Below are 72,089 nucleotides of genomic sequence, written 5' to 3'. Positions count from 1 at the left end.
GTACTATTCATTACATCTCCTTTGGAGGTGTTCACCTTTCAGGTGTGGTGTTTTCTACAACAAGGACCAACCAGGAGTGCGACCATCCAGTTCCAATAAGACCTGGAATACCGAGTGTGGACGGTTATTTCCCCGTTGGCGATATACGGTGGTTGCAGGGACTGCAACCCACCTTTGTGAGTATAAATACTCTTGTACTACAATCTAATATCCCACAATACTGCACCATTTGGCTCCTGGTCTCTCCTTATCATACAGAAAAACAAAAGTTTGCTTTCCTAAAACAGAAAGAATTTGCGATAATTCAGGTTGGAGTGAGCTTGAAATGTCTCCCAGAGCACCACTGCTGAATATATGCAAATTAACCATTGTACCCTTAGAAGCTAAACACACCTCCAGATATGCTGGAATGCAATGATGTGTCAGCTTGTTAATTTGTGCAAAGGCCATAATAATCCAACATGCATACAGACTGTTTCAGATTTTTTGATCCTCATCAGTGCATTGCATGGATTAATTTGGCTCTATGGAGTAGGGCTTGTAAATCCGAGAGGTACAGACTAACCAGCAAGCTCATGGTGACCCAGAACTCATTGGAGCGTGTAAGGGACTACAATGGTCCTAAAAGCCCCCTTACTAAGATGTTAAGAAAAACAAAAGTTTGCTTTCCTAAAACAGAAAGAATTTGCGATAATTCAGGTTGGAGTGATCTTGAGATGTCTCCCAGAGCAACACTGCTGAATATATGCAAATTAACCATTGTACCCTTAGAAGCTAAACACACCTCCAGAACCGCTGGAATGCAATGATGTGTCAGCTTGTTAATTTGTACAGAGCCAAAATAATCCAACATGCATACAGACTGTTTCGGATTGTTTATCATACAGGTGACCGTGGTATCCCCACAGTGACCACCTTCTCTACTATGGTGAAGGAGAAGGCTGAGGAAATCAGCGTGGGAGCGATCTGTGCGGATGGGGCTGAAGGAAGCCCCAGGTATGTATAACACTTTTATTTTTAATCGGCTCTGGTTTCCTTTAAACACTGAGAAAACATATAAATCTTAATATGAATTTGTGTCTTGGACCTCATTGCACCCTTTATCCATAGACATGTTTATCATTCTGAATATTTCAAAACAAAACAGTTATGACATGTAAAGGAAGAAATACCCACATTTCTGCACTATTTCTAGGCTATTCATCACATCTAATGCTGGGAATACACGGTTCGTTTTTGCCTTCGTTTAAACCTTCGTTTCGATTGTGCCTTTTGTCCTTTTCGATCCCGAAATAATCGGTCATACGGTTAATATCACCACCCACGGTTTCGTTTTTTTTTTCGATTCTGATGGTTTCGTTTTTCCAATGATCGAAGGCTGCAAAGAAACGAAACGAAAATCCCTTTTTACAGGGACGGACTAGCATAAACGAATATATAATCGATCTGAACAGCCATCAAGCCTACCAATGGCTCGATTAGATGGATAAAGAGAGATAATATCAAACATGTTCGATCACTAGTCGTTCGTTTTTGGGGTCTATTAATCGAAACTATAATGAGATTATGACTATTTTCACATACGTTTTCAACACTCGATTCGTTTACCGAACGAATCGAAGGTTTAAACGAAGGCAAAAACGAACCGTGTATTCCCAGCATAAGCAGATACGTGACATGTCCCCTTCTAACTCCTTTGTAGAAAAAGGTCAGATTTCCCTGAGTCTTATTCCTTCCATTGAAGTATTTGTTCAGAAAACACTAAGATGGATTTGATCTATTCATTAGAGGCTTGTTTAAGTTAATCAACTTGCAGCCAGCGTTATATAAAGCAATTATAAATATGGATGTGCCTTAGGTTTAATGCAGAACATTTCATGCTAAGCAGCACTGAGACAGTGGGAAATATGACATCAGAGCCAAGAGAAAGCGTAAGAAGTCAAACACTTGAAGACCAGAGAAGAATAAAGGGGATTGACATAGACTTTCCCCTATGGTCACCTGACCTCAGTCAGCACCACAGAACGTTTATGGACAGAGAAGTTAAAAAGGAACTTTTTACAGTATTAATTTTTTAATTATTTCGTCAATGTTTGACCATTATAAAATCTTACCTCATCTTGATTTACATTCTTAAATTGATCAGAGATGGTGGCATCTTTACTGCTGCCAAGGTGAATCACTGTGAGATCCCCCTTTTGTTAAATGAGCAGGAACATCAGTTGATCTCCCAGAATGCTCTGGGGTAAAAAGCTACATGACAACATATTGATAGTAGAGTAAGACACCTGCGCTACAGGGCAAATGGACCAATCAATTTCTGAGTAGAGATGGCCCGAACCTCCGATTTTCGGTTCGCAAAGTTTGGTTCACGCGAACTTTCGCGAACCACAATAGACTTCAATGGGGAGGCAAACTTGGAAAACTAGAAACACTTATGCTGCCCAGAAATGTGATGGAAAAGATATTTCAAGGGGTCTAACACCTGGAGGGGGCCATGGCAGAGTGGGATAGATGCCAAAAGTCCTGGGGAAAAATCTGGATTTGACGCAAAGCAGCGTTTTAAATGACATGCAGTGCTTTAAAATATTTTGCATGTGTATACATCAATCAGGGAGTGTAATTAGAGTACTGCTTCGCACTAACACACCAAACTCACTGTGTAACGCACCGCAAACAGCTGTTTGTGTAGTGATGGCCGTGCTGGACTGGTGCGCACCATGGCGAGAGTGTAGGCCATGGTGGTTTTCAAGCCCATATGGTCTCCGGGCTGTGGCACCTCAATGATAGAACAACAGTGACTGTCCAGCTGATCGAATCTGGTCTGTCCACAATGAAGCAACGACCTTATTATCTTCGTCGTTGCTTCATTGTGGACAGATTCCCCCCCCCCGAGACACTCATATAGCCGGCAGTCATTGCTTCATTGTGATACGCAAGTCCCTTCACCGCAGCATGGTAATGATCACAAAGGGGAATTGACACATGTACATGCCTTTTTTTGTTGTTGTTGCAGCTGAAAAATTAGGCAGGCATGTACATGCACCAGAAAAATTATTATAGCTGCCTTAAAAATTCAGGTATCCACCTGGAGTCCTGGACCCTGTTGGTGGTGGTGGAGAAGGCAGTCAAATGGCCTGTGGGCAGAGGTGCTGTGTGGGGAGCGACTTAGTCTTGGCCGGGGCAGGCAGTCACACGGCATGCAGGCAGAGATGCTGTGTGTGGGGACTGACTTAGTCTTGGGGCGGGCAGTAGGCCTCCAGGATCCATGCCTCATTCATTTTGATAAAGGTCAGGTACTGAACACTTTTGTGACTTAAGCGACTTCTCTTCTGAGTGACAATGCCTCCAGCTGCGCTGAAGGTCCTTTCTGACAGGACGCTTGAGGCAGGGCAAGACAGAAGTTGGATGGCAAATTGTGACAGCTCTGGCCACAGGTCAAGCCTGCGCACCCAGTAGTCCATCGCTGCTCATACTGTCAATGATTCTTTCTCTACCATTGTTAAAGAAAGCGTACGGCTGGGAAGTCAGGGTCCGATTCCGGTCCGGAGTTGGAGCCTGAGAAACGGCTTCCACCACACATGCAAGGAAGGCAGCAGGCATGGCATGCGAGTCCTGAGGTAGTGATACAAAATAACAATACAGGAGGACTTTTGAGGCCCTGCTGTATATGACACTGATCGACTTTACTACCTTTAACGAGAATCTGTTATGGAGGGCAAGTCTGCCATCCATTCAAGTGAAAGGTATGCACTGACTGCCAGGTATCATACAATGTGCAGTCACAGATGCAGTGAAAGGTATGCAGTGACTGGTATTACAATACAATGTGCAGCTGTCACACAGGTGCAGTTAACAGGTATGCTCGGAGTGGTATATTACACAGCATGCGGTCACACAGGTACTGTGAACAATTATGCAATGACTGGTATTACAAATGTGCACCTGTCACACACACACACAGGTACCGAGCAGGTACAGTGACACTGCGTGCGATCACGTAGGTAGGTGGGTGCACTGAAGTGAACAACAGGTAGTAGGTATATGCAGTGATGGGTATTACAATGTGCACCTGTCACACACAGACAGGTACCGGACAGGCACAGTGACAGTGTGTGCGCTCACGTAGGTAGGTGGGTGCACTGACTGAAGTGAACAACAGATAGGTATATGCAGTGATGGGTATTACAATGTGCACCTGTCACACACAGACAGGTACCAGGCAGGCACAGTGACACTGTGTGCACTCACGTAGGTAGGTGAGTGCACTGACTGAAGTGAACAACAGGTAGGTACTGTATATGCAGTGATGGGTATTACAAAGTGTACCTGTCACACACAGACAGGTACCGGACAGGCACAGTGACACTGCGTGTGCTCACGTAGGTAGGTGGGTGCACAGTAAACAACAGGTAGGTATATGCAGTGATGGGTATTACAATGTGCACCTGTCACACACACAGGTAGCCACTGAATGTGCTGGGCCTGGCAGTGGCACACACAGTAGGAATTACCAAGGCTGTCTATGCAACACAAGTGTCAGGGACACACACACACACACAAAAATTGATCACAAGAAAAAGATTAGCTCTCAAAAGAGCTGTTGAGGGGTGCTTTTTTAGCAATAAGAATCAGCAAAGAGCAAGCTAACACGCCTACAAGAGCCTAACTAAGCTTTCCCTATGAGAGTCTGCAGCAGCTTTCCCTTCTCTAATTATTGCAGGCACACGAGTGAGTCCAATGCCTGACGCTGCCTGCCTTTTATAAGGGGCGGTGGGGCCCCAAGAGGGAGTGTAGCCTAATTGGCTACAATGTGCCTGGTGACTGTGATGTAGAGGGTCAAAGTTGACCCTCATGATGCACTATGGGGGCGAACCGAACTGCCGGAAAAGTTTGCGGTTCTCTGCGATCGCGAATCACGTAAGTTCGCCGGGAACCATTCGCCGGCGACCCATTCGGGCCATCTCTATTTCTGAGATAGCAACGAGTAAATCTTGGGTAGGTCAGTAATGGATATTTAAGAAGGAGAACAAGGAGCGTGCTGTCGTGCATTAATCTTTTTTATTTTTAATAATAAAACCATACTGCACTTACTAAAATGTAAAAGTTGCAAGCATATAATAAAAGCAAGATTTCTCTCTAGTGGTGCCTAGTTCCGTCCTACCTCCTCAAACCATGACCGGCAGTGTGGGTGTAAATTGAAGTACTCAAATCTACCGAGAGAGAAGCCAGCTCAGAGGTGGATCCAGTGTCAGCGTGCTATGGCATCATTACGTGTTTTAGCAATCATTGCCTTTATCAGAAGATTATATGAATAGTGATGTATCAAACATAAAATTTTTACTGCAAATGTTTGCAAACTGGCCGTTCACGGCAGGCTCCATAGACTTAAATGCCAGCTGAACCAACTTTAGCTTTCAATAGCAAAGCCCCTGTAGGTGGTAGAAACACCAAATTTGCAGGGTATGTTAAGAAGGAGAAGCAAAACAAGTGGAAAAAAATCAAAAAGACTTTATAGTTTTTGAGATAGTCGATTTTACAGTTCTTATTCTGAGTGTGGGAAATGTTTCAACAGCAGCCGACTTTAGCGGTTAATAGCAAAGCACTGGAACGTGCTAGAAACACCAAATTGGTAAGGACAGCAGTGGGAGCAAGAGGAAATAGGTTTTTTTTTCAAAAAGACCTTATAGTTTTTGAGAAAATTTATGTTGAAACTAAAAGAAATAAATAGCAAAGTTACTGCGGTAAAATGACAGATAATGTATTAACATGTATATAAATGACTTTTTTTTGTTTTTTGGGAATAAAAAAATGATGTGGGGTCCCCACCCCCAAGCCTCTTTAACCCCTTGTCCCCATGCAGGCTGGGATAGCTAGAGTGCTGAGCCCCGGCCGCATGGGGCTCCACACCCTGAGCTAGACCAGCTGGTATGCTCCATGGTATGGGGGGCTCGAGGGGAGAGGGGTGGCAAAGCCTCCCTTTCTCTCCCAGAGCCCTTGTCTAATCCATGGACAAGGGGCTCTTCCCCACTTCCGGTGCCCCTGGAGGAGGTGGGGGCTGACAAAGCCCTGGGGGGGTTCATGGTTGTATTTCTCTGAAAGTTAGACAGAGATCAGGAGTAGAGTGCATTACACCATATGAAATGAATTAAGCAATATTGTATAGTCTGCATCACACAGCTGACTGACATTGTAAGTCTTAACTCCTAAAAATTGTGTTATGAAAAAAAGCATTATTGCAGATTGCTTTATAAAGTATCATAAAATAATAAAGTCAAAAAGAAAGTTTTACAGTGTTTCAATGTCACATTCTGCGTCAAACAAACTTAGAAAAATGAGTTAAATGCAGCAAACCCTTTTAGTTAAAGGAGACTTACAGTAAAATCGATATGAAGGCTGCCATCTGTACTTTATTCAGAAACTACTTACGTGGCTATTTTATCAATGCCTCTAAAATGAGTGTATACAGAACAAGTGATCTGACTGCACTGACTGCAAGCAGTAGCATAGCTAAGGGGCTTTGGACCCCAGCATATGTTTTACATTGCCCCCCCTCCCCCAAACATTCTATACATAACAATTCATATGGCGTGGGCAGCACGGTGGCGTAGTGGTTAGCGCTCTTGCCTTGCAGCGCTGGGTCCCTGGTTCGATTCCCAGCCAGGGCACTATCTGCCTGGAGTTTGTATGTTCTCCCCGTGTCTGCGTGGGTTTCCTCCGGGTACTCCGGTTTCCTCCCACATCCCAAAAACATACAGATAAGTTAATTGGCTCATCCCTAAATTGGCCCTAGACTACAGTACTTACTTTACATAATACAAACATAGACATATGATAATAGTAGGGATTAGATTGTGAGCTCCTTTGAGGGACAGTTAGTGACAAGACAATATATATACTGTACAGCACTGCGTAATATGTCGGCGCTATATAAATACTAAAAAATAATAATAATAATAATAATAATAATAAATAATAATGGCGCAATAAAACCTGGCAAGCATATCCACAGAATGGGAATAAGCAGTGATACCGAAAATATTGATATTATTTTTGCATTCACTTTCACAAAAATAATGTGAAATTTGACTTTCAAGCAAAAATGCCTTTGAAAATCATTTTGTAATACGTTTATGATTATTCAAGTTTTTAGCGATTGTTCACTTTCAGAAGAATAATTTTTAATTTTTTTTTGCTATTTTTAACATTAAAAGGTAATTTGCTCTTAACCCATGAATGACAATTTAAGTGAAAATTCTGGCAATTTTGGCAAACATGTTGGCAATTTTTTTTGCGAAAACTGACATTGCGAAAATACCACGTATTTTTGCGAATATATTCATATATAGACGAAAATAGCATTTTTGATGCTAAAATGACAGTGGCAAAAATTTGCAAGCAACACTAGGTGTAAGCAGAGGAGGGAAACTGTGATAATGATGACCACTATTCAAAGTATACATAGAAGTGATCATTACTACAATACTGGTGGGCTCCTAGTGGGTCCCTCCAGTCTACGTCTGTGCGGTCACAACTTCTGCATCCCCTATTGCCATGCCACTGATGGCAAGCCTAGTCCTGGTGGAACTCAGACACCATTGAAACTAAAAGATCAGCATTATAGCAGGTTAAATGGGATTTGTTTGTTTTTTAAGTGGACCTTGCCAGTTGCCACTGCTTGCCAAGTAAAACAAACTAAAAATTACTCAAACAACCCACTGATATCCTGGCTAAAATAGTCTAAGGTGTACACCAGCAACAAGCATGCAGTTAATGCAGGCACCCATTTGTGCTGTTGAGTCAGAACTACTGTTTTCTATAATCATTTTGGGTTAGTGACTCAGAAAGTATTAAAGCCAGGGACCCAGTATTACCACCAGGGAGCAGGTCTGGATTTACCATAAGGCACTGTAGGCACGTGCCTACAGGCGCCTGGTGATATAAAGGCGGCTTACTCCCTTCTCTGAGTGCCTCCCTCCTTCCCTATGCAGAGTCCCGAGCAGAGTGTAAATGAGAGGTTACTCACCCAGCTCTCAGCATTCCACAGACAAGATCTCTCTACAGTCAAGGGTACCTCTAACTACTTAATAATGAGGTCACTCTTGCTACCCACTACTAAGGTGCATCTGTAGCTACCTATGTTGGGCAAGGGAAGTAAGGCAGAAGTGACAGCTGGGCAAGCCAGCACATTTGTGCTGGGGTTTGTAGGTTTGTGAAGGGCGAAGTCTAAGGTGCTAGGACATCTGTGCCTATAGGCTTCTTTGATGTAAATCCGTTCCTGCCAGGGAGGCAGCTTTTTAAATCAAGTTCAGCAAAGTACATGGGCCCTTAATCAATTCACTTTTTTAACCCAAGTTTTCTCCTAGAAGATAATTTTTTATCTTCTGTTTAAAAAAAAAAAAATTTCAACACTTTAAAAAGTAGCAAAACTCAGGTAAGAAAAAAAGTACTGTCAAAATTATTTTGAGGATTTTCTTGCTTGCTGGTGGTTTAAAGAGACTCTGGGCTTGATTCACAAAAGAGTGCTAACTGTTAGCATGGCCGTTTTCGCGTGAATTGCGAATTTTCACGCGCAATTAACGTTTTGTACACAAACGCGAATTTTCGTGCGAAAACGATAATGATTTCGCGTGGAAATTTTCGCGTTTGCGCGTGAAAACGTTTAATTGTGCGTGAAAATTCGCGATCGCCCACAAACACGAAAATTCGCGCGAAAACGGCTGTGCTAACAGTTAGCACTCTTTTGTGAATCAAGCCCTCTGTAAAAAAGAAAAAAAAAACCTCTAGGGGATTCTTAACTAGGGAGAGGGAAGCCTCAGGGTCCCAATGTGGCTTCCACGACCTCTGAAGATAGCAGGAATCTAACGCTGGTTCCCCGAATCCTTACACGACAAGCTTTACAAGCGAGGATTTATTTACCTCTCTGAGATCCAGTGCAGGCGCATTAGCGGCTTTGTTCGGACTAGGCAGAAAAAGCCGAGCCTGATTACATACACTCTACTGTGCAGGCGCAAAGGACTCGTGCCTGTGCAGTAGAGAGGATACAATCTGGTTTGGCTATTTCCACCTTACCTGAATAAAGAGCCACTAGTGAGCCTGCGAAAGGATCACGGTAGGTAAATATTTACCTCGCCGCACTTCGGGGGGACTCAGTGCTGGATTGCTGGGCCACTGGAAGACAAGGGGAAGCCTCGTTAGGATCCAGAGGCTTCCCCTCCCTAGGTAAGTATCCCCCAGAGGGGTTTTCTTTATTACAGATCCTCTTTTAAAGGCACTTTATTGGCAAGTTGTGAAAATATCACCTAGGAGAAAACTTCTAGGTGAAATTTTTAATTGCATACCGGCCATAATCTCTAATGAAGGTCAAATTTCAACAGGAATAAACATGGCAGCCTCATATTCCTCTCATTAGATATTTCTCATTAGATATTTCCCTTATGCCTTCATTCCTTTTTTTACACCTCCTGCCTTCATGGTAGTGCCTTTGTACTGCCTGAAACTTTGACATGGACATGAGAACATCCATCTTTGAAAGCTAAAGTGGTAAAGCACATCATCACTCTCTACTAGCCTACCGATCTTCTATCTGAAAATTGGCCAAGTTCTGTACAGGCACATTGCTAGCCTAGAGACTAGTGGCGTGCTCTGTGGCTTTTGGTGGGCTGATAGATGATGGAGCAAGAGAGAGACGGAGGAACACAATTAGCTGATAGTCCATCACTCTGGAACCCTTGGAAAAAACATACACACGTTAAAGTCTCGGTAGAGGCAGCCTCAATCAGCCTGCTTTGGCTGAGAACCATCTAGCATGTGTATGAGGCTTTTTATTGTGTCCTTCAACTCAGGTAAAAAAAATCTGACTTCAGACACAAACTCAAGCAAGCATGCATCAATTGTGATAGTTTCCCAACCTCTGTATTGGTGCGGGCCAGTGAGTGGGTGTGACCTGACTTGTCTTTTGTACCAGTGTCCCCACTAGACTACATTGCAGCCAATCACACCAATAAAGGTTTAAACATCACCTGGATTGAGAGGGATACGGTGGCTGCCATATTTATTGTTTTTTTAACAATACCAGTTGACTGGCCTCCTGTTGATCTTTCTGGCTTTAGTAGTATCTGAATCACACACCCAAAACAGGCATGAGGCTAATCCAGTCATACTTCAGTCAGAAACACCTGATCTGCAAATTCTTGTTCGGAGTCTATGGCCAAGAATTTTAGAGACAGAGACTCTGCAGGATAGCCAGGTAATATGCATTGTTTAAAATGAAATAAATACATCATCCTTTATTTATTCTTATTTCAGGCGTACTTTAACTCTTTAACAGCCAATGTGTTTAGAGGGTTGCAAGTGCTACAGGAAAATTTATTTTAGCACATTTTTTTATTATTTCAATTTTTTTACTTTTTCTTGCTTCTAATTAGTAGTGCTGTAATGTGTATTTATGGCCACTTGTCACTAGAGGGCAGTGTGAGAAAATAACAGAGGACTTTTGCTTTCAGTTTCTTTTATTATTTGCTGCTAGCAGAAAGACATCACAGCATTCCAAGAATTTACAGCACAGTTCTGCCGACTGAGGTCAAAAGCAGTGCACTTATCTCAAACAAGATTACTCTATTGTAAGAAAAGATAAGGTGTAGACCGAGAGCCCAATATAGTGTAGTAATTCTTATATTCAGATATAAATTATACAGAATGTGAAATTATACTCACAAGCATGGGTTACTACATAGGCAACCACTGTAATCGCAGGTGGGGAGAATTATGACCTGACCCCACTCAGGTTTAAGAATTTACTCTCTGTAGATAGGAAGAAAGGTGAGGAAACACCCCTCCGCCTGGGGTGAACTAGATAATGCTGACGTTTTTGAACAGAGGCACCAAAATAGAATAAAAACGACTAAAATCAGTTTAAAAAGGGGGAAGTGGTGGACTTACATCCCTCAAGGAAATACAGACTGGCATTCGTTATTCGATATAAAAAAATTACATTTATTATAAAAACTCCACTTTGCAACGCGTTTTGCAGGCACAGTCCTGCTTCATTAGGCAATAATTTGAGAAACTCAGAAAGTCTGTAGCATGGCCAGGCGCCTCTTCACAGAGGCGCTCGGCCATGCTACAGACTTTCTGAGTTTCTCTGATTATTGCCGGATTTTGGCTCCTCTGTTCAAAAACTTGGGCAAGATAACTCTATTGAAGCTGCTAATGGGTTAAAGGGATACAATCCATAAATTAGCACAGAAAAATCCACTATAGATCCACTTTCACAGACACATTCAGGCCCGTTTTTAGGGCCGTGCAGCCTGTGCCGCCGCCCTGGGCGCTGTTGTGAAGGGGGTGCTGTAAAGGAGGGGGGAGCAGCCCGACCTCTCCCTCCCTCTCCCCGGGCCGCCCTCCGTGCTCCCTCCTCAGACGCAGAGTAATTACGCAGCAGGAAGCTCTGTACATAACTACTCACCTTCCTGCGTTCCACTCGCCGCTGATCTCCTCTCGTCATAGACGCTGATACACATGCTACTTCCTGTTTAGCCGGAAGCAACATGTGTATCAGCGTCTAATTATGATGAGAGGAGATCAGCGGCGAGTGGAATGCAGGAAGGTGAGTAGTTATGCACAGAGGTTCCTCTGCGTCTGAGGGGGGAGCACGGAAGGCGGCCCGGGGAGAGGGAGGGAGAGGTCGGGCTCCTCTCTCCGCGGCTCCGGCTCCCCCCTCCATTATGGGGGGTGGACCTACCTAACCTATACTGGGGGAAGCTGCCTATCTAACCTATACTGGGGGCACTTACTTATCTAAACTGTATTGGGGGCACCTACCTACCTAGCTAGCCTATAAAGGTGGCAACTATACTGGCTACCTATATTGCAGGCACCTACCTAACTATCCTATACTGGGGGCATCTACCTATCTAACCTATGCTAGGGGCAACTATTCTGGCTACCTATATTAGAGGCACCCACCTAGCTAACCTGTAGTGGGGCACCTACCTATCTAACTTATACCGGGGGCGCCTGCCTATCTAACCTATACTGGGGGCAACTATACTGGCTACCTATACTGGAGGCACCTACCTGGCTAACCTATACCGGGGGCAACTATACTGGCGCACCTATGCCTGGCTACCTATACTGGGGGCCTATAGCTGGCTACCTATTCTGGATTACCTATTCTTGGCTACCTATACTGGGGGGACCTATACTAAGTGCAACTAGACCTGGCTAATCTATACTGCGGGCGCCCATACCTTGCTCGGGGGGGGGCGCAATTTTTACACCCTCGCCCTGGGTGCATTTTAGCCTAGAAACTGCACTGGACACATTCATTGTTCATAATCCTCATACATTATGTATATTTACTTTAAACAATTTAAATGAAAATGAGCAAGTTTCACTGTGTTACTCTAACTAGCTGACCTTATATAATGAAGCTGGTACACATCATTAAAGTTAGAATAAATCTAGTATAATGTAATCATGTAATATACATGATTTTATTTAAGCTAACATGATAAAATACTTTTTTCTTCAACAATATATTATAAATCACGAGATGTTAATGACTCAATGAACTTTAATTAGCTACTCAGTAGTATACTCAAACTATGTCATACGGCGTAACATATTGCACATTACCTCATCAAGGCACGTTATATAGCCAGCCGAGTTTATAAATAGCACAGCACATTTATCATCAAACCGGTTCTTACGGCAACCATCTACTTTCGTAGACTAAACATTCAAGCCACAGCGCTATCTGCAATTGAATCCCAGTAAGTGAATGCAGTACATCATTTTAATTGCTGCCCAACAAGTCTATTGACATCATTGTCTGTCTCTAAACAAGAATGTTGAATTAATGTAGTTTAGGATGCAATGGGCTTATATCAGTGTCTGCTTAGCACGGGGACTGTCTGGAATTGGAAAAGCCTCTTATGATACACGTATTAATGAGTTCTTAATTTAATAAAAACAACTATGCTTTAAAGACCTGAACTCAGAACTTCCCTTCTGCTCTAAAAGATAAGCAACAGGATAATAACCTTTAAAGAAAAACATTCATTTGTTACAATTAATACAAATCCTGCAATAAATCTGCATTGTGTCTACTTCCTGCTTCCAGCTTGGAAGCAGACATATTGTTAACATCTTGGGCTTGATTCACTAACTATTACTAAGTGTTAGCGCCGGAGTAAAAAGGAGTTTTCCGGTGCTAAGCCGGTTAGTGTGCCTTATCTGAGGTTAGTGTGCCTTATCTGAGTTAGTGTGCCTTATCTGAGGTTAGTGTGCATTATCTGAGTTAGTGTGCCTTATCTGAGTTAGTGTGCCTTATCTGAGTTAGTGTGCCTTATCTGAGTTAGTGTGCCTTATCTGAGGTTAGTGTGCCTTATCTGAGTTAGTGTGCCTTATCTGAGTTAGTGTGCCTTATCTGAGGTTAGTGTGCCTTATCTGAGGTTAGTGTGCCTTATCTGAGGTTAGTGTGCCTTATCTGAGGTTAGTGTGCCTTATCTGAGGTTAGTGTGCCTTATCTGAGGTTAATGTGCCTTATCTGAGGTTAGTGTGCCTTATCTGAGTTAGTGTGCCTTATCTGAGGTTAGTGTGCCTTATCTGAACTTAGTGCCCCTTAAGTAGCTTTGTGCACACTAAAAGATGCACAAAGCTACATCACGCACTGCACCACGCACATCGTAATGCGCCGATCTTTGTGCATGGTGCAACACGATGCGACGGTGCAGTGCGCGTTGTAGCTTTGTGTATCTTTTAGTGTGCACAAAGCTACTTAAGGGGCACTAAATTCAGATAAGGCACACTAACCTCAGATAAGGTTAGCGCTGTATTTTGTGCCCACTAGTGCCGGTTACTGAATCAAGGCCCTTGTGTTTAACAATTAGCTCTTTGCCGTGGCAGTCAGCTGCTCAGCTGAGGGATCAAATTACAACTTGTGCTTAGTCACATATAGGGGAGAATTAGAGAGGCTAAACTCTCCTAATACATTCAGTCTGCATTTCTATATGTTTTCCTTCTGTCCTGTGCAAGAGTTCAGGTCTACTTTATAAAGGACTCCAATTATTTAAATGCCACAGTGCAGTTTTTAGTACGGGTAGGCTGAAATAGAATATTGTGACAACCATCTTCTCTTCATTAGAGCCTATAAAAACGGTCATAGGCAGTGTTGCACTCTCTGACACACATGGCTGCCTTCATAGCCTTTTGAATGAGTATGATGTATAGGGGCTCCTGAGTCTTTGCTGTTCTATTTAAGACACTGTGTAAATTGTCCTGAAGAAGCAGGTAAGACTCATGAAATGCATTGTCAACAACATACAGCATTTAAAAATAAATGCATACATCAATAGTATTCCTTTAATGGTTTAATGCAAAAAGCAGAGCTTCAAATTGCTGTAACAAAGTAGCAATATATAAAAAGTGTACACTTACATATCAGTAAAAACTATTTATCTTTGACGCTAGTAAAGTGCATTTTGTATAACAAACATGGCACAATCTGTAAATGACAGTTTGCGATTTATAGCTCGATGTGACTACGAGCAAAGTATAGTGTTGATGTATTTCTTTTTCATCAATAAATTACCCTTGTATATGCCTCCACCTGCTCCGCACCAGCACAAGAGTAAACCAACAGCACATCACATAAAAAGCAGTTTGTTTGCTAACGGCTACCATTTATTATATCCAGGCCACTATAAATTAGCCAGAACCCCCTGGGGCCAATGTTTCTCCTGAAATTTGTCATGTAATGCCATAAAGAGTTACTACATTTACATTTTTTTTTCTAAAAATGTACTGCACATTTCATCGCTGACCCAGATTTACTTTTAGCTTGTTTAGAACGGAATCCATATTATTACGAGCTATTTATTTCCCATTGTATTTATTCCTGGAGGGTCTGTGCGGCAGAAAGTGATTTCCCAAGAGCCGCTTCCTTCTGAGCCTTCAGCACTTGCTGATGTTCCTTACCTGACAATTTATGGGAATCATCTTTCTTCAGCCTTGCATTTTATAATGTTGTTTTATAAATGGCTAATAGCCTTTAATATTAACTGTGGCCACTATTCTTAGGTACGCTTCAGTTGACTCACTTTATTGTTCATGATTTTTTATCATCATTTTTGTTATGTTTAGTGTGGATATTAGCCCTTCTACATGATCATAAATTCAATATGAGAACACTAGATTTCAGAAATGTAAGGGATATGGTAATGGTTGCAATTATTATTAATATTATTATTATTGTTATTATTATTGTTATTATTATTATTATATGCTGAAATCTTTCAATGCACTTTACATAGTGCATACAGTCATATCAATGTACTTTGTTTGGCCTACAAACACCTCCGCAATACCTGCCCATCCTACATCTTTGAACTTATCCACAGGTACACACCCTGCCGCACACTTTGTTCCTCCAATGACCTGCACCTGACTACTCTGTGCATTACCCATTCCCATGCAAGACTACAGGACTTCTCTAAAGCCCCCTACTCTCTGGAACTCCCTGCCACCCCTCGTGAGGCTTGTCCTCTCCTTCAAAACCTTTAAGCAAGCTCTCAAAACACACCTCAAGGCCTACCATCCCTTGTTAATGACCTAACCCCCACTGATGAGCAACCACAATACCACATATCATCCCCGACCTAGTGTATCCCTATCACCCAAGGTCCTCTCTCCTTGTTTTTTTTTGATCATGCACTTGCACCTATCCCATTGAATAACTAAATTACCTGGACTACTCGATCACCACTCCACTGACTTTATGGATCTAGCCTCTCACCTAAAAGTTTCATTATTATAACCTTATTTATTGTCTAGTGCTGCATAATAAGGTAACACTTTATAAATAAAATAAATGATAATACTAATAATAAATGTCACTAACTGTCCCTCAGAGGAACACACAATCTAATTCCTACCATAGTTAGTCATTGTCTTATGTTCCTATCATAGTCTAAGAGCAATTTGGTTGTTGTTGTTTTGTTTTGGTGGGGGGCAATTAACTATATTACAGTTATTTTTTCTGGCTGCCTTTAGTTCTAAAATGTCATTAACTAGCAAATGAAGGCATTAAAATCTGCAAGGCTATTGTTAAGAAGAGCAATCAGACTAGACAGCCAACCTTATGTGCTGCATTTTGCACTGATGAAGGCCTGAAACAACATAAAACAGCTGCCTGCAGGTAAAATTAAATAAAATGGCTCTTATATAAGCCTGGGCACACACATAACATAATGTGAAAGGCTGCATTTTATGTCATGTTTTATGTTAAGGTTGTGTGTATTTTTTGTGCGTTTTTGCTGTGTTTTAGGGTTTTTGAATGCAGATGTGTTTTTTTAAGCGGTTTGCGTGTGTTTTAATGTGTTTTGTGTGCGTTTTTATATTTACATTTATGCAAATCACTAGGAAGACAACAGGAAGTAGAAATACATCAGAAATCTTTTTTTTTTTAAATTGCATAAAAAATGCATTTAAAAACGCATAAAAAAACGCAATACATTGTGTTTCCAATGACTTTCATTATGTGCATTTTTGATGTGTTTATGCATAATATGCAACAAAACTGCGATTTTAAAAACACTAAACGCATACCCATGCATTTTTTTATGCGGCCCATTGAGTAACATTGGTGCATAAAACGCAGTATTTTAAGCAACGCTAGTTTTTTTAGCTATGTGTGCACCTAGCCTAAGGCTGGTTTCACAGTGGGACGTTAGAGCAGCCTGTAATGCAGCCCACCGCACAGTAATGAAAAATCAATGGGGCTGTTCACAGTGCCCACGTTGCGTTACAATGTAACGCTGCGTCACAAGACAACGTACTGCATGCAGTACTTTAGACGCGGCTGAGCCGCGTTAGACTGCTTGCACATGCTCAGTAATCTTGTGGAGGAGCGGAGAGCGGCCAGGCACATGGCTAATTAATATGCACTGCACGTTGTGATGTGCAGTGTTTACTTCCTGGAGCGGCCGCTCTGTGCGGCGATTGGCCGGTGGGACCACGTGATGCCGCATGCGCACAAGAGTACACATCACGGCATCACTGACGCCAGAGTGAGCTGCACAACGCGGCTCACTCTGACGTCCAGATCCAGCACCACCAGGCGTTCCGTTAGGGGGACGTTATGCGACCTTAACGCCCCCTCTAACGCAACGTCCTGGTGTGAAATTAGCCTAAAAGTAGAAGATGTACTATTAATCAGTTCCAGTTCCAGGTGCAAGTGTCGCTTACACAGGTATAAAAGATTTTTAATGATTTTCTCTGTCCTGAAGTGATGCAGTATGGGTACTGCTTTTACACGATTGCTGACGTACACATGAGCGTGTGTGATGTCACACATGCGGCCACGTTACTTCCAGCAACCAAATGGTGTGTATGGATGGAGGCTGGAGCCAGCAGCAGACACGGTCAGGTAAAGTATAGTGCACTGGGCACCGGGGAGGCACATTTCACATTGGGGGGACAATGCCAGGGGTTGTATTGCATCCCGATATCACTCACTGGTAGCTCACCCGATTGATCAAGACGGCCTACATCTTGCCATATGTCCAATTGACATGCTCAGCCCGAAATTGGTCGCATCGCCGATCGGGCATGCACTTGGCAGCACCGATTTTTATCCAATTCAATAATAATTATCGAATCGGATTGTCGATTGGCTGCCAGGTCTATAGGTGTATGGTCACCTTTATTGGATGAGCCACATGCTTGTTTCAGGTGTGTGATGCAGACACTACAGAAGCTAGAAAGATCCAGTTGCCAGGCAACTGGTATTGTTAAAAAGGAAATAAATGTGGCAGCCTCCATACCCCTTTCACTTCAGGTGTCCTGTAAATATTCTATTTACAATGTTCAGCAAGAAACAATAACATTTAGAAACTACCGGTATTTAAAGTTTGTATCGTTATTTCCTTTCAGGTTGGAAAATCAGCTTTTTAAACAGCCTGGGGATATCCGTAACTTCACATTCTGTTTCCTAGTCTATTTTTGGAACTATTAAGGTGCAGAAATGTTTAGCAAATACATTAAGTACTGTAAATAAAGATAACATTTCACAGCTGTATCTTTTCACATCAAGTATATTACATTTCTAAGAAAGATCAGCATTTGTGATGCTGGATTTCCCTGGGAGTTTTTCAATCCCTTTAGTGAAATAGAGGAAAATCTTAAATTACATTATATGCCTAGATACTACTGGGTGGTGTACTGCAATCCTTAAAATAGTGAAAGCAAAAAAATGTCAATGTTTTTCCATCAACCTGTCCAGGAAGGCATTTATACCTGAAGACTACTTAAAATAAAATTATGTAAAAAAATGATGGTTGATAGAATAGAAATGATTCCATGAAATTAGCTACAAACTAAGAAACCCCAACTGTGTGGATTATAATTTTTGAGATAGACCAGCTATTTCTCTCTTGGATGGTGATGCATGTGCCATATGCAGGCCCAGATTTACATCATAGGAGCCTATAGGCAGGGATGGTCGTAGTCAGCCAACTTCGCTACGCTGGAACTGCGCGTATTTTTACGCAAATACGCTTCGCAATCTACGGCTCCGAAATCAGCCACTTCGCTACGTTAGCATACCGCAGACTACGCATTAAAATACGCAAGCTTCACATATTGCGTAGCGTAGTTGATGCGACCGCTTATGCCCTTATGCGGAAAAATTTCCGCAATAATCTGCTAACTATGCGCATACACAAACTAATATAAGCATACATTCCAACATCCAATGCGGAATTGTATGCGTATAAAGGGCAATAAAATTTCTGTGCATGCGCAATGACCCATATATTTGCAGTTACCGCACGCGTAGTTGACTTCGCAATACATACGTCAACTACGCGTAGCGGGCGAAGCTATGCATAGCGGGACTACGACTACGCGGAAATGCGTACGTGTAGTTCTGAAACTTCGCCTACAAACTACGATGCGTAGTTGCGTACTACGATGCGTAGATTCGCGCTGGCGTAGTTTACGAGCAACCCTGCCTATAGGCAACAATATTCTGGCACCCTACACTTCACCCACCGCGAACCTACAAACCCTTGCTGACCCACACTGCAAATGTGCTGGTTGGCCCCACTGTGACTTCTACCTCACTTCCACTGCCTGGTGTAGTTAGCTACAGTTGTCCCTTAATATTGAATGTAACTTTGGCTACCTTACCTAATACTAAGTAGCTACAGGTGCCCATGGCTGAAGGGAGATCTCGTCAGTGGAATGCCAAGAGCTGGGTGAGTAACCTCTAATTTATGATCCACTTGGGACTCTGCATAGGGAAGGAAAGAGGGAGGAAAAGGGGAAGGGGAGTGTGCTGCCTTTCCACCATCAGGCGCTTGTAGACACAAGCCTACAGTGCCTTATGGTAAATCTGGCCCTGGCCATATGCTTAGAATCTTTTACCACTGTGTGATGAGGCTGCAGTATGTTCACATCATTTCTGGCACATGATTTGCCAAAACAATGTGAACATTATTTTGCAGCTTTAGATGAGTATAGCGTGTGTGCTAGCATGCACCTGTGCTTATCACTGGTGGTAACAAATGGGGGAGGCACCAGAATGTAACACCCTACTACACACAAGCAAGGGAAGCTAGGATTATCCTTTCAAGGGCCTAGGATTTAAATGAGAAAGGAGTTTCTCAGTGAAGTGGTCAATTTACAAACAATTATTATGCATAAGACTAACTTTACCTTTCCTGTGCCTAATGTTAACCTTCCCATCTTCTCTGTCTAACACTAAGCTCCCTTCCCCTGTGCTTAATACTAACTTCCCCTCCTATTTCTAACACTAACCTCTCCTCTCCTATGCCTAACACTAACCGCCCCCTCTCCTGAGCCTAACACTTATCTCCCCTTTCCTCTGCCTAACACTTATCCATCTTCCCCCGCATGCCTAACACTAAGCTCCCCTCTCCTCTGCCTAACATTTGCCACCCCCCCTCCCCCGCCACCTAACACTAACCTCCCCTCTCCTAGTGTTAGCCATAGGCCTGCAGGTGGCACATTTGGAGGAAAATACTTTTTTATCACCTCACTGGCCAAGCTACAATATCCACTCTTACATTTGATCTTGGCCACATCCCTTCAGCTACTTCCCACATTGGTTGGCCAGCGTGGAAACTGGCTGACCAATGTGCGCACTGGCCAATGTGTGCCAGACTTTGGCCACGCCATACATCATATAAATACAGTGGGATGGGAAAGTTTGGGCAACGTTGTTAATCGTCATGATTTTCCTGTATAAATCGTTAGTTGTTATGATAAAAAATGTCAGTTAAATATATCATACTAGTAGACCTAAGCCATTTCAAAATGGGCTCTAGGTCTGTGTTGAAACCCTGCCTCCCTCTCCTCCCTTCCCCTCTCTTCCCTACCCCTCCCTTCCCCGTGACCGCCACACATTCACCGCGCATGCGTGCCCCCACAGCGCACCCGCCGTGCGTGCCCGCCGCACGCCCCTTCTGGCCCCGCGCCCGCTGCACGCCCCTTCTGGCCCCGTCCTCCCTCAGCTCTCCTCAGTCTCTGTGTCCCTCCCTGCACATGCGCAGTAGCGCAAAACACGGGACACACACACACACACAGGAAGTGCAGGGATGGGACGCAGAGACAAAGGGGTTTTCTTATAGAGGATAGGAGACACACACAGTGATATTTGAGAAGTGAAATTAAGTTTATTGGATTTACAGAAAATATGCAATAATTGTTTAAAGGATACCCAAACTGACATGTGACATGATGAGATAGACATGTGTATGTACAGTGCCTAGCAAACAAATAACTATGCTGTGTTCCTTTTTTTTTTCTCTGCCTGAAAGACTTAAATATCAGGTATGCAAGTGGCTGACTCAGTCTTGACTCAGACAGGAAGTGACTACAGTGTGACCCTCACTGATAAGAAATCTCAACTATAAAATATTTTCTAGCAGAAAATGGCTTCTGAGAGCAAGAAAGAGGTAAAAAAGGGGAATTTCTTATCAGTGAGAGTCACACTGTAGTCACTTCCTGTCTGAGTCAGGACTGAGTCGGCCACTTGCATACCTGATATTTAACTCTTTCAGGCAGAGAAAGAAAAAAAGGAACACAGCATAGTTATTTGTGTGATAGGCACTATACATAAACATGTCTATCTCATCATGTCACATGTCAGTTCGGGTATCCTTTAAATAAAATTAGGCAGGTGCATACATTTGGGCACCACAAAAAATAAATTAAATCAATATGTAGTAGATCCTCCTTTTGCAGAAATTATAGCCTCTAAACGATTCCTGTAGGTTCCAATGAGAGTCTGGATTCTAGTTGAAGGTATTTTGGACTATTCCTCTTTACAAAACAGCTGTAGTTCATTCAGGTTTGATGGCTTCCAAGCATGGACAGCTCTCTTTAACTCACACCACAGATTTTCAATGATATTCAGTTCTGGGGATTGAGATGGCCATTCCAGAACATTGTACTTGTTCCTCTGCATGAATGCCTTAGTGGATTTTGAGCAGTGTTTAGGGTCATTGTCTTGTTGAAAGATCTAGCCCTGGTGCAGCTTCAGCTTTGTCACTGATTCCTGGACATTGGTCTCCAGAATCTGCTGATACTGAGTGGAATCTATGCTTACTTCAACTTTGACAAGATTCCCAGTCCCTGCACTGGCCACACAGCCCCACAGCATGATGGAACCACCCCCATATTTTACTGTAGGTAGTGGGTGCTTTTCTTGGAATGCTGTGTTGTTTTTCCACTATGCATAATGCCCTAATAACTAAATTTTAGTTCCATCAGTCCACAGCACCTTATTCCAAAATGAAGCTGGCTTGTCCAAATATGCTTTAGCGGCTCTGTTTGTGCTGTGGGCGTAGAAAAGGCTTCCTCTGCATCACTCTTGCATACAGCATCTCCTTGTGTAAAGTGCGCCAAATAGTTTACCGATGCACAGTGACTCCGTCTGCAGCAAGATGATGTTGTAGGTCTTTGGTGCTGGTCTGTGGCTTGACTTTGACTGTTCTCACCATTGATCGCTTCTGTTTATCCAAAATTTTTCTTGGTCTGTCACTTCAAGCCTTAACTTGAACTGAGCCTGTGGTCTTCCATTTCCTCAATATGTTCCTAACTGTGGAAACAGACAGCTGAAATCTCTGAGACAGCTTTCTGCATCCTTCCCCTAAACCGTGATGGTGAACAATCTTTGTCTTCAGGTCATTTGAGAGTGGTTTTGACACCCCCATGTTGCTACTCTTCAGAGAAAATTAAAAGAGGAGGGAGACTTACAATTGACCGCCTTAAATACTCTTTCTCATAATTGGATTCACCTGTGTATGTAGGTCAGGGGTCACTGAGCTTACAAAGCCAATTTGAGTTCCAATAAGTAGTTCTAAAGGTTTGGAATCAATAAAATGACAACAATGCCCACATTTATGCACCTGCCTAATTTTATTTGAACAATTATTGCACACTTTCTGTAAATTTAATAAACTTCATTTCATTTCTCAAATATCACTTTGTGTGTCTCCTATATGATATATTTAACTGACATTTTTCATCATAACAATCAAATATTTATACAGAAAAATCATGACAATTAACAAGGTTGCCCAAACTTTCGCATCCCAGTGTATATATTCTTTTAGAAGGGCACTATGGCGAAAAATTGTGAAATTTAAAATATGTGCAAACATAGACAAACAAGAAGTACATTTTTTTCCAGAGTAAAATGAGCCATAGATTACTTTTCTCCTATGTTGCTGTCACTTACAGTAGGTAGTAGAAATCTGACAGAAGCGACAGGTTTTGGACTATTCCATCTCTTCATAGGGGATTCTCAGCAAGGCTTTTATTCTTTATAAAGGTATTCCCTAAAAAGCATTTAAACAATTATGCTGACCAGCTTCCCTGCCTACTACACAGTTTTTGGCAGTTTGACAGAGTAACTGCCACTCACTAAGTGCTTTTGAAAATAAATAAATCCCTGAGAATCCCCCCATGAAGAGATGGACTAGTCCAAAACCTGTCGCTTCTGTCAGATTTTTACTACCTACTGTAAGTGAAAGCAACATAGGAGAAAAATAATTAATTGCTCATTTTACATACTTTTTATTTGTTTACTAGTGACCAAAGCCCGTTTAAAAATGGGCTCTAGGTCTGTCACCACCACGCGTGCACCCACCCTCCATGCGCCCACACACATACCCACCCCCACACACACACGCTCGGCTGGCCCACCTCCTGGCCCGTCCTTCGTCCTGTCCCAATGGCTGTGCCAGTGCAGGACATGGGACGCAGGGACACTTGTGTTTTATTAGGTAGGATATTTGCACATATTTAAATTTTACAATTTTTTGCCATTGTGCCCCTTTAACCTCCCTGGCGGTAAGCCCGTGCTGAGCAGGGCTATGCCGCGCAGGAGGATTTTTCAGGCCCTGCTGGGCCGATTTGCATATTTTTCTTTTTTGCAATACGCAGCTAGCACTTTGCTAGCTGCATGTGCATTCCGATTGCCGCCACTACCCGCCAATTAGCCGCCGATCACCGCGCCCCCCCCCCCCCCCAGACCCCGTGCACTGCCTGGCCAATCAGTGCCAGGCAGCGCTGAGGGGTGGATCGGGACTGCCTTTGACGTCACGACGTCGGTGATGTCGGTGACGTCATCCCGCCCATCACCATGGCGATGGGGGAAGTCCTCCAGGAAATCCCGTTTTTTGAATGGGATTTCCTGATCAAAGATCACCAGAGGCGATCAAAGTGGGTGGGGGGATCCCGCTGCACATGATTTAACAAAACATTTTTTTTTAAAAACACTGCTGCGCTGCCCCCTGGCGGTTTCTAATAGACCGCCAGGAGGGTTAAATGATGGATGTATGCATTGCTTACCAGCTGCTAATTCAAGTAAATACATCAAACATTTGGTAATGGGTAAATTATGGGTAAAATGGTTTAACTATATGCATTAAACATGCCAGGTTGTGTCTAATTTTGTAACAGTAATAAACATGCAAATTATGCAAACTATATTTACATATGTGCATCTATTAATAATTCATCACACACATGACAGGTAATGTCACATAATGTATATATTAAATTACAGAGTTTTGTAATATATGTTTTCCCTACAGTCCCTATATGTCTTAAAATAAGAGGGCCTGTAGTATTCATCAAGCATCAGCTGTTCTTATTTTACTCCAATGAGAATTACTAGAGTTGGCACATTAAAATGTAACAGGATTTGATTAATTACCCTATAGTAGCATTTATTATTCATGTTGTATGACACATATATAAACCGTCATTGTAAGATATGAAAAAACCATAGACATGATTTATTTGGAAGACCTTTAAATATTCTATGTAATAGAAGACAATATAAATGAGAGACTTTTTGGGGTGGAATGTGATACATACTAAAAACAGTTTTTTTTTCCTTAAAAAACACAATTCCTGAATTCTGTTTTAGGTTTTTTTTTTTATTTATGTAGAAGTAACTATACAAATGCACTTTTACATCATTCAGAAAGATACATTGCATACTTACATGCAGGGGCGCCTTTACCTACTGACCACCCAGGCAGCGGCTTGGAGCGGCTTTGATGGGGAAGGCGCAATACATTACTGTCAGTCCAAGGGGAAATAAAAATTCCTGTCCTGAAAGACCGTTGTAAGGGACTGGAGAGAAAAAGATTTCCTTCTGTTTTAAGAAGGCAAATTACACCAAGCTTTGCTTTTTTAGTAGGAGGGCATTTTGTTCCTTTTATCCCCCTATACATTCCTAGTAGCTTGGGTCACCCTGAGCTGCTTGGTTACTCTGCTCTTTTCACAAATAGCCTTCTGCTAAGTCACTAAATAATCATTCAGAGTTCAGAATTATAGATACTCCCTAAGAAGAAGATGTCTGGCTTATAGCTGTTCTCTGCCCCTCCACAGAGGAGACAGCGACAGCGCCCTACCCCCAAATGTTACTGAGTCTGCAGAGGGAGTGAGACAAACAAACAAACAGTAAACTCTGCAGACAGCTGTGTGCTCTGCTAGAATGTCTGCATGTCTAGATGTCAGGAGGATCGCCATGACTAGCTATGGAGCGGTAGGATCATCTGATCCTCTCCCCTACACAGCCTGCACTTCTCCCTGAATTCAACAGGACAGTGTTTGAAGTGTGTAATGGACACAGTGGGGGTTGCAGGTTTTGTCTTTCATTGTGAGAGAGTGAATAGGAGGGCAGCATCTAAAGCTCAAACAATGATAATGGACATGTAAGCAATGTGTGTAATTACATCCATCACTACTTATAATTGAAGATGGCATAATAATGTATTTCCATTAATGCTGTCTGTTTGCCCTCTCTCTAATGCTATGTACCACCTCACGATTTTTCCAATGATTTTCCCGATGTTCATCAATATTTTTTTTTGAGCGACAAGTAGTCATTTACACGATGTCGTGACATCGCTTAGCGTTGTGTGGTGAAAAGTGACCATCGCTGAGGATCAAGTAAAGTACTGAGGTCGCTTGACTTCTCGTTCGCGCCCGTCCTGTAATGTCACGTGACATCTCACATACCCGCTGGCAGGAAGATGAATCGCTGGACGCTTGTCATGAGGGACACCTCGCTGGATCCATCTTCCTGTGTTGTTGCAGTCACTGTGGTGAGTGTGGAGCTTAACTTTGCTTGCCCTCACCCTCTGCTCATGCTCCCTCTCCCACTGTCTCTCTGACCAAACAACTGCTACTTGGGGAACAATGTGCACAACTATGTACACTGGTCTGAGCACTCTTCAGGGGAGTCAGTAGCATTTGGAACTATTATTGTGTAATTATGTAGCACTGACATCTTCAGCACTTTACAGAGTACATAGTCATGTCACTGACTGCTCACTGGAGCTTACAATTTCATCCCTACCATAGTCAAACTGTAATGTCCGACCATATTATTATCATGTATTTATATAGCACTGACATCTTCTGCAGTACTTTATATAGCACTGACATCTTCTGCAGTACTTTACAGAGTACATAGTCATGTCACTGACTGTCCTCAGAGGAGCTCACAATCTAATCCTACCATAGTCATAGTCTAATGTCCTACCATATTATTATTATGTATTTATATAGCACTGACATCTTCTGCAGCACTTTACAGAGTACATAGTCATATCACTGACTGTCCCCAGAGGAGCTCACAATCTAATCCTACCATAGTCATAGTCTAATGTCCTACCATATTATTATTATGTATTTATATAGCACTGACATCTTCTGCAGCACTGTAGAGAGTACATAGTGATGTCACTGACTGTCCTCAGAGGAGCTCACAATCTAACCCTACCATAGTCATAGTCTAATGTCCTACCATATTATTATTATTTATTTATATAGCACTGACATCTCCTGAAGCACTTTACAGAGTACATAGTCATGTCACTGACTGTCCTCAGAGGAGCTCACAATCTAACCCTACCATAGTCATAGTATAATGTCCTACCATATTATTATTGTTTATTTATATAGCACTGACATCTCCTGAAGCACTTTACAGAGTACATAGTCATGTCACTGACTGTCCTCAGAGGAGCTCACAGTCTAATCCCTACCACAGTTATAGTCTAATATTTTCAATATAGGATTGTTTTGGGGTAAACCAGTTGACTTATTAGTATGTTTTTTAGGATGCAGGAAATGTCTGAAGTGTCTGAAGACAGAAACTCCATGCAGATTTTGCCCTGGCCAATGTTCAAGCCTAGGACTCAGCACTAAAATGCAGTAGTGGTACCCACTGAGCCTCTATTCTACTCATAGATATCTGCACATCCATGTCATCAATTCTGACCCTCTACTACCCTTCCTCCCTCCATTCTACTTCTCTTCTCTTGTATCACTTACACTACAAACACACTGTGCTTATCTCCAGAATGGATTATGAATCAAACTGTTAGGCCCAGTGCACACCAAAACCGCTAGCAGAGGAGGCACGTTTGCGGTTTGCTAAAAACCTCAAACCGCTGGTGTGCACCATCCCATGGAAATACATTAGTCAAGCGTTTTCACAGACAAATGCGGTTGGCGGATCGCTGCTAAAACCGCTCGGTGTGCACTGGGCCTTAAACCACCTTACCATATCAGGCCTTCAATGTCATGATATACCCACTCCAGTCCTACCCTAACAGGTGGTAACATATTTGCATATCTCATAATGTTTGTGAAAAATTATTTTGAAAGTAAGAATGTCTTGCTTGATAATCCAATCTTGCAATGTGACTGCCATTGGAACTTGTAGTGTGGATGCTGTATTTATTTGAGGTGCAGCATGTGCTGTATGGCATACAATGCTGATCATCCACAAGGCGAACTTAGGCAGCTGCCTAGGGTCTAGAGAGAGTTTAGGGGCCTGGTGGTTGCTAGCCCCCACCAAATCTAACTAAATAAGCCAGGTGACCATCAGTGGAGGGCAAAGTGTTATCTTGCCCAGGGCCACATTTCATAGTCCTCCTTCTCTGATGGCTTATATCATGTGTGAAGTGTTCTATAATGTATATGATTTTTGTTTTATTTTTTATGGGGGGGGGGGGCGCCACAGGATTTCTTGCCTGGAGTGACAAGAAGGCTAGAGGCGCCCCTGCTTACATGAATCCTGAGTCCAATGTCATTTTTAATTTTACAGCCCATAGGTCATATTAAAGGTGCAAAAGTTTGAATCAGCTCTCGACCGCCTAATGCCGATGGGCGGTGGGAACGTGGCTGCTGGGGGGCTTCCTAACGCCGAGTGGTATCAAGTAAGGTGGACAGGGATTAGTTGGGAACACGCGCTCTTTTGAGCACGTGTCCCTGGCTGTAAATAGAGTGAGGATGCAGCGATCAGCCTGCCAGCCGCGATTGGAGCTGGCAGGCTGTAATATAGAAAAAAAAGCCTAAAAAGTACATTTGTACAGCGCTGCAATCGAGTACAGGGGACTCCCTCGTCACTTAACTGTCCCCAGTAGTGGCTCATAATGTAATCCCTCTCATAGGTTGATGCCTATGAGAGGGTAATGTAGTGTAAGGATCGCAGTCAGGGCCAATTTGGGAGGGAGGGAAATAAAAAAAAGGATTATTTATTTTAAAAAAATACATCTTTTAAAATTAATTAACCACTTGCCGACCGCACGCTTATACCGTGCGTCGGCAAAGTGGCAGCTGCAGGACCAGCGACGCAGTACTGCGTCGCCAGCTGCAGGCTGATTAATCAGGAAGCAGCCGCTCGCGCGAGCGGCTGCTTCCTGTCAAATCACGGCGGGGGCTCCGTGAATAGCCTGCGGGCCGCCGATGGCGGCTCGCAGGCTAAATGTAAACACAAGCGGAAATAATCCGCTTTGTTTACATTTGTACGGCGCTGCTGCGCAGCAGCGCCGTAAGGCAGATCGGCGATCCCCGGCCAATCAGCGGCCGGGGATTGCCGCCATGTGACAGGGGACGTCCTGTCACTGGCTGCACAGGACGGATAGCGTCCTGTGCAGCCTCGATCACTGGGGGGGGAACAGGTAGGAGAGGGAGGGGGGAATTTCGCCGCAGAGGGGGGCTTTGAGGTGCCCCCCCGCCAGCCACACGCAGGCAGCAGAGATCAGACCCCCCCTGCACATCATCCCCATAGGGGGGAAAAAAGGGGGGCAATCTGATCTCTCTGCCTGCACCCTGATCTGTGCTGGGGGCTGTAGAGCCCACCCAGCACAGATCACTAATAACCACGCTGGTCCTTAAGGGGGGGTAAAGGGTGGGTCATCAAGTGGTTAAAGTAAAAATAGACCACCAAAAAAATGCTCCATTAGTGACAAGAAAAGGAAGTACAATTCAATCAGGTGGTAAGTTGTATGGCCGAGCAAAAAATGGCTAAAGTAGTGAAGTGCTAAATTGTAAATAATAGCCTAGTCAGGGGGGTATAGACCCGAGGTTCTCAAGAGGTTAAAAAGGTTTATTGGGGTCTCTCTTTTTTTTATTACAAAAACCTAGCATTTTACCATATATATATTTTATATATCCACTATAGGTAATGATGTAATAAAAACAAAATAGACTAAATATCATTATTGGCTGAAAGCAGTTAGGCTAGGTTTCCATTTGTGCGGCGGCATGCGTCTTGCGAGACGCAATGCCGGCACAGCTGCTGCCTCTCGCAGCCGAATCCCTCTAGCCGCGCTATGCGCGGCTATGGGATTCGGACAGCTACGCACGAAATTATGCTGCAGGGCCTCAGATTTTTCCTCGGCCACGAATTCGGATGGCTCTCATAGACTTCTATAGGCTGCTGAAATCCATCCGAATTCGTGGGCGGGGAATCGGCCCGGATTTGCAGCAGTGGAAACCCGGTCTTAAAGTATATTTCACTTCCTTATTCCACTGAACTTATATACTATACTATAGGACCTGTTTGAGTGATATACTTACCATGCCCCCTCCCACATTCTGATCAGAGGTAGTAATGAGTGGCAACCAGTCCCCTTCCACATAACAACACTGAGAAAGGACCAGAAATGTGAACTCCGCAGACCACAGCAAAATTAGCTTATGGCAGCCCCACCCCCCTTTATGTTTCCAGCTTGATCATGCAGCCTCATCTTTGAGCACCCTGCTCACGGACTCCAACAGACTTGAACTATTGTCATGAAAGACACCACCATTGCATGATCATTATCGCTCCTTGTATGTCCTACCGTGTTATGTAAACCCCTCTTATCTATTGTACATTACTGACTAATATGCTGGTGCTGGTGCTTTATAAATACAATAAATAATAAGGATTTTGTATTTATTTTAAATCATTACACTTCTTTCTATAGCTTAGTATGCAGAAGAACAGGGCATAGATTTAATGAAACATTTAGCTGGAGTTGAGCTTTACATATTTTAAATTTAATTTAAAGGGCTTTCATAATATGCTTCCAACACTTTTACTTTTGGTTGCTTGAAGTCTAAAGATGATGTGAACTTTTGGCAGATTTTTGCACTTTTCTAAAAACAAGTTATTTCATTATCTAGAGATCCAGATGCCTCTTTAGATCTTTGAGAAACTGATTATTCTTTTGCAGACATATGTTTGCCTTCTACAGTCCTTTTAAGTTTTATCACTGTAACCACAGGAACAAAAGAAAAAAAAACTTCAGAAAAAAGAAATGTATTTTTGTTTAAAAATATTTTAAATAGAAGTTTCTCACAATAAAAAAACGACTGTTTTGTAAGGATCTCACATGCACTTTGATATTTATTGCAGAAAATAAATCAAATCAACGAGGAACATTCTGACTTGGTTTAGTTTAGATTGTATAATGAATACACACAGTGAAACGTTATTAAGGCTTACTCTTCTGTGTCTATTTCAGGGCTTTCTTTTTGTAACCACTGTAGCACATTTTCTTCAGATTTTTGTTTTGATTAAAATTTATTTTATTTTTTATTTTTTTTGGAAAAAGTTTTTACAGCTCCATTTTTTATGTTTGATCAAAGTAAAATAAGTTAACTAAAGTTTTGTGTGATTAAGGGCTCTTTCACATCAGACAACGCGAGCAGGAGCCGTTCTCCTGCACGCGTTGTCTGCCTGCGGTGTGTCATCGGGTATCTGCAGTGCGACGCAATCAGCGGTGGTAGCTGGTAATTAAACCCGATGGAAAACGCCGGCTCGCGGGTGCGTTGGAGGAAAAACTGCGCCCGGGTGCGTCGGAACCGCAACGCATCGAAACGCAGCGTCGAGTGTGAAAGGTAAAATGAAAGTCTATGGACTTTCATCTTACCTTGGTTAACGCACAAAGTCTGCCCTAATGTGAAAGAGCCCTCAAGGAGGTATTCCTCATTTCCGAGCACTCCCTCCAACGCTAAAACAAATGTTTATTGTTTGGGATAAAGCACATCAGAGATCAATGCATAGTTGTACAATTAAGCATCTCCCACTCTGGGAAAATCAGTGCTTAAAGGAATTCTGTAAACTCACTGATAGAAGTTTTGGATAAATAAAGGAATAAAGTTCTTATTTCAGCTTCTGCAAGGTAATATGGTTAAAACAGTTGCTCAAATAGCCGAGGAATTTCGCCTACACCACACTGCCTTTTATAAATATATGCAGCTAACTCATGCTTTGTATAAACAGTGTGATTCTATACCAGCAGAGCTAAAGGATTCTGTTTTATATGATACTAGCTGATTGCCGGGCGTTGCTCGGGTATGTATTTGGTTGGTGTTGGCTCCGCCTACTTTTTCTAACCCTAACACACAATTACTCACTGACCAAGTTTGTGAGCTTTGCGGTCTTTGGTATCAATAATGTGCATTGAAATGAAACAAATCTGATTGGCTGTGTGTGGCTCCACCCGCTTTTCTGAATTTGAACCCCAGTCACCCAATAACCAACTGTACCAGGTTTGAGGCCTGTGCCATTAACAGTTCAAGAATGGTAGCATTTAAATATTCCCCTTGAAAAGCAACAGGTGAAGTTTAAGTTACTTTTGTAGGCTCCACCCACTTTTCTGAATATTAATCCCAGTCACCCAGTGACGAACTGTGCAACGTTTAAAAACCCTGCCATTAACAGTGTAAGAATGTTTTCCCATTGAAATTTGTATTTGTCTCCACCCACTGATGACCTGGCATTGCCCGGGTATGTATTTGACTGGTGTTGGCTCCGCCCACTTTCTAACCCTAAGGCTTCTTGCACACCAAGACGTTGCATTAGGTGCCACGTTAAGGTCGCATAACGTGCACCTAACACAACGTATGGTGCTGCAAGAGCCGACGGTAGAGTGAGCCGCGTTAGGCGGCTCGAGTCCTATAATGTCTCCCAGAGTGGCGCTGATTGGCCAGCGGGACCACGTGATGCGGAGCGAGACACTCCGCATCACGTGGTCCCGCCGGCCAATCAGCGCCCGCCAGTGCAGTGAATATTAAGTAGCCATGTGCGTGGCTACTGTAGCTGGCTCTCCCCGCCTCCTCTCTGCCCCCCACTGCGCATGTGCAAACAGTCTAACGCGGCTATAGCCGCTCCAACGGCGTAGCATGCTGCACTTTGCACAGAACGTGCAGCATTACATGTAACGCAACGTGGGCTGTGTGAACAGCCCACTTGTGTTACATTGCTGTGCGTTGGGGGAGCGTTACAGGCGCACTAACGTGCGCCTGTAACGTCTTGGTGTGTAAGCAGCCTAACACACAAACACTCAATGACCAAGTTTGTGAGCTTTGGGGTCCTTGGCATCAATAATTTGTATATTCCCATAGAAATTAAACAAATCAGATAGGCTGTTTGTGGCTCCGCCCCTCTCCAGCATTTGAACCCCAGTCACCCAATAATCAACTGTAGCAGGTTTGAGGCATCTGCTATTAACAGTGTAAAATGGCAGCAATTTAAATATTCCACTTGAAAATCAACAGGTGAATTTTGATTGGCTGTAATAGGCGCCACCCACTTCCCTGAATATTAATCTCAGTCACTCAGTGACCATCTGGGCAAAGTTTGGGAACCCTGAAATAAACAGTGTAAGAAGGGCTGCAGTTTACACTTTGCAAGTGAAATTTGTTTTTGGCTCCACCCACTTTTTGTAACCTGGACACAAAGTCACTACTCAATGCCCAAGTTTGTGAGTTTTGGGGTCCTTGGCATCAATAATTTGTATTTTCCCATGAAATGAAACAAATCTGATTCACTGTTTGTGGCTCTGTCCCCTTTTCTGAATTTGAACCTCAGTGACCCAATGACCAACTGTACCAGGTTTGAGGCTTGTGACATTAACAGTGCAATAATGGCAGAAATTTTAATATTCTCCTTGAAAAGTGACATGTGATTTTTGATTGGCATTTTTAGGCTCCACCCGCTTTTCTGAATATTAATCCCAGTCACCCAGTAACCAGCTATGCTAAGTTTGAGAACCCTGCCATTAACAGTGAAGAAGGGCTGCAGTTTACAATTTCCCAGAAAAATCTGTTTTTAACTCCACCCAGTTTTTGTAACCTTGACACACAGTCACTACTCAATGACCAAGTTTGTGAGCTTTTGGGTTCCTGGCATCAAAATTGTGCTAATGGAATCACTTTATTTAGCAAAGAAATCTGTCTGTTTTTGGCTCCACCCCTTTACTGAATTTGAACCCCCAAACACTTAACGACTGACTGTAGCAGGTTTGAGGCCTCTGCTATTAACAGTGTGAGAATGGCTGCAGTTTCAATATTCCCCTTGAAAATCAATAGGTGAATTTTGATTGGCTCTTGTAGGCTCCACCTACTTTTCCGAATATTAATCCTAGTCATCTAGTGACCAACTGTGTGAAGTTTGAGAACCCTGCCATTAACAGTGTAAGAAAAGCTGCAGTTTACATTTCCCCATGTAAAAAGTTAGTTGTTGTCTCCGCCCACTATTTTTAATCTTGACATACAGTCACTTAATTACCAAGTTTATGAGCTTTGGGGTCTTTGCATCAATAAGTTGCATTTTACCATTGAAAATAAACAAATCTGATTGGCTGTTTTTGGCCCGCTCCCTTCAGAATTTAAACCCCAGTCTCCCAGTGACTGACTGTAGCAGATGTTAGGCCTCTAGAGTGCATGATGTTAGAGTGCATGAATGGCAGCAATGTAAATATTCCCCTTGAAAATTAAAAGGTGAATTTTGATTGGCTGCTGTAGGCTCCACCCACTCTTCTGAATATTAGTCCCAGTCACCCAGTGGCCAACTGTGTCACGTTTGAGAACCCTGCCAATAACAGAATGGCTGAAATCAATCTAACAAATCTGATTGGCTGTTTGTGGCTCTACCCCTTTAGTGAATTTGGGCCCCAGTCACCTAATGACTGACTGTATAAGGTTTGAGGCCTCTGCCACTAAAAGTGTAAGAATGGTGTGAATATTCCCCTTGAAAATTAATAGGTACATTTTGATTAGCTGTTGTAGGCTCCACCCACATTTCTGAATATTCATCCCAGTCACCCAGTGGCCAATTGTGTAAAGTTTGGGAACCCTGCAATGTAAAAAATGAAGTTGTTGGCACCGCCCACTTTTTCTAAGCTTGACATACAGTCACTCAATTATCAAGTTTATCAGCTTTGAGGTCCTTGGTATCAATACTTTGTATATTCCCATTGAAAAGTAAACACATCTGGCTGTTTGTGGCTCTGCCCCCTTCCTGCATTTGGACCCTAGTCACCCAGTGACCAACTGTACCAGGTTTGAGGCATCTGCTTTTACCAGTATAAGAGAATGGTAGCAGATGAGATATTCACTTTGAAAATCAAAAGGTGAATTTTTATTGGCTGTTGTAGGCTCCACCCACCTTCCAAAATCTTAATCTGTCACCCAATGACTAACTGTGCAAAGTTTGAGAACCCTGCCATTAACGGTGTAAGAATGGCTGCAGTTTATATTTTCCCAGTAAAAGTTGTTTTGGCTCCGCCCACTTTTTGTAACCTTGACACACAGTCACTCAATGACCAAGTTTGTGAGCTGTCAGGTTCCTGGCATCAAAAATGTGTGAATGGAAGCAGTTTATCCACCAAGGAAATCTGATTGGCTGTATGTGGCCCTGCCCCTTTAGTGAATTTGGACCTCAGTCACCCAATGACCGACTGTAGCAAGTTTGAAGCCTCTGCCATTAAAAGTGTAAGAATAGCAGCAGTTTAAATATTCCCCTTGAAAATCAATAGGTGAATTTTGATTGGCTGTTGTAGGCTCCACCAATTTTCTTGAATCTTAATCACATTCACCCAGTGACCAAGTGTGGCAAGTTTGAGAACCCTGCGATTAACAGTCTAAGAATGGCTGCAGTTTACATTTTCCCATTTAAAATGAACGGCTGAAATTTGATTGGCTGTTTTATGCTCCTCCCACTTTTCCTGGATTTGTAACCTCGGTCACCAAGTGACCAGCTGTGCCAAGTGTGGGGACTCTGGCTTGATTACTGTGAGAATGGAAGCCTTTTACATTTTTTCCATTGACTTGAATGGGTGGAATCTGATTTGCTGTTTGTAGCTCCGCCCAGGTATGCAGGGGGGCCGCGAGACCCCCAGAACATATCATCCCAGGTAGTAAGGGATCTGTGTAGCAAGTTTCGTTCAAATCGGTCAAGCCGTTTTCGAGTGATCGCGGCACATACACACATACATACATACACACACACACACACACATACATCCGATTTTATATATATAGATTCTTGGTGATACTATTTCTAAGCATCTAATATCGATACATGCACTACACGATACATGCATAGACATATGACTATGGTAGGGACTAGATTGTGAGCCCCTCTGAGGGACAGTTAGTGACAAGACAATATATTCTGTACAGCGCTGCGTAATATGTCAGCACTATATAAGTACATAAATAAATAAATAAATAAAATATGCTATATAGTGCAATCATCTCTCCAGATGCTAGTGTCAGAGCTAACTCTCGCAAGTCGATATGGGAAGCAGATGTTGGTTTAGTGGATAATCAAGAATCGGAGGACACCCTTGATAGGGTGATACAAGTATCTCCACATGCCCCAGATAGGCTCATTTATCTGTATGTTCCGCATAGAGAATTTCTCACTCCAGTCCGTCTCTCTAAATTCAAACCGGGTCAATTTCCAAATTGTCCTAAATGTATGGTAAGTAGAGGCCACTTTTGTCATATGATTTGTCATGTCCTGAAGTCAATACATATTGGGATCAAATAGCCAAATTCTTGAATGATTATATGGGCTGTCCTATTACATGTGATCCAAGAATGTGTCTACTCTATATCTTTTCAAGCTCCTTCTCTGAAAAGTATACTCAACATTTCACTATAGAAGTCTTACATATAGCCCAAAAGCTCCTTACAAGGTATTGGATACTTACTACGCTACCCACTCGCTCTGAATGGATTAGTTGTGTTAATAAAGTTATTTCTTTTCAGAAAGGCCATATATGAAAAAATGGCACTCTTGCCAAATTTAACAGAATCTGGAAGGCCTGGATAGACTCTCCCCGCACCCGCAGATGATTCATTTATATATCTTAAATGATCCTACTTCAGCATCAGCTTCCCAGATTGTTCCTTTTCAAATAATTTTTTCAAGGAGTCCCCTCAACGTCCCCTAACGCCTTCAATGTTAACTTTATTAGTTACAGACATTATCTTTGTAGTGTTTAGTGTTTTCTTTTCTGGGTTTAAATTTCAATGAAAGCATGCCAGGTTAACGGTTATATTATGTACATGATGCAGATATAAACAAACACAGAACATTTATATTGCGCTTTTCTCCTGGAGGACTCAAAGTGCCAAAGCTGCAGCCACTAGGACGCACTCTATAGGCAGTATCAGTGAGACTTGCCTAAGGTCTCCTACTGAATAGGTGCTGGTTTACTGAACAGGAGGAGCCAAGATTCGAACCCTGGTCTCCTTTGTCAGAGGCAGAGCCCTTAACCATTACACTATCCAGCCACCATATCTCTGATACTGTTGTATTGTATATTTCTTTTTTATATATTATGATCAATAAACTCAGGCTCGGACGGAAATACAGATCTCTGAGCAGTAATCCCAAGTTGGATCCATCGGAAGTGTGGAATGTGCAGGGCTGCTGCAGATCTATCAAGCGGTATGATTTTTAGGGTCTGAAAGCTTGTGAAAAAATTGCACCGCTTTTTGAAACAGAATCTGGAAATAATCATACCGCCAGGGAGGTTAATCAGCTGCAATACTTATGCAAAGGCTGCAGCATGTTACCGCATGATCTGTGCCTACCACATCATGGTGTATTTAGTAATAAAAGTCAATGGGCGACGCAGTTAGTGTGCATGATGCGGGTGTGGTGTGACGTGCATGCACAGACCAACAGGAATCCCAGTGAGATACTTCCTGTCCAGCAAGGAGTACATTACTAGCCGGCAGCGGGCCTATGCATATGACCCTGTTACCGCACCTTCTTGCAAGGTCATATGAAGCCTCACTTCTGCTATGTGATGCAGTGCTCACACAGCATAGCAATGGCACAAGTCCAGTGTAAAACTGGCCTAGAGGATACATGAGGCCAGAAGTGTAATTGCATTTTTACTTACCTAGGGCTTCTTTAACCCCCTATAAGTCTCTGCGTCCCTTGCTGCAATTTCGCAATTTCGCAATCACCAAATCTTCAATTCAGTAACACTGCACCTGCGCAGGACTTTCCCAGCCACAGGAGAGTGACCTTCTGAGCACCCACAGAAGCCACTGACCAGGCCAGGTCCCCGCTACAGAGGGGACCAGAGAAGACTTGGCGACTGCAGAACTGCGGCAAGGGACACAGAGACTTCTAGGGGTTGGAAGAAACCATAGGTAAGTAAAAATGCAATTATACTTTTGGCTTTTAAGAAGCAGAGGTACCCTGGTATAAAACAGGCCTGAACTGAAAATAAACCTATGAGATTCTTAATTAGATGTATAGAATCTCCCTGCATTCTCATATTCCTATTTTCAGTGGAAATGGTTACATTTTTGTCTAACAGTTAAAATGTTTATTTTGTAATAAAGGTACATACATCAAGAGAAGGTACAGTACTGTGCAGAGCCATACATTAATATTCTAGAAAAATACACAAGAAAACAGTAGTGTAGACCCATAAGCTCCATATCAGGATATCATGCCATCAATTAATAGGAGAACGGAAGTAAAATGATCCTCAATGAAATCAGTGGTCTCTTTGCAGAACATGACCATTTTGTATTGGTCCAGAGAAAAAGAAAAAAAGGAGAGTTAAGTCTGGTCCATCCCCCCTCCCCATCCCAGGGCCACAACCTACAGGCCCCAGAGACAGCCATTGTAATCTAGTATAGATATGAAATTAGAACTTGTGAGTTCCACAATCCCGTCTTCCCAAATGCCCCAAACTTTAAGATACTTTTTAGGCCATTGTCTAAATAAATTATTTTATACAGGAGTAACGTTTTATTAATTTCCTTTGTCCAGGAGCCCAATGTCGGCACAGAAGCCTTGTCTTCCAAAATATCAGTATTTCTTTTCTGGTTTGAAAGCACAGCACATTAACTAATATCTGTTTATGTTTAGACAAGGTCGTCTCACCAAGTTTTCCGTGCAACATCAGTCCAGGGACTAGAGACAAAGTGGTTTGAAGCAAGGTATTGATTATTTTCAATAATCATTTCGAGAAGGGGACAATTATTGGTCATGTCCAAAAATGTGTATAAAATTTCCCAGGTCCACTAAGCACCTCCAACATCTGTCTGGGCTAGTGACATTCATTTTGTGCATGCGCTCGGGCGTAAGGTATACTCTATGAAGGAATTTAGTCTGTTGTAGTTGGTCCCAGCAGACACCACTATAGTGGGAAACTCCCCTAAAATCTCATCCCAGTCCTCCCTGTCAAGGTCAGGTACATCGGTTGTCCATTTTTGGAGACGTCAGTCTACTTTCGTATTATTCAGTGTAATAAGTTCATTATAGATAGCTGATAACATTTTAGGTAGACCTCTAGTAAGTAATAGCTGCTGCAGACTATCTGTGCTCAGGGTTAAAGATTGGGATCCAAATTGGGCATTGTACGCATGGCGCAAATGCGGGTACCAAAAGAGATGCCTATTGGGAATGTCAAATTGGTGTTTAACATGTTCAAACAAAAGTAAAGAATTTTTACCCATAATATGGGCAAGGTTTTTTACTCCATAGCGTGCCCATATTATGAGGTCCGGAATGTGTAGAAAATGTGCAAATTGTGGGTTACTCCATAATGGCATAGAAGGGGATAATTTGTTGATGACCTGCAGCGGAGCCCTAGCTCCATGCTCTCAAAGTCGTTGCCATAGCCAATGTAGCCAGAGAATTGGATTTCAGACCTCTATATGGAAAATTAGGGAGTTGCTCATATGATCCTTAAATTACTGCCTCAGCAGTTACAGCCAGATTGAGATCGTCTTGAGATCGTAACTAACAATGAGGCCCAATAGTATTTCTGTAAATGAGGCATAGCAAGACCCCCTCTGTTTTTGGGAAGCTGAAAAATATCTAAAGCTACACGGGGTTGCTTCCCTGCCCAGATAAACTTAAACATAGTAGTATCAAGTCTACAAAATAAAGAATTTGGGAGTCAATCAGGACAGTTTCGAAAAAAGTATGTGAATTTGGAATAGAATATCATCTTTAATAAGTTGATTCTTCCAATCAAAGTTAATGGCAGTCTATCCCAAATCTTACATTTGGCTTCCAGATTGCATATAACCGGGTCAATGTTAAGATGTTGTAATATCTTTATTTACTTGAACCCCCAGATATTTAAATTGTATCACAACTACAAAAGGGAAATTAGGGCCTAGACTAGCCTGAAAGTTATCATCAAGAGGCAATAGGAGGGTTTTATTCCAATTGATTTTGATTCCTGAGATTACTTTAAATCAATAAATAACTGCATGGCAGCTTTAATGAGTTGGCCAGGTTGTTTATGTAAAGAAGCATGTCGTCGACATACAACCATATTTTTTTCTCCAAACTGACTATTTTAAGCCCCTGCACTGAGGTAGCTTGCCTGATACGGGCCACAATTGGTTCCATGGCCACAGCGAAAAGTACTGTAGAGAGGGGGCATCCCTGCCTAGTCCCTCTCTCAGGACAAAAAGCTTGTGAAATTACCTTAACTGTCCTAATCTTTGCTACTGGGCTGGCATAAAGAAGTAGGATCCATTTTACACATGTATCTCTAAATCTCTTAAAGCAGTAGGATCAGCCATACTATTCCAGGGGGGAAAAACATATATAAGTAGATAAATACTTGATCTACTTACATAACACATGTATTGTACTGTCCACTTTTGATTTCAGTGAATGTTATATAGTAAATGACGAGAATTCTGTTCCTGGTGGGGGCCATGTCTTTTGCCCACAGTTAAGGCTAAATCGTGATGTCATTTCTGCACTTTACTTTTTTTCTTGTCTCCTCCAATCGCTGAGTCACCTCAGCCTTGGTTGTAAACACAAGCGAGTAGGGGATTAGGTTTCAGATAAGCAGCAGGCACGGAAATAAAGGGAAGAGGAGGAATATATTAGAGATAAAATGAACCCCCAGCATGCAATTCTTTGGCACCGACTACTAAAGAGCCAGTGCTCCTAAGGTATATGATAACTCCAAATCATAACAACAGAAAAAGTTTTGAAAGTTTTGAATGCAGGATTAGCATCTTTATCACCTAATACACTCAGACAAGTTGCTGTTGAAATTTGATTTTTATGGTGACGATACCGCTTTAAGAGTAGCCCACAGATAGCCCCACTCAACCAAGTTAAAAGCATTCTCAGTATCAAATGAGGTTATGACTCTCTGACCTACATTGGAGTGAGGGGCAGATATATTTGTGATCAGCCACTGAATATTGATGTCAGTGTCTTTTCCTAGCATAATACCTGATTGGTCATGGTAAATTAACTTAATACTTACTTTATTCAATCTAACCGCTAGCAGTTTAGCTAGTATTTTGGCATCCACATTCAGAAGTGAGATTGGACGATATGATGTGCACTGGAGAGGATCCTTATCCGGCTTGGGTATGACAACTATACGAGCTTCAGACATGGAGGGTGGGAGTTATCCCTGTGCAAAATATAGCTGGGGAGTTTCCTTTTGTTTAGGGGCCATATGCTTATGATAGTGTTTATAAAATTCTATAGGCAGACCATCTAGCCCTGAAGCCCTGCCCACCTGTAAATCTACGATTGCATCAGGGATCTTGTCAAGTGTTAGTGGAGCCTCATGTAGTTTTAGGTCCTCTGGAGGCAACATAGGTAGACTTATCTACTACAGATGAAAATGGTTAAATTTTAACTCTGAAGTTTACACAACAGTCAGTTCATTCAGCTATCAAAAAAAAAGAAAGAAAGATTTTATTTAATCTCACTTGTTTACCTGTCTGTGTAAAAATCTGGTGTGAATGCAAGTGTCTTCTGATGTCATTGACAAGGTTATTAGTGTTATGTTGTGTTGGTTCTCTGACTAGCAGCCACTATTATCCTTATGGGAGGCACTGTTAAAGCTTCCCCAGAAGGCCTTACATCCAGTCCCTGCACTCTAAAAAAAAGAGTAAAGGTGCTCATACATATCTCGATATTGCAGACCAAATGAACTTCCAATTTGATAATTTTATTGAATCAGAAGAGGTGCTGCAACATAGCCACCCGATCAATCTTTCGATTGATTTCTGGACTAAATTGATCAAATTGGGTGTATCGGGAATGAAATGAATTAATAAAGATCATGTTCACAGGGGCTTGATCGACATTCCGTGTCGGGTCAACCAGTGGACCCCTGATCAGTGTCCCCCCAATTGTAAAGTGTCCCTCCTCTTCATGCCCATGCTCAGTGTTAAAGCCCCACCTCTCCACTTGTGCAACTCCTAGCCTCCTCCAGTGTCCGACATCACCGCAAATGCTTTTACCACATGACATTGGCTCATGCTTGGATGTGTTGAGTCACATGGCACAGATGCTTACGGTGATGCCAAACACTGGAGGAGGCCAGGAGTTGAACCAGCAGAGAGCTGAGACTTAAAGGACTTCTGAGGCGAAGTAAAAAAAACCCTATTTTTTAATCACCTGGGGCTTCTTCCAGCCTTGTGCAGCAGTCTTAGTCCCTCGCCGCAGCTCCGATGGTCCTCAAAGTCCCCACTGGCTGTCCACAATAATGGTGATCCATCGGTGGGGTCGGCTTTTCTGTCTGCGGGGTCTGCTCTGGCCATGCGTCCACGTCATCTGGCACGTACTGAGCGTGCGCAGTAGTTGTGCACAGGTGCCGTATGTGCCAAATGACATGGACACATGCAGAAGAGCCGACCGCGCCGGCAGGTCTTCATTATTATACAGCGGGGACAACGAGGATCACCACTGCTGCAGCGAGGAATTGAGACTGCTGCTCCAGGCTGGAACAAGCCCCAGGTGAGTAAAAAATACATGTTTTACTTCAACTCTAAAATCCTCAAACACTGGGCATGGGCATGGGGGGAGGGGAAGCAGCCCGGCAGGCGGTGCCATGGGGACAATTTTCAATATTTTTTATGCTGAAATCTATTGGAATTCTCTGTGTAGTGTGTGTTCAGGCAACAGATCCTTCTCTGATCAGATTCCATCAGAGAGGGATCTATCTAATGGTTTATCTGGCTATACATTGAGTGGTGAATGGCCACCTTAAGCTGCTCATCAGGTACCCGAGTAATGTGCTTGTACAATGATTTTTTCTAATCTCTCAGCCAAAACAAACATTTAGTTGTACAATAATGTGAGTTAAGCAGAATACAAGGTTCCCTCTGATACACATCCATCAGTGATAGGGTGTAGAAAGGCAAAAGAAAATTACTATTTTTACTACTAGAAAGTAGTTTCTCTATAACTAGAACTTTTTTTTTTTATTTTGTTCATTCCACTGTGATCATTTTAGTAACTGTACTGTTTTTATGGCATGAAACTGATGCTTCGCACATACAAATATAACTGTAGGCTTTGTTATTGATGACTTATAGATTTGTGTCTTTTCAGATTTGTCTGTTATACAACCAATAACACCTGTATTACATAAAAAAAAATAGTTGATTTATGTTCCTATTACAATGCCTAATGGAAAACATCAATTTATTGTTAGATCCTGACTGACTTGTGACAGCGCTGCGAACAGTCCAGATGCAAGGTTACAAATTGGCATTAATAGTGTCAGTGTGTAACACGTCCATTTCACAAACAATGCAAACTATAGCAGAATTTATTACGGTGAACTGGTTAAGGTCCTCAATGTTTGAAAGCTAACACTGCTGTTTAAATGAAATTACAACACGGTGATTTGTCATATTCGAGAACCCTTTTTGTGCAGTTTAGGTTTTCTCTGATCGCAGGTGAAAGTGTAACACATCAAAATCAGTCTTGTGTTGTTGTCTCTTTATTCAATGAGTGTTTTAGATTTATTATATATGTATACTGAAAAAGGACAGAAGCGTGAACAGTTTTTAACTTCCCTAGATGAAAAAAAAACTTTCTTTTTTTTTATCTCCAAATAGGTAATTATTTTATTTATGTATAATCCTTATTGTGAGGCCCCTTTTATACTAGAAGTCAAAACCTGCATTGCCTTGCCCTATTTTACCGCAAGGGGCTGCAAAAGCAATGAAAATCTATGGAGACTTTCACACCTATTGCAGTCTGTTGCGGCACACCGGAAGTATCCAATCCTATGTAAGAACAACACACGGTGGAGAGGTGCCCAAGAGTATTAAAAGTTAAGTTTAAAACCACAAAACATTAACCTATAGTGTGCGCTCCTCAATCACTTTACCCTAATAGAAATTCCTATACTACTCTTCACTTTCTGGGTCGCTCCTGTAGTTAAGTGTGTGTATCACTTTAAGCCAATATTTATACAGTTAACAGGGCGCTCAACAGTATATTTCTATAACCAGTTCGGCCTATCTGGACGAGTTTCCTCGTCCAGATAGGCACTGCTGTTTACCCTGCGTGGTGCGCGCGATCGGGCGCGCGCCCGCGCGCGTACCCGCCGCCCGCCGCTAGCCCCCCGATCAGTGAATGGGAATATAATTCCCATTCACCGATCTAGCTTCCCCGCAGAAATACCGACGCTTTCTCTCCAGAGAGCGCGGTATTTCTGCCCCCAGGAAACTTTTCCCCAGCATTTTAGTTCCTGGATGCGAGATCGTTCGCATCCAGGACGTTTTTCACTGTGGCCATCTTGTGGCCAAATAGTAAACTGCACCCACATACATTTTTGATTAAAAAAAATATAATTTTACATTTAAAATTAGCAGTTTCCCTCCCACACCAAAAATTACCCACATACACTTTTTTTTATAAAAAAAAAAAAAATACAATTAAAAAAAAAAACAAAAACAACATAAATAGTTACCCAAGGGTCTGAACTTTTTAATTATGCATGTCAAGAGAATATGTTATTATATTATTTAAAATTATAAGCTTATAAATAGGGATGGACGCAAATTGAAAAAATGCACCTTTATTTCTAAATGAAATATCGGCACCATAAATTGTGATAGGGACATCGTTTAAATGGTGTAAGAACCGGGACATATGGGCAAATAAAATACATGCATTTTAATTACGGTAGCGTATATTAATTTCAAACTATAATGGCCAAAAACTGAGAAATAATGATTTTTTTCTGTTTTTTTCTTATTCTTCCTGTTAAAATGCATTTACAGTAAAGTGGCTCTTAGCAAAATGTACCCCCCAAAGAAAGCCTAATTGGTGGCGGAAAAAACAAGATATAGATCACTTCATTGTGATAAGTAGCAATAAAGTTATAGGCGAATAAATGGGAGGTGAACGTTGCTCGGATGCATAAGATTTTCGTACCGCGGCGCTGAACCGGATAATAAGTGTTTCCACAGTAAATATTCCTCTGTTCTGTAAAATATATAAACATATAAAAGTCCCACAGCAGTTCATATGTCACAGTGTCCAAATTCTAAACGCTGCATGAAGTTCAAGGAGTCTTCCCGGAAATAAATAATAACCAGTATACGCTCACCAGATATTAAGCTGCCTTTTCAGGAACAGCTAATAGCGTTTCTGGCCCGGCCAGTGTGCAGGATATCCTAGCTTTCTCTTGACTCCTCAATATGGGGGCATAAAACAAAGAAGCACTCGGATAGTGTGATACTGTTTTCATAATAATAACACTCAGGAAAAACACACCAGTGCTCCCAGATTTTACAAAAACACCTTGTGTTCCTCCACCATATACTCAATATGGCCTCTCACCAAATTTAATGGCTGACCCAGCACAGACCAGCAATCACACTTCACAGATACTGTCCATGATCCTTTTCCAGCCTTAATGTCCCTAAGACTCAAACAGGGACCAGCATAGTGTAAAACCGTTTTTTATTTAAATTTTTTTTTTAAAAAAGTGCACTCACAAACATCCAGTACAAATGCGCATATCAGAATTCATCGAGCTCGTCTAAGCGTCCCTCACTCCTTAGGCTCCGCCCAACTAGTTTCGTCCCATGACTCATCAGGGGCTTGAGCCAATCAGAGTGAGAGGACGCTATATACCCACAACCCATAGTCACATGCTACAAGGTATCAGCACAATTCACTCGTCATTTACAGTGTATTTCCTCAGCTTGCGCTGCGATTGGCTAATATTCAGCCTACATTACCCACCCTGTTCTAGGGGTTTTAGCAGCCGCCTCCTGGTTGGTGCATTCTGCGGTTAGCTAAGATTAAGCCTACATTACCCATCCTGCTCTCGGGGTTTTAGCAGCCGCCTCCTGATTGGTGCACGCTACCCTACTTTTCCCTTCTTCTGGATTGGGCAATTTTCTGCTCTAAAACCTCCTGCAGCCTACACTTCCCAGCTGCCTCTAGGACTTAGGCTTCCGCAATTGGTCCGTTTCTTCATTAGGCGGAAATATTGATTAAATGGACGCCCGGGGACCTCCCACATTAAACCTCATCCCATCTCCTCTATACTGCCATACGGAACTCCCCCCTCCTATCCACATAAACTACATTACCCATGGGCGCCTCTGTCTGAGCTACAGCGAGTCGTTTAATACACTTCCCTCCTCGCCGGTATACTCACTCGTGAAATTTCCATGTTGTTGTAAACCCATTGCCCAGACATACCGCCTCCCTCTGTATTCGGAAAAACCTCCTCCTTTAAAACCAACTTGAGGTGGCTTACTTCAGACAAGAAATCACTTATGGTACAGTAAGAAATTAATTTATTAAGCACAAGGCAACACGTTTCGTGAGCTCCATCTCACATAATCAGGCCAATCACTGTGCCGGTTGAAGATAAACATCTAGCCCAATGCTAGATGTTTATCTTCCCAGACCCCTGGGCCTCAGGTCCTTTTATGCAGAGTGCGACCAGTACAGGCGGCGACCTGTACCTTTTTGGAGGCAGTATCCTCCTAAAGCGCAGTTGATGATTGCTTTTCTTGTAACCCACCTTTGTGAGTACTTACTTATAATTGACTTCCTCTCTCTATCCTTTGAACATACTACATGTGATGATCTTACCTTCCAGCGGCAGGTCCCGCGGCGTCTCCAGCGGCGAGACTTCCGCTATGGCGTCTTCCGAGGGCATCCCCAGCATCCCTCAGACGTCTTCTGAAGGCATCCCCGGGATCCCACTGGCAGTGCATCAAAGGTCTCGCATCCTGGGTGCTGGATCTGCTCTGCCTCCTGGATATATTAGGCCAAGTGAGTCAGTTGCACACTGGCCTTGATACTAATCAGTTCGCTGATTCTTGGTCAAGTCAGTGAGTTTCGAGAGCTACATTAATATATTGTGTAGACGCACAATATATATATGTACTCTAGTTAGTCAGTTTTGCCTTTTGTAATTATCTTATATATTTTCGTAATATTTTGAAGTAACATCCTATTGTATATTTATCTGTGTACCGACCTCTTGCCTGCCTCTTTACCTCGCTCTTGTCTTGTCCTTCTGTACCACTGCCATCTGATACACGTGTTCGACTCGGCCTGTCCCTGACTTCGTTATTGCCTGATCCTTACAATACGACTGACATCTGACTTATGTGTATGACCCTGCCTGTTTATTGACTACGATATTGCCTTGCTACTCTGTACCTCGATACCTCTGACTTTGTGTAGGACTACGGCCTGATCCTGACTACGCCTTATGTACTACTGTTTGTGTATACACTTGTACGTTACCTCATCACAAATCAGTGTGGTACTACACCATTTGGGCTCCCGCTGGCTCTGTGTTTTTTTTCTAGGAATTCGTGCCCACTCTTGTTTACCAATCCTATGTAAGGGCTGCAGCACCTTACTGCAAGAACCGTGCTTAACGCATGTTGCTTTGGGTAATGGAAGTCTATGGGTGACACAGTAAGTGCCGGAGCACTGTGTGTTGCGGCATGCATGCGCAGACTAATGGTAATCTCAAGGAATCCCAGTGACATACTTCCTGTTCAGCAGGGAGTACATCACTGACCAGGGACGGCACTATGCATATGACTCTGTTGACGCACTCTTCACTCAAGGTCATATGAGTGAGTTTTTTGTGTTGTAGTGTGATGCGGAAAGGGCATCGCATCACACCGCAATCCAAAGTAACTAATGTAAAAATGGCCTGAATTTTCAATTTTTTTTCTTTCTTTTAAATAAAAAAGTATGCCACGATTTCCAAGATGAGCCTGAAATTTCTCAGGCTCTGCTGACTGAACAATACTGTTTCATGTGGTTACTGTCACTGTGTGTGTGTGTGTGTGCGTGCGTGCGTGTGTGCGTGCGTGTGTGTGTATGTGCGCGCACGCGTGTGTGTGCACGCGCGCGTGTGTGTAAGTGCGTGTGTGTGTGTGTATGCCCCTTTCACCTTATCTGCCTTATCCAATGTCTAATTCAAGAGTCTTATTCCCCCATCTGATATCTAGGACAAGACCAGGTAATAGTATTAGGTGCTTGGAATGAACTCAAAAACTCCTTAAATAAGATCCCCCCCACCCCAAAAACACACAGACACACACACACACACACCACCACTACCACCACTACAACTACAACTACCAACATGTCCCGGGAGATAAGTATAGGGGAAAAGTTATTACTCCTAAACTATTACCACTAATACAAAATAGAAAAAGATCCATAGAACAGGAAAAAAAACTAAAAAAGAGAATGAAACATTGAAAAGTCCTTTGTAAAAAAAAAGAAAGGTTTGTTTGTATTAATGTCTTTCATTATAATCCAAGTATGTCTCAGGAGTTTTCCCTATGAAGGGTTCCCATTGATCCAGATGAAGAGATCAGTGATGATCCCTTACTGGAAATTCCAAATAGTTTTTTTTTTCTGTAACTTTTAATTAGTTCATTTTTTATACAGTGTGGTTTTACGTGGGCATTGGGAGAACACCAGTGAAGGTTTAATGAAGACCCCAGAGGATTGCGATAATTTGGACAGCTTGTATTAATACTTGGATTATGATGAGGAACATTAATAGAAACCTTTGTTTCATGAAGGGTTTATTTCTTCATTAAGGACTTTTTCACTGAATTAGATATTTTTTTCAGTATACCAGTCTTCTCATATAGTTAAACTTCCCTCTCTTTTTGCATTTGCAGCCATTCACCATGCAGAGTAGTGATGACCAAATATGTCCATTTTTATTACCTTGTTTTCGTGAAGAAATTACACTCTTGTCAAATGGATTGAAGCCTATAGACATGAGAATTTTTTTTTTTTTGCACAGATTAAAATATGCCCAGATATACTAAGGAGTCAGGACATGCATGCACAAATGCATTTTCACCAAATGCATTGAGGTCATTGGGGATGAGAAAACACATTTTCAAGAAAGTTCTAATTTTTTGGAAAAATGTGTATTTTGCAAAGGGCCATTATATTTTCAAAAAAATATCGAGCTAGACAAAAATGTAAATTTTAATCAGAAAGCTCATCATCCCAGAGCTCCTCCTACATGTTCCCTCTTCCATATACATCATATAGCCCTTTATAGTCTAGGGCTAGGCCATCTTTATGTAGGGCCACAATTATTATTTTTTTAAGATCCTCAGAGAGTTCTCTTCTATGAGGTTGAATAGTGTTGATCGTAATCTGCCAATTACAATTATGCAGAATTTCATTCAATTTTTTACAATTAAAACCGAGGTGACATGTGACACGATGAGATAAACATGTGTATGTACAGTGCCAAGCACAGAAATAACTATGCTGTGTTCCTTTTTTTCTCTTTCTGCCTGAAAGAGTTAAACATCACGTGTGAAAGTAACAGTTTCTGCCCGGGTAAGGACCAGGTCAGACTTTAGCATACCCTCACTGATAAGTAATTACAGCCTTAAAACACTTTCCTGTCAGTAAATGGCTTCTAAGAGCAGGAAAGAGGTAAAAGGGATCCATAATTCATAGATTTGAGCTCTGGCATACTTCAATGAATGTGTAATTGAGCAGAGACAATGAAACAGTAAAAAAATTACAAAACAGATTGAAATATAAAATAAAACCGTGGGATATCTAAAAAAGTCATTTTAGGAGCAGAAGGATAGATACATTTTTTTTTCATCAGTTTATTTTCACCTAGGATGTTCTTTAAGACCATAGATCATTGCAATTTGGAAATTCAATTGATTTAGTGTAATTTATTCATAATTTTGTGCAATTTTTGTGTAATTTCGTGCCGACTTTAGTGGTTAATAGCAAAGTCCCCATATAAGCTGATGTCAGTAGTCACCATCATTGCTACAAATGTTAATAGTGGCAGAAAGTAAAAAAAAAATAATTTTTAAAAACCTTGTAGTTTTGAGAAAATGGATTCTAAAAATGCAAAGGAAAAATTGTTTTTAAACTTTTGATTTTCTCAAAAACTACAAAGGCATGTAAAGGGCATGGTCTCGATAAGAGGAAGGAAGAGGAAGCAGAGTCCTGAATATACTTGAAAGTTTACAAGGGCATAGGATACCGGTAGTAGAATATCAGTAGTGCTACCGAAAATATCGGTAACATTTGCAAATATTTTACTATGACCTAACATCTCCCTACTCTCTCACAGAGCCCTCTGCTAGTGGTACCTAGCCTTTAACACCCGCCTCCCTTCAGTGGTGCCTAGCCCTTAAACCTCCCCTTGGTGGTGCCTAACGCTTAACTCTTCCTTGGTGGTGCCTAAACCTTAACCCCCCTGGTGGTAACTAACCCTTAACCTCACCCCCGGTGGTGCCTAACCCTTAACCTGGTGGGCAACAAACCTTCAACCCCCCATCCCAACTAAACTTAACCCCCCAGCTAACCTTAACTCCAACATCTTGTTTAAATGGGCACCCACAATATGGCTAGAAATAGCGGTGACAAATAGCGGTGACAAATAGCAGCTACAAATAGCGGCTACAAATAAGATTTTTGTACAGCCCCTAAAATCAATAGGGGAAATAGCCACATCCTTTTAAACCTGAGATGTATTCAAATGATCCTTGCAAAGTTGTTTATGCAGTGAGATCTTAGAGTATAACAAAAATCCTGATACCAGAAGTTTAAGCAAATTTAATTATAAAGAGGAAGCATCATATTTCCTCATCACAGGTGAGCCTGGATTTTGAGGGCTGCTACTTGTATTGAAGAGGTGCTACTGTTTTCTGAAAGTCTGCTTATCAGAGTTTATTACACTTGGCAAAAGAATAGAAGATTGGAGCAGAGATAGAACGAGACAAAGAGAATAAAGTGAGGAGCTCATATGAAAGTGTCTCTAATACACCCTTGCTCACACTTGCTACACATACAGATATCTACAGTAGGTTATTTTGTGCACATTACACACATATAATCTGAGACTTAGCTTAAGCTTCAGAAATTGTTTGAAAAGCACAAAAAGAACCCATATGGTAAAATATCTGCTGTATGCCACTTCCTCAAGTGAACCCTATGGGGATAATGCACACTTCATTTCACTTGACTGCGCTTCTGCAGTACCAGAAATATAACTACATTTCAACACCTGCTGTAAATTCATGTTGAGTACTCTTTACAAAAAGAACAAACAGAAAGGACAGAATAGAAAAATCCAATTATGATCGTCTAGGATATGAAACGTAAAGTGGCAAATACTTTTTTATTCTGAGGAAATAGATGGTTTAGCAAAACTAAAAGTGTCGCCCTGACCTCTGTATTATCATTGGAAATAGGAGAATGGTCTAATCTGCTATAAGGCTAAATGTTTATAAAAACTTTAACTATAATTAAATTAACAATAGAGCACAACAAGTTCCCTCGAAAAAGAAGAAAATAAAAAACGTTGTTTTGTTAATGCAATGTTTCGTGGTTATGTATAAACGAAGCATTTTGGCAGTGATTCAATTAACTTTTTCTCCTAGGAGAGAAGTTTTCATCTTCTCTTTAAAATAGTGTTTCATCCCTTTGCAATTGAAAAAGTACCAAAAAGTAGGTGTGAAAGTACTATCAAAATTATTTTGAGTATTTTTTTGCTTGCTGGGGGTTTAAAAGGCATTTTATTGATCATTTGTCACAATGGGCTTGATTTATTAAACCTACAGCACACACAGTGTGGTTAATATCAGCCCGTACATGCTGCGCGCAGTCCTGTCAGGGTAGAGTGTGCTCTTGACTTACACGCGATGCTTCTAACTGCCGCGTAAAGTGCTCATAGCACAACCACAATACTCCACTAGAGCAGCCGCTACTACATTAATTAACGTAGTAGCAACCATGCTAATGTAGTACTGGGTCGCGCTATGAGCACATCGCATGGCAGTTAGAAGCATTGCGTATAAGTCAAGATTGAAGATTGTCATCGACCCCTCACACCCAGGTCAACGCTTTTTCAGTCAGCTCCCATCCGGCCAGAGATTTCAGACTATCTCCACCAGGACATCAAGGCATAGGAATTATTTGTTCCCCTCTGCTGTCAACCTCTTGAACTCTCTCCATGCTTTTCCCCTTTCAGCGGCCCCTCATTTTCCACCCTAGGGCTACGGCCTCTAGCTGTTGTTTCCGATAGACTGCCTCTGGCTGTTGTTTATATTAGACTGTCTACGACAAGGGTCCCCAAATGTTTTGGGTTGAGGGCCAGGTCAACATACTTCAGACTGCTGGTGGGCTAGAGTGTACATAGAAGTCATTGCGGGCCAGACAGTGATGCATACTAAGGTAACAACCTTCAGTCCAATTGGACAACAGTGTCACCTGATGTGGAATTTGATTGGAAACTAGCGAATTACTGCATTCTGGCTTCATTCTATATGCGGACCACCAATATTTAAAAATGTAGCTGACTGCGTCTATAATACATTTTGTGTGTGGGGGTCGGTAAAAAAACCCTCAGGGGGCCACATTCGGCCCACGGGCCTTAGTTTGAGGACCACTGGTCTACGGTGGTCTATTCTGAGCCATGTACATGTCAAGTCCAATTCCCGGCACAACCCAGTCATGCTTGGCGAATACAACCAATTCTGATTCTGGTTCTGAATGGTCAGTCTCCTTCATCATCAATGTGAATTGTTAAGTCTTGAACTTTTATGACTAATCTATTTGCTTGGAATACAATTTGCAATTGAGTGAATGTGTCCTCCACTTTCTCCATTCAATCTTGTCTGTCCATGTAACACTGCAGCCAGTTTAATCTTGGCCCTGTTAATTCCGGTGCTGAGTGGCTTCAGCTCAAGATTTGTAGATTCTCTGTGACATTGTAAAGTAAGAGGGGTATGGAGGCTGCCATATTTATTTAATTTTAAACCATGGCAGTTGTCTGGCTATCCTGCTGATCCTCTGCCTCTAATACTTTTAGCCATAGACCCTGAACAGACATACAGCAGATCAGGTGTTTCTGACAAAAACCTGAGAAGATTAGCTGCATGCTTGTTTCAGGTTTGTGATTCAGACACTACTGCAGTCAAAGAAATCAGTAGGACAGCCAGGCAACTGGTGTTGTTTAAAAGGAAATAAATATGGTAGCCACCATATCCCTCTCAGCCCAGGTTCCCTTTAAAGCCTGGTCAGAAATGGCTCCCAGGCGGCTCCCGGCGACACTGGGCCCGAGTGTCGGGCTCCTTCTTCCTGAAATGTCACGTCTGTCGTCACCACGCTGGCCGCCTTGCGTCATCACGGTGGCCAGCGTGACAGTACTGCGCATGCGCGATTTAATCGCGCATGCGCCATACTGTCACGTCGGCCACCGTGATGACAACAGACGTGACGTTTCAGGAATAAGGAGCCCGACACTCGGGCCCAGTGTCACCGGGAGCCACCGGGGAGCCATTTCTGACCAGGCCCTGGGTGAAGAGCCAGATGGACGCCGTGGGACCTCCCGACCTACACTGGTCGCTGCAGAAAGCCCCAGGTAAGTACCGATTTCGTTTTTATTTTGAGCTCGAAGTCCCTTTAAGAGTAAATAATAGGCAGGAGAATGAATTAGGAAAGCTTTACCACAAAATGACAAGAAAAATTTGTAATAATAATACTAATTATATATATATATATATATATATATATATATATATATATATATATATATATACATTTTTTTTTACAGAAGGGTTGTATCTCTTTTCAGTGAGTCTAGCCATTTACATATCTCTTGTGGATATATGCCATCATGTGGCAGCCCTGTTTTTTAAGGCAGAACTAGGCATGTCCTCTTATCCCCCACCACCCCCTTGTGTGTGTACTTTAGCCCAATAATAATGTCATAATGTATCATAGGGAAGGGTTAAGAACTAATAAATACATTTAGCTCTTTGGGCCAGTGTAGAGTTGATACATGGTCATTTTGATGGAATATGAATTGCACCACCGCCACATGAGTTAGGCAACTATGCAGTACCCAATACCCATTCTCACTTAAACCCTCCACTATAAATGAACCCACCACCTAATGCATAACCCCCTGGATGTGCCTAACCTTAACCCCTCACCTTATGCCTAACCCTACCTTGCTATAAGTGCCTAACCTTAACTCTCCCACCTAATGCTTAACCTTAGCCCCTTGGGCCAAGTGCCTAAAACTATCCTTAAAACCCCAACACCCAAATTACCAATAGTTGTTACTGATTATCTACGATCAGCTCCAACCATTAATTACTATGCAGAAGCCGATCGGCTACTAACCACATCAGGCACCCAAATCACTGCTTGGGAGCCTGATTAATGAAAGCTAACACAGTCATCTATTAGATGCCTGACAATCACGTGTCCAATTGATCTGGTCTGAGAAATCCCTCTAGGTTCATCTACTTCCACAGTAGCTGCGTCCCAAAGACCAGTTGGTACACACAAAGAAGACAAGGAGATGTAATGCATACGAGTATGCATTTATTATGTAACCATTACCAAGGCAGGTTTTATACCTTTTGTACCCCTAGTCAAGCTTTCTTGTTGGCTCCCTTTCCATGAGCAGCAGCTCCCCTATTCCCTGTGTGCCAACCATGCACAGCAGCCCTCTCTTTTATATACACCTCCCTTGTGGTGCAGCTTCCCTCTTCCATATGTTGCTCACCATTTGTAACCTCCTTGTTTCATTTGTAGCCTCTTATTCCATATGCAGCAACACCTCCTCCATGTCCTGCCATCCCTTTGGATTGAAGCTGCCCGAGCCTGGGCCTTTGTGGCCTTTCCAGAAATATGGCCTTGATCATTACCTTTCCCAGTATCATGGCCTCAGTGCCTGATCTTAGTGCATGTACATGCATTGCTAACTGTACAATAGTTCTTAATAAGGGCCTGGCCAGTACTGCAAAATAGTTCCATTTGCTTATAACATTGCAAAAATTAAACATTTGATTCCCCCAGAGGATTTTGCAACCCTAGGTCACCCTTCATCACATCACGGCTGGACTACTGCAATGCCCTTTATGCTGGCCTCCCCAAAAAGGACCTGCGTCGCCTGCAATTAGTGCAGAATGCTGCTGCCAGATTGCTAACAAACCAGCCTTGCCACTGTCACATTACACCGATTCTTCGCTCACTGCACTGGCTACCAGTAGAATGGAGAATACTCTTCAAAATTGGACTGCTGACATTCAAATCACTGCAAAATTAGGGCCCTGGATACATGAAGAACTTGCTGAAGCTGCACCACACCTCTCACAACCTCAGATCAGCAGGTTCCTGAAACTTGGTCAGAGTACATCTCAAAATCTTTGGAAACAGAGCTTTCTGTCATGCTCCCTACTGTTGGAATTTAAATATGATATGCTTGAATTCGGAGCCCTCAGTGACTTTTCCTAACTGGTATTAGGAAAAGACTTGCTCTGCAAAGTTTCTCTTTAGATGACATAAAGACATTTTGAGGAATTACAGTTCTGATGTTCAGTAGAACATTGTGCTGTGACTCCACAAGGCTGTAGAATAGATATCAAGCTCAAGATGTACAGAAATCCAGGCCTTGTGGGGTAAACATCGAGTATTTTCATATTTTTTAAGGCTAAACAATGGCCTGGAACAGAAAACAGTGTTCTCCTAAGAATAAGGGAACAGGTTATTGGAAAGTGGAATTTTCCAGTGCATGCGCAGTTAAGAGGGTGCTGGTTATTCTATCATATGGTCTTGCCAGCCTATGGATGGCAGGCTGAGAAGATGACTGGCAGCAGACTGCACCCATTGGGGGTGGAGTCCAGGGTTAACTCTTGACTGGCTGTTTATAAGGAACGGACCATCTCAGGGAACTCACTTTCTTTCACTTCAGACTTCCAACTTCCACTTCACTTTCTACCTTACTGTAATTTCATGCTGTATATACGCTAAGTGCAACTAGCATAGATGTACCATAAGAGAAAGCCTGGTCTATCCACAGGGCATAGACCAAGAGCATGGGACGCTTAAGATTCTACAGACTGATTACTTTGCAGAGGTAACGAACTAAGATTGATGCTGAATTCATCTGTATATCTGCTTGTCGAATAAACTCCTTAAACTTTGAAGACGTCTAATCAGTTCTATCTCCTGTGCTGTTGCTGTGATGAGTGTCAAGTTATCACACGTTGTGTGATATGGTGCTGAACAAAGGTGTAGTGCCCATAGCAACCAACAAATATTTATTACACCTACTATATCCAGTAAAGACAGCACCTTCCCTGCAGTTATTAAAATCCAGACTGAAAAGCCAGCTGTTTAGCCTGGCATTTCCAAACGTATAGAATTCTTCCTCTGTACCAGGATTTACCAATCAACCAATTAGTGGTCTGAGCCATGCTTATGTGTTTTGAGTCCTACGGGAGAAAAGCACTTTACAAATGTTATTTGTTGCAGTTGTTTTAAGTGAACAAGCTGTCCACTTTATCCTGATTGCCTGTGGAACACTCCTTAAGTGGCTGCAGCTCTGGCACTTTGAGTTCACCAGGTGAAAAGTGAGATATAAATGTTATTTGTCTTGTCTTATCCAACAGAGTATCTCCGAAGAAATTAAAATGTGCCACAAAAGTAATCTGACACTACACAATGGTATAGCACATGGTTCAGACCCAAGAACCTGATACATCAAGGTGACAGAACTTGTGCTACATCTAACAGAAATTCATCTTCTACATGGCTGGAAGAAAAATGACACACAATATAATGTTATAATGTCGAGCAATCTTTTTTTAAACAAGAAGTGTATTTATTTTCCTTTCTTCTTTTACATCAAGTTTATCTCAATTACATCAGCCAGCTTTGCCCACGCAGTTACAAAAAAAAGTCTCTCTGCCTCAACAAAAGCACTCTGAACTTTGATGTGTAAGAGCTTTGTTTTTAGTGTGTGTTATGATGGATTACGCTTCTGAGTAGCATCAGAAACACACTGTTCTCAGGGTTATTTAAAACTCATCTCCTTAGACAGATCTTAAAATACCATCTAACACCTATGTGATCAGAATGCTCAGATGTTACCTTATTTTTGTGTGAATTGAGGATTCTTCAGAATAAAAATCAGATGTTTCAATTTTAATCACATGGCCAGAAACAGTTCAGTGTTTTACGCACTGTGGGTGGGGCTGCTGGTTTTAATTTTATTACATCAGTCTACTGTTCAGAATGAAAAGGGGTGGGGAACATGCTGAATCTCTCTGAGCAGATTGCAGCCTATAACACAAACAATCTGTGGTACAGGATGTAGCCAATTGGGAGCATAATTAGACTTAATAGGGACCCCCTGCAAAAATGATAGCATGGGGCCCCCTTTGTCCCTGAACCTTATGGGATTAGGAGCCAGCAAATGGTGAGTGTTCAACATTACACACGCTCCTGCACCCGGTTATTGTGAGTGAATGGGGAGGTTTCTTCCTTACAGTATTGTAAAAGTATTGTATGTGACAGCAGATAAAAAAAGGCTACTTCTACGCAGATGTAAATAAACTACTTACACAGCCTACACAGGACTAGGTAAACATGTCTGACTGGAGTGGAGCTTTAAAGGACACCTGAAGGGAGAGGGATATGAAGGCGGTCGTATTTTTTTTCATTGTAAACAATACCAGTTGCCTGGCTGTTCTGTTGATCCCCTGCCTGTAGTACTTTTAGCCATGTACCCTGCACAAGCACACAGGTGCTCTGACTGATGATGTCTAATTGGATTTGCCACATGCTTGTTTCACGTGTGTGGCTCAGACACTACTGATGCATGAAAGTTCAGCAGGAAAGTCAGGTAACTTGTATTGTTTAAAAGGAAATGCATGTGGCAGCCGCCATGTAACTCTCACTTCATGTGTCTTTTAAGAGGAACCTGAGGTGAGAGTGACATGGAGGCTGCCATATTTATTTCCTTTTAACTACCTGCCGACCGCTCCATGCCAATTGGCGTGAAGGCTGAAGCCTATGACATTGAAGCCTATGACAGCCGATCGCTATGATTGGCTGGCTGTGGGAGGGAGGGATGGGTAAAAAAATAATTAAAAAATGACAAAATATATAAAAAAATAAAGAGATAAATATTGATATAACAAAAAAATAAACATTGGGGGAGCGACCCCCAATAAACAATTGTCCTGGGCCATATTACTGGGGATTTCAGGGCATTAAGCTTTTCCCATCTGAGCAGGCGCTAGCAGCATCACCCATCGCATGCTCTTATCAGCCAATTGCAGGCTTGGGATGCGATGTGTGACTGGTCTGTCCCTGCCAGGTGATGTCAAAGTTTAACTCTTTAGAGGCTAGTATTAAAAGCCAAACCTGAGCTGCAGAGCTCACTTTTAGTCATTCATACCTTTCTGCAATTTCCTCTTTCTGCTGTACAACACCTGTATCTTTGTACAAAGGCTGCGTTGGTCTTGGAGTGAGGTAACAAAGATGAACCTAACTAGACTTGCTTTAAGATGCCATGAAACGCTTAAGATGAACTTCAGATTCCTGCTTAGCAGAGTCACCCTTAAGACACTCTGCATTTTTGCTCTATATCTGTTTTGCCAAACAAACTCCTTAAAGTTTGAAGATGTCTGTCAGTTCTACCTCCTTTGCTGCTGCTGTGACAAGTGTCAAGTTATCACAGGCTCTGTGATATGGTGCCGAACAAAGGTGTGGTGTTGTTGCCAACAGCAACTAACAAATATTTATTACAGAAAACAACTGACTTTACAGAGTATTTAGGAAAATATTAATTCATCAAGGCTTTTACCGCATGGAAAGCTGAAATTACCAAGCAGTGAGGTAAATTACCGACTTCTTCAGTAAATACCTCAACAAATATCAGTAAATGTCAATTCATCATCAAGGTTACAGCATGCGGTAAAGCCAAGTATCAGGTTCAATCATTACAGGCAGCTCTGAGGTGGCAAAAACCAGCTTCTAATGCCTTCCTTGTGGATATTCCCATGATTGACAGGAACAGAGCCAATAGAAACCGCCCCTGTCTCCTGCAAGTCTTGATGATCATGGTTAAAGCTGTTTTGTTATCTGTATTCCTTTAGATTAAAAGTGCTGCATTGCAGTTCTGCAAATAACTAGGTACCGTCATTGCAGTGTTATTTTTTTCCTTTAGTTTACTCTAAGGCAAGTTTTGAAGTAACCTTTAGGCCAGTCTTAAATTTACTGATAAAACTGTAAAAGCAGAATGTATGTGACCTGAATGAGGCAACAACTTCATTTTATTTTCAGATTTTAGAACGTTCTAACCATTGCACATTTGTTCTTGGAGTTAAAAAGCTGTTTCACTCTTGTGAGTGAGAGATAAATTGAAATGCAGACGTGATGTGAATGCCTCATGGTTGCCAGGGAGGTGGTTTCCTCAGCAACTGTATCCACATAGTAGCTTAGAAAAGTTCAGAAAATGTCTTTTTAGAGTACTTTAGGTTATGATAATTTTATTTCACAGACAGAAACAAAGAAATATTTAAACTATGTAAAGATAGCAAAATTGTTCTAAAAAGCATATTAACTGAACCACTTCATTTTTATAGCTTTTATTGATTTATTCAAGATTATACTGTACATACAAAATGAGGCAAATAAGCACAAAAGGGACAAAAAGAAGGAAAAGGGTAATATAATAATTCAGATGGGTACCAGATTTCCTGACAGGTTTAAAGAGAAACTTCGACCAAGAATTGAACTTTATCCCAATCAGTAGCTGATATCCCCTTTTACATGAGAAATTTATTCCTTTTCACAAACAGACCATCAGGGGGCGCTGTATGACTGATATTGCTGTGAAACCCCTCCCACAAGAAACTCTGAGGACCATGATACTCCTGGCAGTTTCCTGTCTGTGAACCTTGTTGCATTGTGGGAAATAGCTGTTTACAGCGGTTTCCAACTGCCAAAAAAGCAAGCAACAGCTACATCACCTGCCAACAGTAAAACTGTCACCATGTGATGAATGTCAGAATGTAAATCAGGGATTTAAAAGATTTTACAATGGGAATACACTGACTAAATCATTTATATATAATTATTGTAAAAATGAAGCACTTCTTTTATTACATTATTTTCACTGGAGTTTCTCTTTAACCCCCTTGGCGATATGAAAAATACCGCCAGGGGGCAGCGCAGCAGTTTTTTTAAAAAAATTTTTTTAAATCATGTAGCGAGCCCAGGGCTCGCTACATGATAGCCGCTGCTCAGCGGCATCCCCCCGCCCGCTTCGATCAGGAAATCCCGTTCAGGAAATCCCGGCGGCGATCGGGGTGCTGGCGCAGCTAGCAAAGTGCTAGCTGCGTCCAGCAAAAAAAAAATTATTTAAATCGGCCCAGCAGGGTCACACACGGGGTTACCGCTAAGGAGGTTAATGCAATGTGGGATCTTAACCTGTTGTATTAGTACTGCATAAGTTTTGGTTTTAAACACCTAAAGGATTTGTAGTAACTGTGTCACATCTTCCAGAGCTTTCTGTCATGCTGCCCCTACCCTCTGGAATACCTTGCCAAACGTAATCAAGACAGCTCCTACCCTGGAGATGTTTAAATCAAAACTCAAAAGCCACCTGTTGAGTCTGGCATTTATGATCACGTAACTTTCAGGTGTGTGGTCCAACCCCCAGGGGTGGAGTCTTTTGTATAGAAGTTATTTCTCATTTGAACTTGGTAAGCTATCACTAAGGACCTGCGTGTCTGAAACGCGTCAACTGTCTTTCTTGTCTTTGTGGATGTGCTATAAATAAAGTTTGTGGATTTTACTACGTTATTGTGTGCTGTGGGCTCTTTTTGCTGAATATGTGACTGTCACCCTGTGAAGGGATTGCCAGGCCCCACCAGCAGCTGAGGGAGTTGAAGTGGTCTACTTCCGTTACTTTTTAATCATTCAGATGCTGACATTGCAGGGCAAATTATTTAAATCAGTTCACCAAATAGTATCAAGTAGACAGAGCCAGGCTCTTTTTCTGCACTGTAGCTATTAATAAAACACAAAATAGGTAAGAGCTCATCCCCAAGCAGCACCTGCCTTTTAAATAGTCTGCAGGAGCTGGTTAGGAAATGTAAGGCACACTATGTGCATTCAAAATGCAGTACCAAGTATGCAAGGGCTGAACTGACAACACTATATCCTCTAAAATACAGGGAGACCCTCAACTTCACATACTATGTAGAACTCTGGTAAATTATAAAAACAACTTGCATGAAATTTGCATTCAGTTGCACTAATGGAGGATGTTTGCTTCCAAAATGGTTGGCATGTAAAGGCATTCTGCACTGGACCCTTTCACCAACGCTGAGGTACCTCCGAGTCAAAGGGGGTCCTACCACTAATATGTGACTTGGAAGCAAACTTATCTGTGGTGTTTCAAAAAGAAATTACAAAGCCATGGCCCCAAATGTAGCTACAAAGCCATGGGTCCAAATGCAAATGCTACATTCCTCCCTCCTTTTCTCACTACAGCACTGTATGTATAATAATTGCACGATACAGACCGCCAAAACTGTATTTTCAAAGACAGCTGCGAGAAGCGTAAGCAAAGGAAAAGAAAGGATTTCTTAATCTACCTGGCAGTATAATTTTTTCTGGATTTGGGGGTTTAAAAGCATGCAGTTTTTAGCTAGAGAGCCTGCAGTAGCCCCTGCACTTACTCACCTCCCTGGAATCCAGCACTGCAATTCTCCCTCTGACCTCCGGGTGCTATAACCCTGTAGTAAGTTCGGCAGCTGTCATCATCACAACCAATTCACCAGAGGGATCCAGGTCCTCAGAGGACAGGAAAGAAAATGCCTGCTTGCGTCTGGATTCCGGGGAAGGTGAGTAAAAACGCCCACTGCACTTAAGGCTCTGCACAAGCCTCTCAACTGCTATCCCAAAACAGGCTTCGGATTTGGCCACCCTGAGCCTGACATGGTGATACATTCAGGGAGGTTAAAGTGTACCTGAGACAATCCTTGGGTTAAAAAAAAAACATACTTACCTAAGAAGAGGGAAAGCCTCTGGATCATATATAGGCTTACAATACTGTCTTCAGTACCTAATTGCTTAGGAGCTTATCAGGATTGTTAGTAAGAAGCTGGTGTAGCTGGTGTACTGCACCTGTGCAGTAAGCCAAAGCCGCTAAGCACAAGCAGCTCCCTGATACTGCTTGAATGGGTGCAGAATGACCACACATGTGCCAGAAGAGGAACGTGGCCCCGACGAGACTAGGGGAGGGACAAAGGCTCAGGCTGGGCTGCAGTGGTTGGCTGAGCTGCGCTGAGCAGTGGGACTATTTTGAGTCTCTGCAGGCTCAGCAGGGAACATATATTTATGGACACTGCGTGACTCTAACGGAAGTCATGGACAAAGAAAATCACAACTTTGTTTACAGAAAGTCTGTGGCAACAAAGGCAGTGATTTTACTGCCTACCAAGGTCAGGTGACTGTGGAAGAAAATCTATCATTGTTCGTACTCCTTACTCCTCTCTGGTCTTTAAGTTCTGTATTGAAACTTAAAATTTCCCTTAGTTCTTATGCCATATATTTCCCACTGCCTCAGTGCTGCTTAGCATGAAATGTTCTGCTTGAAACCTAAGGCACATCCATATTTATAATTGCTTTATATAACGCTGGCTGCAAGTTGATTGAGTTAAACAAGCCTCTAATGAGTAGATCAAATCCATCTTACTGTTTTCTGAACAAATACTTTAGTGGAAGGAATAAGACTCAGAGAAATCTGACCTTTTTCTACAAAAAAGGTTAAGATGGGACATGTCTCAGATCTGCTAAAACTTGATGAGTTGTCTAGACACTGTGCTGAATTTCAAGCTATGTCTCCATCTTAGATATTATAACTTTTTTGTTTTGTTTAAAATCTTTTGACAGTCTCAGGTTCATTCAGGGCAGATATGGATACAGATGCATAAAATGGACATTTTCTACTCTCCTAGTATCTACACACACTATCCTCTAGATTGTAAGCTTAAAAGTAGGGATGCACATTTGGATTGTGCAGTAATTAAATTTCCGCATTTCCTATTGGAAAACGGAAATCAGAATTCTGCATAAATATCAGGATAAGCAGCATCAAAACCATGCAAAGTGTCAAAACAGTTTGAAGAAGGAAGACTGCACATCCACTAATGTTAAGGATGGAAAAAACGGTATTCCCTGATGCTGTGCAAAGCATGATGGGATTTCTGATGTTGTTGCTCTCGTTCTGCTGTTTTGGTGCAAACTTTTTTTTTTTTACATTTTGAATTTGACATTTGAAGCCTAGCGTGTGCAGCTGTGAGGGGTTATCAGGACACGGGACAGTTGGAACTGTGTCTCCTGCTCCTTGTCACCTCCTTTCAACCAAAAAGATGGCTGCCCCCATGACAAAGATGGCAGCCCCCATGAATCACAAACATTTGCCTGTTCTTTTAAAACAGGGTGGGTAAAAAATTATATTACCTATCTATTCTAATTAACATAACTAATGTAACTTAACTTAACGTTTGTTTAGACTGAAGTTCTCCTTTAACAATGTAGTTATCAGCTTTCTTGAAAAGCGTGGCAACTAGGGAAGTAAAAGCTGGCACCAAAACACAGTACATGCTGCAGGTTCAACTCTAAATGCAGAGAGGAGAGAACAATGGATATCAGCAGTGGGGGACCTTAATCTACCCCAGATAGGCTGCAAAGACCAAAGCAAATGTCACAACAACCTCATTTTTATTTTATGAGAAGCGTTGACAAAGCAAAGCCCAGGTTAGATAGCATCATTAACAAGGAAAAGCCCTGGATAAGATTGCTAACATAAGGAGGATGGATTATTAAATAACTTCTCTACCAAACTTCCTGTGCTCCGACTAGCCCTTAACACAAGACATGTTAAATTATTTGCTGAACTGGACAAGCTTTGTTGTTCGTGATTTAACCACTTCACCACTGAGGGGTTTTAACCACCAGAGCAATTTTCACCTTTCAGCGCTCCATCCATTAATTCGTCTATAACTTTATCATAACTTATCACATTGAAATTAACTATATCTTGTTTTTTCCGCCACCAATTAGGCTTTCTTTAGGTGGGACATTATGGCAATAAGTATTTTATTCTAAATGTGTTTTAATGGGAAAATAGGAAAAATGTGGGAAAAAAATTAATTATTTTTCAGTTTCCGGCCATTATAGTTTTTAAATAATGCATGCTACTGTAATTAAAACCCATGAAATTTATATGCCCTTTTGTCCCGGTTATAAAACCGTTTAAATTATGTCCCTATCACAATGTTTCGCGCCAATATTTTATTTGGAAATAAAGGTGCATTTTTTTCAGTTTTGTGTCCATCCCTACTTACAAGCCCATAGTTTATAAAGACACACTGTTATACCCTCTTGACATAAATATTTAAAAAGTTCAGTCCCTAAGGTAACTATTTATGTATTTTTTTTAATTGTAAATTTTTTAATTTTTTTTTATTACAAAAAAAAAAAAAAAATGGGGAGTGTGGGAGGTAATGAGTTAATTTTTAGTGTAAAACTAATTTATTTCTATGTAAAAAATGCTAAGGGTGTAGTTTTACTGTTTGGCCACAAGATGGCAACAGTAACTTTTTGTTTATTGCGACCTGCGAGCGTCCTTCCGGAAGCTCGCAGGAAGTACAAGGAGGCTGTGAGGGCTGGTGCACACCAAAACCCGCTAGCAGATCCGCAAAATGCTAGCAGATTTTTAAACGCTTTTTTTTATTTTTCTATGGCGTTTTGCTAGCGTTTTGCGGATTGCTGCTGCGGTTTTCAGTATAGTAGATTTCATATATTGTTACAGTAAAGCTGTTACTGAACAGCTTCTGTAACAAAAACGCCTGCAAAAGTTTTTCCCACAGACCCTGCAGGAGGCAACCCTTTGTATATTTACCAGCTTGCCCCCTTCAGCGATTTCAGGGAATTTTTATTAAAGGTACAGGAGTCTCAGGGGGGGATTCCATACATCCGGAACTCCCGTCTGAACACGCCAGTGAAATAAGGCCTCACAGTTAAGCCATTTAACTTTAGCAACATTTTTTTTGTGTGCTAAACAATCCTGGAGAGGTCTTTACACCTCTAAAATAATGGAATTGTGTGCCTAGCGAGAAAAATAACCCACCTAGATACCATTGTAAACCTTCCTCCTTTAGAAATGGTGAACTATTGTACCTCTTGCAAAAACTTCAGTCTATTTTGCCCTTGCAACCACTTAGCTGTCCTAGTGGATCTACTCACAATGTATGTGTTATCTTAATAAGATTTCCAGGAAGTAGCAAAGAAGTTGCTAGTTTATACTATTCATTTCCGCTTGATTATAGGACATCCTGTTTGCAGGACAGAGACAGGTTATAATATACATTTGCGACAGTGAATTTTGGCATGCAAATTCATGAATCTTTGGGGGCAAATATTAGTCAGATTTGCTGCTAAGAGTCCATGGGGAAAAATTCCCCCATTCTCTCTAAAACCCAGTCAGTAATAGAGAACTCTTGATCCCCTGATGACGCAAGACTGCGAAACCGATCGAGAAGGAGACAGGCGGCACCTTTTACTGTCTTACTGGTTATGGACCAGCATACAAGTGCAAACTTTTTTCGGGGTTCCCATTGCTTGGGCCCCGTATGTAAGTTTTACTAACGTTTATTCCTATTTTTTATGGTTATGTGCTATGTTTTACCAATAAATGGTTTACAGTTAGATATGCCGTTTATTTGCATGTTTTGATCTTCCAGATGGTATGCCTGAACTAAAATGAAATAAGGATTGTTGGGAATCTGGATCTTGGTCACCTCCTGGTCCTCCTTACCACTGTATGCAAGACATTCAACCTTATAATGTGGGTTGTCAGCAGCTGGTAAGCCCCTTCTAGGTGATGGTGTACCCTCCTTTTGGGTGATGGTGTACCACTTCGAGGCATAAACTGGATGACCACTTGTGGTGAAATACAGCTGATTGTGAAACAGTGGTCTGCACAGATTTTTTTAATAGTTCTATCTGCGTGGACTTTTTGGACATTGTCTTTCCTCAGCAGGGATCAACTACTTGATTCCCCTGGCACTGATTTTTTGTTTATAGTAATAGAGAACAACTGGAGTGTTCTGTCCACTGATGCTCATCTTTTCCAGCACACCAGCCGTTCCTGTTTGGACGGCCAGCCAGTGAGTGCGATTTCAACCATAGAGCTAACACTGATGCTCGTCTGGACAGGATCACGCAGGAAAGACCACTAATTTTGTTTAGACGTGCAAAAATGATTGAAGATGTGATTACAAACAGCAGAATAGAAGAAAAAACGGGGCACCACTTCTTAAAATCCCTTTATTCCGGTGGGGGAAAATAGCAGGTACACAGCACTGGGGGTATCAAGTGCCTGACAGCTGTTTTGCTGGTTTAAACCAGCTTCTTCAGAGGCAGAATGTACAAAAGACACCATTAAAATCGCTCCTTTAATACTGTAGTGAAAGCCAGTGATCCCTCCTATCCCTCTCTCCCAGATAAGCCATCCCATTGGACAATAGGTGACACGGACTGCCTCCTTGCCTCTCAGAGTGGCAGTCATCCGGCGCTCAGCCAATCAACCAATGCCCTGCTGCATTTGGTGCCAGGTACTGTCGTTTTCCTCTCATATTCCATTGATTACAAACAGCGAGTGCAGATCTATGCATGGAAAAGATTGGCTCACAATGAGTCATCCTCAAGGCAACTTTAAATGTAAAAGTTGCAACCACTGTAACCAATTTGCCTCTGGCAAATAATAATTTCATCCTCAACCCACCTGTATTACTATGGTTACTAATGTTGGCCATGTCTAACAATATCAAACAATTGTGTTAAAGCAAGGTTTTCTTGTTATGTGGACTGCATTTGATCAGAATAAAAGTGTAGCTTAATGTTTAAGGCAATGATTGTCATTTGGGAAAGAAATGTTATGCATTAACAATAAAATAATATACCTGTTATGCAAGGCTTAAAATGTATGAGGAGAGAAATATTGTCTGCTAATGTGTTACCTAGCCAACCAAACATTGGGAGTAAGCATAAGGCATACACTTTTTCTCCTTATTCGTGTTATTTCTGTTAATCCAAATACAAATTATTCTGACAGACCGCAGTTCAGTATCTATTAGGCTAGTTGCAGGGGCATACCTAGAAAGCCCCGGGCCCCCCTGCAAAAAAAATCCCCCACTCCCAGGGCCCGCTCGGGGACTTTTTGGGGGCAGGAGGGGTCGCCAGTGGTGCTCAAATACCCCTTTTTAAAATTCGAGTTTGGTCGAATTCGAATAGTAAATTATTCGAAGTCAGTCGAATATTCGAGTCGAATAATTTTTACTATTCGATTCGACCTCGGACTTCGAGCTGACTATTCGAGTCGGTATTCGAGCTCATTATTCGAGCTGACTATTCGAATTGGCCTTAAATAGCTTCCAACACTTGTTTTGAGGGTGAATGATGCAAGAAACATCTTTTTTTCCAAGTAACAACAGCAAGTGATTATGTGGGGATGTTCCTTTAAAAAAAAAAAAAAAGGTGGAAAGAGAAGTTGTGTCCAGAATTTTGTTCAGTACTGTATATTCTTCTTCTTCTTCTTCTTCTTCTTCTTCTTCTTCTTCTTCTTCTTATTGTTGTGTGGCAGCAGGTAGGCAGCGTGACATAATAGCCCTGGTACCTAGCGGTGATACCAGGGCTGTAAATAAACACAACAGGAGGTCCCAGCCAGCGGTCGTGCAGCCCACATCGTGTCCAATACACAACTGGGACAACACAGTTTTCAACCCGGGCACCTCTGAAAAATTCAACCTTTTTTTTTTTAATGGTTTTTTGGTTTTGGTTTTACAACCAATTACACAGATATAGCTATTATTTGACGTAATAGCTGGTGGCAGAGTGGCAGCAGAAGGTAATTCTGTGTACCCTGGCAGTGGGAAACACAGACAGACAGCAGCAGCAGCAGGAGGAATGGAGGAGTAATTATGTGAGCAGCTATTGTTTGACGTAATAGCTGGTGGCATAGTGGCAGCAGAAGGTAATTCTGTGTACCCTGGCAGTGGGAAACACAGACAGACAGCAGCAGCAGCAGGAGGAGGAATGGAGGAGGAGCAGTGTGAGTGTGGCAGCAGGTAGGCAGCGTGACATAATAGCCCTGGTACCTAGAGGTGATACCAGGGCTGTAAATAAACACAACAGGAGGTCCCAGACAGCGGTCGTGCAGCCCACATCGTGTCCAATACACAACTGGGACAACACAGTTTTCAACCCGGGCACCTCAGAAAAATTAAACCTTTTTTTTTTTTAATGGTTTTTTGGTTTTGGTTTTACAACCAATTACACAGATATAGCTATTATTTGACGTAATAGCTGGTGGCAGAGTGGCAGCAGAAGGTAATTCTGTGTACCCTGGCAGTGGGAAACACAGACAGACAGCAGCAGCAGCAAGAGGAGGAATGGAGGAGGAGCAGTGTGAGTGTGGCAGCAGGTAGGCAGCGTGACATAATAGCCCTGGTACCTAGCGGTGATACCAGGGCTGTAAATAAACACAACAGGAGGTCCCAGCCAGCGGTCGTGCAACCCACATCGTGTCCAATACACAACTGGGACAACACAGTTTTCAACCCGGGCACCTCTGAAAAATTAAACCTTTTTTTTTTAATGGTTTTTTGGTTTTGGTTTTACAACCAATTACACAGATATAGCTATTATTTGACGTAATAACTGGTGGCAGAGTGGCAGCAGAAGGTAATTCTGTGTACCCTGGCAGTGGGAAACACAGACAGACAGCAGCAGCAGCAGGAGGAATGGAGGAGTAATTATGTGAGCAGCTATTGTTTGACGTAATAGCTGGTGGCATAGTGGCAGCAGAAGGTAATTCTGTGTACCCTGGCAGTGGGAAACACAGACAGACAGCAGCAGCAGCAGGAGGAGGAATGGAGGAGGAGCAGTGTGAGTGTGGCAGCAGGTAGGCAGCGTGACATAATAGCCCTGGTACCTAGCGGTGATACCAGGGCTGTAAATAAACACAACAGGAGGTCCCAGACAGCGGTCGTGCAGCCCACATCGTGTCCAATACACAACTGGGACAACACAGTTTTCAACCCGGGCACCTCAGAAAAATTAAACTTTTTTTTTTTTAATGGTTTTTTGGTTTTGGTTTTACAACCAATTACACAGATATATCTATTATTCGACGTAATAGCTGGTGGCAGAGTGGCAGCAGAAGGTAATTCTGTGTACCCTGGCAGTGGGAAACACAGACAGACAGCAGCAGCAGCAGGAGGAGGAATGGAGGAGGAGCAGTGTGAGTGTGGCAGCAGGTAGGCAGCGTGACATAATAGCCCTGGTACCTAGCGGTGATACCAGGGCTGTAAATAAACACAACAGGAGGTCCCAGACAGCGGTCGTGCAGCCCACATCGTGTCCAATACACAACTGGGACAACACAGTTTTCAACCCGGGCACCTCAGAAAAATTAAACCTTTTTTTTTTAATGGTTTTTTGGTTTTGGTTTTACAACCAATTACACAGATATAGCTATTATTTGACGTAATAGCTGGTGGCAGAGTGGCAGCAGAAGGTAATTCTGTGTACCCTGGCAGTGGGAAACACAGACAGACAGCAGCAGCAGCAGGAGGAGGAATGGAGGAGGAGCAGTGTGAGTGTGGCAGCAGGTAGGCAGCGTGACATAATAGCCCTGGTACCTAGCGGTGATACCAGGGCTGTAAATAAACACAACAGGAGGTCCCAGACAGCGGTCGTGCAGCCCACATCGTGTCCAATACACAACTGGGACAACACAGTTTTCAACCCGGGCACCTCAGAAAAATTAAACCTTTTTTTTTTTTAATGGTTTTTTTAGTTTTGGTTTTACAACCAATATAGCTATTGTTTGACGTAATAGCTGGTGGCAGAGTGGCAGCAGAAGGTAATTCTGTGTACCCTGGCAGTGGGAAACACAGACAGACAGCAGAAGGGCAGTACACAGCAGCCCACTGTAGGTGTAAAATGTGTGGCTGCAGGCGACGTAATAGTCAAAGTGAACCAGGCTGGCTTAGTGAGCAGGAGCCAGGAGGTGGTAAAGGGTGGTAAGGCACATTAACGATGGTTCTAAGTTCCGGCAGCCAGTTCATATCCCCCTCTCGCCGACAACAGGGGCCAGGAACTCGCCTTCCACCCACGCCTGGTTCATCTTGAGAAACGTCAGTCTGTCCACAGACTTGTGAGACAGACGTGAGCGTTTCTCGGTGACCACGCCACCAGCTGCACTGAAGCAGCGCTCGGACAGCACGCTGGAAGGGGGGCAGGACAGCACTCCCATGGCGTACTGCGCCACCTCGCTCCAGATCTCCAGGCGCTTGACCCAATACTCCATGGGATCAACAGGGGCATTGCTGTCAAGCCCGCTGTAGGACCCCATGTAGTCAGCCACCATGCGGGTCAGGCGCTGGCTGTGACCGGAGGAGGATGCTGCTGCATGCACCTCCTCTCTAGTCACTGCTGCCGGAGCCTCTACAGTCCTGTAGAGCTCGTGGCTGAGAGACAGCAGGTCTGTGGGGCGCTTGCTGCTGGATGCAGGCACCTGCTGCTGCCTCTGTGCTGGCTGCTGGACAGTGGGGGTGGAAGGCTGGGGGAAGGCTTCCTCCAAGCGCTCAACAAGGGCCTGCTGCAAGCTCCTTATTTGTTGCGCTGGGTCTCCTCCTGCAGGCGGCAGGAACTGGCTCAACTTCCCCTTGAGGCGTGGGTCCAACATCATGCTGATCCAGATGTCCTCCCTCTGCTTCATCTGGATCACCCTGGGGTCCCTGCGCAGGCACCTCAGCATGTGCGCTGCCATTGGGAAGAGGCGGGCCACGTCTGCTGGCACATCGACGGCAGTGCTGCTGTCCTCATCCTCCTCCTCTGCCTCGTCAGCCTCATCCTCTCTCCACCCCCGCACCAACTCAGCTGCACTGTGCTGCTCCCCCTCATCAGCAGCAAGGTCAGGGACCTCCACCAAGTCCTCCTCCTCCTCCCCCTCAGAGGTGGACTGTGCAGCTGCTTGCTGCTCCTGCTGGTCCAAGGCTGCCGCTCCCTGTTCCAGCAAAGCATCGAGGGCCCTGTTCAGCAGACAAACCAGGGGCACCCACTCGCAGACCATAGCATGGTCCCTGCTCACCATGTTAGTGGCCTGCAGAAAGGGAGCCAGCACTAAGCACACCTGCTGCATGTGCCTCCAGTCATCATCGGGGACGATGGACGGGATGTTGCTGGTCTTGTCCCTTCTCTGAGCGGCGGAAACAGTGGCCAGGGCAAGGTACTGGTTGACAGCGTGCTTCTGTTCAACCAGACGCTCCAACATCGCCAGGGTGGAGTTCCAGCGAGTCGGAACGTCAAGGATCAGCCGATGGCGTGGCAGCTCCAGCTCCTTTTGCACGTCTTCCAGGCTCGCACAGGCTGCAGCCGAGCGCCGGAAGTGACGCACAACGTTCCTTGCCGTTTCCAGCAGTTCGCCCATCCCCTGGTAGGTGCGCAAGAACTTCTGCACCACCAGGTTCAGCACGTGGGCAAGACAGGGGATGTGGGTCAGGTTTCCCCTGTCTATTGCGGCAACCAGATTGGCCCCATTGTCGGCCACCACCTCTCCGACTCTGAGGCCTCTGGGGGTCAGCCAAATCCTCTCCTGCTCCTGGAGTTTGGCCAACACATGGGTTGCCGTCAGCTTGGTCTTCCCAAGGCTGACCAAGTGCAGCAGCGCTTGGCAGTGGCGGGCCTTCACGCTGCTGCTGAGGCGGGGGGTTTGGCCAGGTGTGCCGGAGGATGGCAGAGGATCGGAGGAACCTGCTGCAGTTCCCCTGACCCTGCGGGGTGGCACCACCCACTGTGTTGCTGCTGCTGCTGTGCCCGCTGCTGCTCTCCCATCCTCACCCCCTTCCACCAAGCTGACCCAGTGGACAGTGAAGGACAGGTAGCGGCCTGTCCCGGAGCGGCTGCTCCAGGAGTCCATGGTGACGTGGACCCTTTCACCAACCGCGTGCTCCAGCCCTCGCTCCACATTGGCCATCACAAAGCGGTGCAGTGCAGGAATGGCCTTGCGGGAGAAAAAGTGTCTGCTGGGGAGCTGCCAGTCTGGGGCTGCGCAAGCAAGCAGCGCACGAATGTCGCTCCCCTCCTGCACGAGCGTGTACGGCAGGAGTTGGGAGCACATGGCCCGTGCCAGCAAGCCGTTCAGCTGCCGCACGCGACGGCTGCTGGGAGGCAGAGCCCTAACCACCCCCTGGAAGGACTCGCTCAAAAGGCTCTGGCGTGGCCTTTTGCTGGCACGGGAATCAGCAGACACAGCGGAGGAGGCCACTGAGGACTGGCTGCCAGAACAGGCCTCAGTGTCGGCGGGAGGAGTTGCAGAGGGGGGAGGAGCAGTGCATTTCCGCACTCCTGCTGGTGCTGTTGGAGGAGCAGGAGGGCGGGTGGCTGCTGTTGCTGCTGCTGCTGCTGCTGAAGGCTGTGCAGTGATGGGTGTAATGCCACTGCCAGCACCAGAGGCCTTCAGCCTCTGGAACTCCTCATGCTGGTGGAAATGTTTCGCAGCAAGGTGGTTGATGAGCGAGCTGGTGCTGAACTTTAAGGGGTCTGCACCTCTGCTCAACTTCCGCTGACAGTGGTTGCAAGTGGCGTACTTGCTGTACACAGTGGGCATGGTGAAATATCGCCAGATTGGTGACAGAAACATCCCCCTACGGCATGGAAGCGCTGCTGCCTGTCTCCCTGTGGTGGTTGGGGGGGGGGGCTTGGGTGCGGCTGGTGGTGGTACTGGCAGATGCTGCTGCTGCTGCTGCTG

The sequence above is a fragment of the Hyperolius riggenbachi genome, chromosome 3, assembly GCF_040937935.1.
Source record: "Hyperolius riggenbachi isolate aHypRig1 chromosome 3, aHypRig1.pri, whole genome shotgun sequence".
NCBI classification, from domain to species: Eukaryota; Metazoa; Chordata; class Amphibia; order Anura; family Hyperoliidae; genus Hyperolius; species Hyperolius riggenbachi.
The sequence above is the reverse complement of the archived record's forward strand: the minus strand, read 5'-3'. Positions refer to the sequence as shown.